Source organism: Alligator mississippiensis, chromosome 5, assembly GCF_030867095.1.
Source record: "Alligator mississippiensis isolate rAllMis1 chromosome 5, rAllMis1, whole genome shotgun sequence".
NCBI classification, from domain to species: Eukaryota; Metazoa; Chordata; order Crocodylia; family Alligatoridae; genus Alligator; species Alligator mississippiensis.
Genome location: NC_081828.1, coordinates 117,485,349 through 117,557,437, shown reverse-complemented (window position 1 = coordinate 117,557,437; position 72,089 = coordinate 117,485,349). Strand labels below are relative to the sequence as shown.

Here is a 72,089-nt window from a genome sequence, read left to right as displayed (position 1 = left end):
ACTGCCTTGACCATATTGGTCCCCTCGTCAGTGACCATGAACCTGAGGGTGAACTCGCCTTGCCAAATGAGCTACCTCTGCACCATGTAGTTCATGGCCCCCATGATCTCCACTGCTGTGTAGGGAAAGGTAGGCATGATCTCCACCCCGGCTGCTCCAGATGTCTGAGGTGAAGTGCAAGGTCACCTGTGGACCTGCCTTGCGGAGCTCCTCCCTCAAGTACACCCTGCATACCTCATACAGGGAGGGCACCACCATCCTGCTGAAGGTGGTGCATGCAGGCACGTGGTATGATGGGGCCACAAGCGCCGTGAGCCACCTGAACCCTGGCCACTCAACTAAGGAGAAAGGCTGGCCATCCAGAGCAAGCATCTTCCCAATGCACTGGGTGACCTTGTGCACCTTTGGAATGCACCCCGCTTTGTGTTTGCCTTACCCGCACTGTTCCAGGGTGGCCTGCCTCTGCTTCTGGGGGACATGGGCTTTGGAGCAAGACGGGTACTTCCTTTTGAGCATGATCCCACTGGTGCCAGGCTGAGGAGGAGCAAGGGCAAGGGGATGGTGCCTCTTGACCTAGTTGATTAAAAAGACTGTGGGCTTAGACCACTAAAAACTGTGGGCCGCCACCGGTTGGGTGGCCAAAGCCCTTAAAACCAATAAATTACAGGGGACAACTCATAAAAAAACAGGGTGTGCACGTGAGAGGTCATAGAGCCAAAACAAGTGTCCTGGGGGGACACCGAGGAGAGCACGCCAGACAGCACTCACTGACACTCAAACTCAGTCAGAGATGCATCAGCTTTCCCATGGTGCTGAAGTGTTTCGCCTCCTTGACCTGGCTGGTCTTGCTTCAGCAGTGCTGGCAGATAGCATATCTTGGATCATCTGCCACCTCAAAGTGATCCCACACTACACTACCCCCTCGCTTCTGGGGTGCGGCTGGGGATACTGCCTTATCTCCCTCCTCAGTAGGCAGAGGCACAACCAGAGGAGGAGCTGACTCAGCTGAGCCACTTGCCTACACAACTTCAACTTCCTCCAAAGTGCCTTCCAGAGAAGGAGACCTCATTTTAGGGGAACTTTGAGGGGTGTGGAGCACAAACTCTGATTCCCCCTCCTTCCCCAGAATTTCCCTGGCTATGGTACTGAGCTCCCCTGCTTCCAGATTCAGCTCCTCTTCTGGCATTGGGAGGCTTATGCTGGGAGCTGAAACTGGGGTGCAGGAGACTGTTATGCTGGTGCTGGTGGCTATTTCTGGTGTTAGCAGAGGTGGTGCAGGTGCAGACACTGCTCTCACATCCTTGCTGCCACTAGCAGCAGAAGCCTCATGCCTGATAGAAAGGAGGGTGTGTCTAAGTTTTTTTTTTGGTGGGGGGGAGGGGGGGACTTACAGCTCTCCCTCTGCCCCCTCTCACTTCCCTGCCAAAAGACCTGGCACCTGCCTTTCCAGCATGCTTCATGTTTGGTGTGCTGGAAAGTGTGTGTATAATTTATGTGTGTTGTGCTTTCCTATACAGTGATGGATGACACACTGCCAGGGAAAGCACACACAGCTTTCTTTTTGTTTGGGGGAAAAATAAGAATAACAAATAAGAGGATTTTGGGGGAAGAATTAGTTGAAAGGGATAACAATAGGGATGGTGGGCAAGGATAAATGGGAAAGGATTGGCTACAACTCGGTAGCAAGAGACTACTAGTACCTGCTGCTACCAAGCAAGCCTAGACCTGTCAGATGCTGTGTGCCCTGCTGCTCATGCTGCAAGAGAGACACAGCTGACAGAAAAGGCAGAGAGAAAGCGTGACACAGTGCCTTATATGTTGTTTCTCTGTCTCGCCCCCAGAGGGACTGTGATTAGGAGGGAACTCAGGGAAAGATCGTAGTCACTGGCCAGCTATAGATGTCAATAGCAGAGCAGCCCTTCCCCGCCTCTCCCTTCCTAGTTTCTGTTCCCTGCAAGCCTGCCTCCAAAACTCCAAAATATTCTGAAATATTTCTGAAATATTTTGGATCCTTTTGTTTCATTTCAGAGATGTTTTGGAGCCTTCCGTTTCGATTTGGGTTTGATGATTCGGCTGCCGAACTGAGCCGAAACACCTCCGAAATGAAACAGCTGCCGAAGTTTTGCACAGCCCTAGTAAATATGTCTCAGCTCTCCACTGAGGAAAAAAGGGAAAGAATACAAGGCTGCATTCACACATGTGTGGATGTTTGGTTCCCAGGCACAACTATCAGTGGCAGACCTTGTTCCACCGCTACTTGTCCCCGGGGAGCACAAGTGCCATGTGTCCTCTGGCACGTGGCAGGTTAACCTGGGTCAGCACTGGACTGGCCCCAGCAGCCTTGCCTGGGTCCTGGGGGCCTCCCAGGGCTGCAGCAGTGGCAATCCAAGTGCATGGAGCCTGGCTGGCAGCTGGAGTGTGGTTCTGGCTAGCCAGGTTCTGGCTTTGAGTGGCACATATTGCCCTCATGTGTGCCGCTCTGGGTTTTTTTGTGCAGGTTTTTTTGATCCCTGGATATCCAGGGGTTAAAAAAATAAGCCCATGCTGCTCCCTTGCAGATTCTCTAAAAATTGAGCAAAACCTCTGTGATCTGCTAGTTTTGGGGGGCTGGGAAATGAAACGGCATGGGCAAAAGGAAAAGAAAGCAAAGGGAAACCTTCCCCCATCTTGCTTAGATCCTTGTCTGCTTTGCTGGTATCAACCCCCTACCTGCTGTTTCAATTGACTTGAGCCAATGAAATGGCAGGCAAAGTGTGCTTGGCAAAATGGAAAGGCAAAATGAAATGGCAGGCCAAGTGTTGCCTCCATGGAATGTGGACTTTTGGCTACGTCTCAACTGACAAAACTCTAATTCTGCTGGCAAAACCTTTAGTGCAATCACACCCAAAGATCCTCTGCAGTGGCAGAACCCGCCTTTCTTTTGGCAGGCTAAGCTTTTTGCCTGTCTAGCAGAAGGTACATGTAAACATCCCTATACCTCCTGCCAGGTCCACTTCATGCTCTAGCAGCAGAGTTGCTGAGTACAGCCATACGGAGTTTCCAGACACTCGTGTGTGCTTTAGTGGGATGACACTTGCAGCTGCTGCTACAAGATCCAACAGCAAAGTCCAAGTTGCATAGACAAGACCTTCAAGACAAGAGGTTTCCTTTCTCCAGGTCCCCTAGCCTTGCATTTATGACAGCTGGGATGAGCCAACTTTGAATGATTAGATATTTCCTATTGTCTTGAGTCAAGTGATTTCTGTACCACATTACTGTTTACTCTGACTTTGCATCATCGTTTTTGCTCACCCTTGCTTTTTTCACCACCATCTCCGATACCTCACCTATTATCTGGTTGGTGTCTGCCATTCTCTTCCTTCCTTGTTCCCAGCCGAGTTGCATTGGATTCCATGTTGTGCCACCAACGTCTCAATTTAGTTTCTTATGTCTCAGCACAGGGACAGAGGATTTTCTGTGTTTTGTACAGTACCTGGCACATCTGATTTCTAGGATATAACTGAAACATTTTTCTGGGAGAAGACTATGTTTTATGCACAACTTCCCTCTGCAAAGCACTGTATACATTTACAGTGCTATATAAACGTTTAAGAAAACCTACATCGTTTCCAGGGTGTGAAGAAGGATTATTACATTTACTTGTTATCTTCATAAGAGTTAATTCATTCAATTATTTTACAGTGCATGTTTGTGTTTCATCTCCTTCTCCCAGAAAGCACCTTAATTTTCTTCTCTTGCAATCTAAACTTTATTCTGTTTTCTAGCTACTCCTCTCTCCAGCTTGTTGCATTCCTGTTGTGTAATCCTTTGCAACCCCCCCCCCTTTTTTTTTTCCTCTTAAATAAACAGGTCTTGAAGAGAATCCTTTTTAGGACTTTAGAAGAACATATTCAGCTTCTCTTTGTTTTGCAGTTTTGTGTGTTGTATGCCTTTGTCAAATCCACTCGTTTGTTGAGGAGAATCATTTTTACACAACCACACTGGCTACAATTGGTGAATAGTGATCTCCCTACATAAATAGTTTAGCAGTGTTTCTCTTACTATACTCTCATTCAGTACTTTTATTATAAGTATTTCAATCTGCTTATACAGAATTAGTACTCCAGCCAGCTCCTGCTAGAAAAAAATGCATTATATTCTCTTTGCTATGTCTATTATATAGAATTCCCTCCAAGATTCAGGAAGCTTTATGCTGTCTCGGTTATTACCAAACTTGCTGCAAGAACTTAATGGCAGAAAACAGCAGTTGCTGTTACCAGCTGTTGAATGGAGCTATCATGTGGCCATGCCTGTGATACATTTCCTTCACGTCTGGTTTCTGAGTTGTTCACGGTTACTAGTTAGCATCCTTAACTAGTTTTCACCAAGCATGACCTATGTTTGAAAGTAGATAAAGCCATAGCATCTGTATTCTGTAAATTGATTGGTGCTAAAGCTATGGTAGTGCAAAGCAATACAAAAGAAGATTTTTAGTTTGGATCTTCAAACATTTCCTAAACCCCAATTTGGACTTCTATATTTGACTGTAACATTATTACCCTGTGCTATTGGTTAGCTTGTATTTCCTTTTGGATAACCAGTATCAACCCCAATAAAAAATTAAGAAAAAAAAATAAGTGTTAGCCCTAGCTTAAAACCATCAGTTTCCCAGTTACAACTCTAATTAGGAATTGAACTTGAATAATTTAGGTCAAATAATTGTTGTGTAGTGTACATGAATTGCACAGTATAAATCTAACTTTTGCAACAGGCAATATAAACAGGCAGATTGCTAAACTCAAATTTAATTTTCAATGTATTTGGCAGCGTTTTCAGATGATATGCAAATATACCACAAAGAGAGAAATTTGCTGTACATTAATTTAACTTTATTTAGGAGTAAAAATCTCACCAAATTAGAACATGTGCAAAAGCTAATAGGACAACCAGAGCTGATGACAGACTATCGGCACTTATCCAACCTGTGTTGGATAAGTGTTAAGTGGACTAAAATATCCTCTCTGTGGGCAGGTCTCCATTGCCTGCATGAAGGGATGGGAATACTTCTGTGTTCATTCCAGTCCACATAGATAACAAGCTACTACTGCTGTGCTGCCAGCTGATGTGACTATTGCCTTTTTTTGTGCAAAGAATCTCAAGTAGTAAGTATCTCTGGTGTCAGATTACATGTTTAAAGCTCAAACCCTGCTGATAAATTGAGTGGTATACCTCCACATAACCATTCTCCCAGTCTTGTCCTTAAATAATGCCCTTTTGTTTGGGTTCCTTATGGAAGGGGATTCATTAGGGCTTAAGGCAACTGTAAAGGGATTAGAACAGATAACTACTGTAGTAGGTGTTTATGGCACAATGTTGTAAAACCCTGGATTTCAATGTGGAAATCTTCCATGAAATTCTGGCCTCATTGACTCAGGGGTATAGGTTGTAGCCATGTTGGTCTAAGGACATAGGCAGACAAGGTTCTTTGGGTAAATATAATATCTTTTATTAGGCCCACTCAAATCATTGGAAAAATTCTTCTTTACAAGCTTTCGGGTATAAATACCCTTCCTCAGGCTGATGCTTCCTCCGTTTCGAGAAGCTAAGAGATTTCTTCAAGATAAACTCCCTAAGAAAAAAATCTTAGCATTTAAATATACGAACGATGCACAGAGCAGGAAGTGATTTTAAAATAGAAAAAAGAAACTAAATCTTATGGTAAGTGTTACAGTGCAACAGGCAACAGAAAAACATATTTGCAACTCTATACACTGAAGAGGTTTCTCTTCCAGAAAAATCGGAATGCTCGAACGCTATAAAATTAAGTACCATATGGTTACCTTTTTAAAGACTAACATTCAGACCTTTCACAAGAGAAAAATTGAGCCTTAATCTGTCTCAGGGGCAAGGACTGCTGGCAATGTTATACGAGATATCTTTCCAGATGTCTAGATAATAAAAATCCATATGACAAGTCGTCTCACTCTCAATGTGTTTTTAAATAAAGTGCAGTACTTCCAAAATAGACCCTTTATATGTCACACTATAAAAAGAATCCAGCTCTTTACTTCGTGTATTACCCAAGGGCCTCAGCTGATGCAGATCCAAACAACATCACTGACTGCAACCTCTTTAGGGCTCGGACTGTTTCTTGCTATTTATTAACGCTGTAACTAGCACACAGTGGTCCTTGAGTGAGGCCTCTTGGTGCTAAGTTAATACAAATAATAGCAATATTTGAGGTGAATGGAACAATGCTGATGTAAACAAAGGATCTGGGCTCAATTGTTAAAATGTGTTAAAAGCTAAAACGGAGGCCTATTGGACCTCCTGGCTGAAGCTACTGGTACTGGAATAGTACAGTAAAGCACAGATGCAGTAATACCAACCTCTATCCCCTGAATCTTTTCCTTATGAAAAAGATCAGCACAGTTTAATAGGGATTCTACTCCAAAGCATTCCCCTGTTCTGGGTATCTTCCTAGTCACCAACAAGGGAACAATGGACTCTAGATATTCAGTTAATTCTTCTATGGTAAAAGATCTGTTATAAAGATCTGTTATAAACTGACGTTTTTGGTCCCCTTCAATTGATTCCGAGGAGGGAAAAATCCTACTCAAATTAAGAACTATAGCTGACCCTTTAATAACTAAGTTAAAAAAAAGAAGGAAAAAAGAAACATGAAAATGTATACATTTTGTAATGATAAAGAACAATGATAACAGGAATGGCTGCCCTGTAATGTATGAATATCTTTCTTGGTGAACAGGAGCAGAAAAAGGTTTAAATAAATATAAAACTGGGTAATTATCACTTCCATTACACTTAATAGTCTTTCAGTGTTGGACATATTACTTTTCCTGCTGGCCACAAACAATTTATTACATTTCTGTGAATTAAGGTACTTATAAGTAATTGTATTCATGCCAATCATTAGAAATGCCTGTATAACATAGAGACCAGCAAAGCAATATTAACTCTTTTAGGTGAATGTGTTCAAAAGCCATTTAAACTTGAAGTGATTACATCCTGTTGGATCGTATCATGTATGCATACCTCTTTCTTTTCCCCTTTTATTTTTTAACTTCTAGCTCCATCCTGTGTTGTCATCTTCAAGTTTTGTGCTGCATCTCACATGAAATTACATTGCTGCTTGTATCCTTTTTCTACATAGCACTGATCCTATTTTAATTGGGTTTTCCCCCACTTCTCCCACCGAGGTACATTTATGTTTGCTCTTTTATGGTCTGTCTTAATTCAATAAGATGATGGTCATTATATATGAAACTCATTTTCGTGTTGTAACAAACTTAAAAAAAAAAAATCTCCTGTCCAGAAAGAGTGTCCTGCTGGAGAGAATTCTGGAGGTGTGAGGCACAAAGAAGTGGCCTTGCCAACTCCAAATATTTAGAAATCATAAATCAATCCCCAGAGAAATTATAAGATTGGCTTACTCATCATTAGGTATTTTAAAAATGTTGTGCTCCAGCGTTGAAGTTTTGAAATTCTACATGCACACGCACGTGCACTTAGGTCACCTTTCCAAGTTTGTCTCTGAAGTCATGATGGCTAGAAACCCTGCCCCCCCCCTTAGTTAAGGCACAGACTCCTATTTATTCACATGACTCCAGAAGCTGAGGTGTTAGAGAAAAATGCCAAATATTACAAGAGCTGTGAGAAGTGACAACACTGGAAATGGAGTACAAAGGCGTTGTGGCAAGTAGGTCCCCAGGCTGGGGAGCATAGACTTCAGGGAGAAACCTCCAATCTTCCACTGTCTGCAGAAGAAAGATGAGAGAACAGAAAAAAATTAAAGTTGCTTGGGAGAGAGAGACAGAAGAGGCAGGCTTCAGCCCCTCTGCCCTAAGGAATGAAATAGCAGGGATATCCCCACAATACACAATTCCTGGAAGCCAGTGTAGGGAAGAGGTGTTTAATTTTTGATCGAAACTGTACTAAAAGTCAAACTGATGATGATGATAAGATAATGATGACTGCAACAGTAATAATGATACAATTACTGTTGTCATCGTCATCTTCATCACTGTAAGGTCTAAGAATTGTGAAAGAAAGACTAAACAATAAAGAATAAAAACAAAGATTGAAAAAGTGCATTGTTTAAAGATTTTTTTTGTAGTGCTTGTCATCAGGGAAGCTAGAAGTTCTTTGCAATGTCTTACTTGCTACCTCATAATGAGATGGAAATGTTAAAGCTGCATCCTATTTGAGATTATTTAAAATGCATGTCAATCAAAACCGAAACATCTTGATGCCCGGCTTGCTGGGGGCATCTGATCCCACCAGTCTTTCCTGCCCAAGTGCAGGGGGGGCTGGACCCCATGATCTGTAAGGTCCCTTCCAGCCCCTAACAACTATGAACCTATGAAACTGGGGCACATGTTTCTCTCCCCCAGCATGCAGCACAGATAGTGGGATCCAGTGTCTGGATTGGAGGCTACAGAGCATAAACAGGTATCTGCATATATAGGAGGGGGCAGCAGAAGCTGCAGAGGTGCAGCCTGCTGCTGCAGAGGTGCAGCCTGCTCCTGCACCAGAGACACCCAAAGGTGGGCCTGCAGCCCTACGTACACCCCAGGGCCATCAGGGTGTTTAGGAAAGTCACGTGATCCGGGATCAGGCGCCAATCCCATTCCTGCAAATATGAGACGGGGGGAGCTAAATCACATAGTTTGCATACTGGTTTCCCAGCATGCAGCACTGCAGAACTGATTCCCGGTGGCTGTGCTATTCCCCCCGTAATTTGCTCCCTTTGTTTGCTGGAGTGTCACGTCCATCACACTGAGATCACGGAGGACAATGTAATGTGTATCATCCCTTTTAACTTACAGATATACACTCCGAAAAATTACCATGACCTGAAAAAGATATAAATCCTAGAGGCATAAATAAGTTCTAAGCCAGAAAATTTTTCCGGCTGGTCCGAAGGTAGTGGGTTATCTCAATTGATTGTTCACAGTCAGTTACAGATTGATCTCCTTGTTCTCTCTTTCCCCCCTTCCCACTACTGCATTTGACTGGTCTTTTGCCTCTGCTACTATTATACCCCTGGTGGTTCAGGGAATACCTAAGCAGCAAGAATTTAGTTTTTTTAATTACTTTTATTGGACTAGATAGTTGGCAGAAATTTTAGCTTTTCATAGATTCATAGATCATCGGGTCCAGCCCTCATGCCCTTGGGCAGGAAAGACTGCTGGGATCAGATGACCCCAGCAAGGAGAGCATCAAGATGCTTTTTGAAGATCGTCAGGGTGGGTGACTGTATCACCTCTGGGGGCCCCCTTGGCACTCGACTTGTAAAGACATTTTTCCTTATGTCCAGTCTGAAGCGATCCGCAATCAGTTTGTGCCCACTGTTTCTTGCCTTTCCCTGGGGGGGGGGGGGGGGGGGGGGGGGGGGGGGGGGGCCTTGGTGAACAGATGCTCCCCCAGGCCCTGATGTACACCCCTAATATACTCATAGGCTGCCATCAAGTCCCCTCTGAGTCTTCTCTTCTCCAGCTTTAAAATTCATAAAGTCAGTGTAAAGTTAAGTAGAGTCTTTGCTACTCTAGCAACCTTTTTTTAAAGGATATGCCCCTAAATGAAAAGTCTTGCACATATTCAGCAAATGCAGTTTTCAGTGAAATTATAACTCGACTTCAGGTCTGTGAAAGTGCAACACTATTAGCTGAGGAGGTCTATGTTAAAAAGCACAAAGGGGGACCCAGATAAAACTTAGTACTCAACTGAATTTTGTGAGGGGTTCAGACCAGTCAAGGTATAGTAGGAATACTTAGAACAGGAATACTTAAAACACATCCTGCTTGCCAGATACCAGATGAGGACAAATGCAATATTATCATATTGCTTTGTGCCTGAAAGCTTGTCCAATCTCTCTTCTATCTTTTGGTAGCTGACCCAGGAAAAGATGTTGCAAAACAAACTCTGAATTTTGTGTCTAGTTTTTCCCTAATGCTGTTTCCTCGCAAAACAGAAAAACCCACAAAAAACATGTGAAGTGGCTTAACATATGTATGAGCTTTTAACTTTTTTTAGCAAAAAAATTAAAATTGGATGCAGTATCTCCTTTTCACTGCATTTTATATTTACTAAATAAATACAAAAATATTTAAATGGCTATGCCTCCCCTCTGACTAAATGCAATTATTCAGTTCACTCAGCTTTGTCTGCTAGCCATGAGAAAAGGAATATATATATATTTTTTTTATGTTTTGGAAAACTTCGCGTACCAGGTCAAATTAGCCAGATCAGTTCCGAATCCTTTGAATCATTCAAAAATCTTATGTGGCTCTACTATCAGCAAGTATCCTCCACTCCAGACTTCCCAGGCTTGGGCTGCAGATACTTCCAAATCCTTTGGCAGGCCTCCTACGTGCAGGCCCAAGCCCAGAGGCTTGGGGTTCAGATGCCCCTGAGTTTCGCTTGCCCTTAGCCGTATGACCGCAGGAGCAAGCTAGGGAGGAGCCTCCCATTTCCATAAAGTCGTAGCTGAGATCCTCTCATGGGAAGCTAGCTATGAGGCTCTTGTAGGGAGTCCTGTCCACACATAGACAGGGGTGCACTCTCCACTCCACAGTGCCATTTTTAAATGCATTTCTGCTCAGGTATCAGACCAGTGCAACAAACTACGCTTGATCTTAGCCCACAAGAGGCTGAGAAGCTGAAAAGAAATATACTCCACTAAGCAATTTTGTGTTTGCTTGGTGGCATATTGAGCTTGGGAGAATTGGGGGACGGGGGGCGCAAGCAGCCTGTGGGAGCTTGGAGTGGGAGGGGTCAAGCAGGGTCTGTGGGTAGATTGGAGGGGGCCAGGCAGTTGCCCTGATCGCCGGCGGGAAGCTGCAGGCAGCATCCACAGCTGATGCCAGCATGCACCCACTGCTGCTTCCAGTGCACGGGCCAGGAGCTGGGATAAGCTGTGGATGGGGTTGAGGCATGCCCACCTTGCATAATGCAGCAGCCAGAAGCGCCTGTGCCCTATGGGCCGAATCCTACAACTTTGCAGCCACTGACATGCGGGATGGACACAATCAGTTGGCAGGCCGGATGTGGCCTGCAGGATGTGTTCTAAGTTCTCCTACTATACCTTGACAGGACTGAGCCCCCACAAAATTAAGTTGTGGCTGCTTCTTGCTTAAGATCAGGTCTGGCAGAAGAGTGTTGCTCTTTGCTTGAATCAGAACCAGAGATCCTGGTTTTCCCTGAAAAAAAAGTTGCAAAATCTATGATAAAACCCCCAAAATCCGTGATTAAAATGAAAGGCCCCCCACAACTCCCCCCCGGTCCTGCTGGTGCCCCTTGCACCCCCACCCACAACTCCTGCTCCCCTAGCCCTGCCGGAGGGGGTCCCCAGCTGCCAGGGCTATGGAGCCAGGGACCTGGATCCACAACCCCCTGCTCCTGGCAGGAGGTGGTGGCTGCTAAAGTTGAGCAGAGCACAGCTCCCCATCCTGCTGCCTGCCTGCTGCAGGCTCGGGCAGAGGGAGGCGCTGGCTCCCAGTTGTGGCACGCAGTCCTGGGAACATGTGCCTCCTCAGACCTGCGCGCTGGGTGGGAGCTGCACGGTCCACTGCAGACTCCCGCCCTGCTGCCCTCCCACAGAGCTTCTGCAGTCCAACACTGCAAAAAACAGCAGGGCTGCGCAGAAAAGCTGCCTGCTGCTGTGAGCTCCGCACTGCCCTGGCGATGTGTCCTTTGCGCGCGCATGGCTGCAGTGGGGGTGGTGGTGTGGGGTTGCATGCTGAAACTCTGCCAGCCTGCAGAGAGCTGTTTGCAAAACTGCAAAATCCGCGGGTTTCTCCGATAAAATAGGAAACCTGAGTTTGCCTGGGGCAGAAAGTAAAATCTATATTTTTCTCTATTTTTCCACGAGAAACAGAAAACCTGGCTCCCTGATTGTAACCGATATCTAGAGCACTCATCAGGGACGTGAAAGATCAAAGTTTGGTTCTTCCTGAAGCACAGGGCACAAAACCTGTACCTCCCACAACACAGCTCTGTGCCCTAACCACCCGGCAGTAAGCCAGAAAATAATTGAAGAGTCACTGCAAGATGGAGCATGGTCTGTGGGGTAGGAGGCATCCACCATTTTGGTCTCTGCTTCTTGGATTGTTTTCTGTATTTTACAAAGAGCTTTTGGATAAGACACAGAATTAGCTCTGGAAACCCAGGCTCTTTTCTCTCCACAGAGGCAGTAGAGCTTTGTAGGTAACATTATCATAGTCCTGTCTGTGCTCTCTAGCACAATAAATTTTAAATGGTTTTCTGCAAAGAGGTTTGGCTTCATGGGGGAGAGTGACAGTGCCTGTAACCCAGAACAGCCTCCAGCCGCATGATTCAGCCACTCTCTGGGGAGGTGCAGACTTGAACTCCCTTGGGCTTATATATAAAGGTGGATGGTGCTGGCTTGTCTGCAACGTAAAAAGAATGAGCTCAGTTCAATCCTTTTAAAGAAAAGTTGTAGGTCTCTGTCCTCAGAAGAGGGCTAGATCACAAGTGGCTGGCTGCAAGGACCTCCCTGCAACCTTGAGTGTGGTGCCTAATCCCTACACTGAGGCCAGCTCTCCCAAGCTTAGCAGCCCATGTGGGCTAGTGTATTTAAGCCACCTCAATTTTCCAGCCAACAGCATGAGGGAGGGATGTGGCTAGCATCACATCTGGCTGCCTTTGGCTCCCCTGCTCAGTACAGCTGAGTTGTATAGAAACAGCTTTTGGCAGGAGTCCAGAGCAAAGCATCTCTAGAGCCAAGGCAAGAGCCCTGACTTCTGCCACCATACCTTGCCAAGAGTCTAGAGCACAGCAAGGTGGCAGACAGCCCTGTCCTCAGCTTTTCCTGTTGACTGGTTCCCAGTTCACATGCTGGTTGTTTTGGAATCCATTCAAAGGCACCTAGCTCTACCCGTGAGCTATGCAGGGAGCTCACACAGCTGCAGAGGTTCTGAATTCCATTCTGGGGATCCAGATGTGTGAGTGACATGTGATGCAGCACCTAACTTGAGGAGCTTATGTTCATTGGTTTAGCCCAGGGGTCAGCAACGTGCCAGAGCGTGGCACAAAGTCATTTTGCTTGGCACGCATACCTCAGGGCAGACAGCGAGAAAAGGGCCAGGGCTGAGCTGTCACAACAAGGATTGGGCCCTTTGTGGCTCCCCCACCATCTGCCCAGAGGTGTGTGTGCACCTACCGCTGGCAACGAGCTGGGTTGGGGCTCTGTGGACCCCAGTGCAGCTGCTTGCAGCCTTCCTACTACCTGTCAAGCAACCCAGGCTCCATGGCAGGCAGCAGGGGCCTTCCCAGAGCCCAAGCCGGCAGGGTCTGGTGGCACGACTTGGGGTGGATCCTTCCTGTGCCAGTGCAGCCTTGGCCCCTTCCCCACCATCCACCTGTGGTGCATGTGCAGTCACCACCGGCAACGAGCCAGGCCACGGCTTCATGGACCCCAGTGCAGTCACTTGCAGGTCTCTGCTGCCCGCAACGGCCGACCTGGGCTCTGGCCAGGCCCCTGCTGCCCGCCAGAGCTTGGGCTGCTTGCAGCAGACAGTGGGGAGACTGCAAACAGCTGCACTAAGGTTGAGGGAACCCCGGGCCAGCTTGTTGCCGGTGGATGGTGGGGAAGGAGCTGGTGCTATGCTGCCACAACAAGGATCAGGCCTCTTGTGGCTCCCCTGCTGTCTGCCCCTGGCATGCCACCATATTACAAGCCATGGTTGGACTATTTTGGGCATGCTGCCCAAAGACATTGTCAACCCCTACTCTAGTGCTTTGTAACCAGATAACAGAAAACTTTGCTGTAACCATATCATTATGCCTGCACATAGAGAGGGCCTTACTGTAAAACATTGTCAATAACACAGTAAATAAAAAAAGTCCTAAAAGAAAGCAGCTATTTTAAGAAAAAGAGAACATAAGTGAGTTTTATCTTTTTTGGTGAGAAATAAAAAAGCCCGCAATAATATTTTTGTGAGTGCCTATGCCCCAGGGGGAAGGGAAAGGGGGGCTGACTTCTTTGAAGTGACCTGAACAAAGTCCACGAAGTACCACAGCTTAGCTAGCAGTTCACTTTTTTTTTTTTTAAATATACTTATCTTGCATTTAACAATGCACTTTTATTATGTCAACATGGATAATAATAAGGCATAGTTCTAAAAAGGCTTATGAAGTTAGTTGGCGACAGGCTGAAAAGGGCAGTCTGGATTGATTGACAAATTATAAAAAAAAAAAATCTAACAGTGGCATTTGTAATGTCAAACATTTTTTGCTCTTTTCAACATATTGTTTCACATTCACAGCTTTTTCTGACTACACAGACTCATCAAATCTATCTTTGTATCTGATAATGGTAGGTAAATTGTGCACTCCATCAATGAGATTGTATTTTTTACTCAGTTATCCTCAGCTGCTCATTTGTTACATGAGCCAGTTCTGTCTCGTCTTTGAGAGTTCAGTCGCGCTGCAGAAGGATGGGATGGTCGCTTTCTATATATTTCTATCTGCACTTCATTCAAGAGTCTGGTTTGAGATGAGGCTCTTAGGAACTGCTGCAGTGTAAGGTTCCATACCAATTTTGTTGTTGCCAATTTTAACAAGGCTGTCTATTCCTATGTTACTTGAGAGCCTAAAGGTTGGCAAAATAAAGTCATGGTATTAGGCTTAAAAATACAGGTACGATTGTAGGTAATACACATCTGAAATTTGATTACACATTCTTGTCATCAAAGAAAGCAAGCAAGATTCTAACTATTCCTTTTCTTTATTTGAAGACTTTCTAGTGCATGGATGTGCTGCACTTATGCTATCTACTGAATCGTTACAGTACTACTACTACTACTAGTAAAATGATACCAAGGCAAAAGCACCCATTATACTGCGATGGAGTATGGTTTGAAACTGAAGAGACGTGGGGATATGGGCAGAGATCAATCATTATTGGATTGGTGTAATATGTGAATAGAAAAAGACTTAAGGGCCACAACCACACGAGCATGGCCGTTTGTTTCCCCAGGGACAAGCAGCAGCAGCACCCATCTATTGCCACATACTGAACATCTGCACTCATGTGGATGCAGCCAGGCTGTTAAAAAATTGTCTAGCGTTTTGGGTCTGAGGAGTTGATGCCTGACAAGTTGATTCTAAAAAGCAATCTGCTATAAAAGCAGTTTAAATAAGGCTGCTTATATATTGCAGTGAACTGGTTAATATACCAACTAATGCCTTGTCTTAGTTGAAACCTGCAATACTCCCACATTCAGAAAGGTTTTTCTTTTAGCTTAATTGGAGCCCTGTCTGTCACTATGGTGTCACTTCTGCTTGTTCTTGGTGTAAAGCAGCCTACATTAGTGTAATTCTAGGTAGCAACCCGGTTGCTTTATACCTTTGAGGCAACCAAAAACCAAAACCTGTTTTTAAAAAACTGCAGTATACTCTTATAGTATTCAAGAAAAGCAGCAAAGGAAGCTCATAAGACATTTAACTTGATGCCTGGGTAAAACCGCATTCCTATAGTTGCTGAATCCTTTATGCAAAAGCAACACCTCCCCCAGCTTCACATGTATGTTTGCGGGGTGCCTAGATTTAAGTGTTCAGAAGTGAAAACTGTTGCAGTGTCAGCACTGGTGAAGTTGTGTAGCAAAGATACAGTGGACATTTTTTTTTTACTCTAAATTTATACTGACTTTACTATAAGAGTGGATGGATGAAATTTGGTCACTTGAGATAAATCATGCAGTCTGACCTCTTGTATAACAGTCTCTTCCGGCCTTCAGGTCTCCGAAGACTCAGGTCATCATTTGCTTTTACTGCCATCACTTCTGCTTTTTGTTTCCCAACTGTACACGTTAAGAGCTCTGATCAGCTACGGACCTACAAACCAATTTCCAAAAGTATGCATAATTTCAGGCCAGAAAAGAATTAAAACAATCTAGTTTATGCACGGGGAGTATAGATTAAATATATCATTAACTCTCAGGGTGTGGTCGGCTGTTGCAAGGGTATATTTAAGGTAGCCTGGACATGGTAGCCCAGAAGCTAACAGTAGGAAGATGGCAATGTGTAGTTGTGGGCATCCCCAGGTGCATATAACAATGATTCAATAAGCTGGTGTCGTTTACATAGATTTCCTCACGCCTGTTCAAGTTGGATCATAGACTTAAGAACGTTACAGCATATTTAAATGGTAGATATAGATGGTATGCAATGCAAGATAGGGCTGTGCAGAGGAAATTCCCGACCTCTACAGGCATGTAGGACTACTTCTGATTGTGTCTCCTAAGGAGAGATGCTGAGGTGGAGGGTAAGGGATCCTTGTACCAACTAGTGAAAGTAAGTAAATTCCATGTCAAGAAATTGATATTTTCAGTTAAAGCTGAATTTTCTTTACCTAAACCCAAGCCTTTCAACAACTCTAGCTAAGAGCTTCCATGTAGATCAAGTTTTGTACTAACATAACTAAATGGATTTTAAAATATGCCTCGAGCAAAGCCAATGCAAATTTGTACAGCTTGTGGCACAATTCGCTGCTTAGGATACAATGAGGCAAGTGGATGCTACCCCAAACTAATGGTCTGGCTAAAGGCTTCAGTAATTAATTCTGTGCGTTTAGATCAAGTTGCCCATTCACTTTTAATCTGAAGTAACCAATCTGGAGTTCAGGCTGTTTGAGTCCTCCGAGCAAAAGCTCTCCAAGCAAACCCCCCTCCCCTCAAAAAACCCCTCTTGGCTGTTTTTATTTACAAAAAAAAAAATAAAATTGTAGCCCAGATATGGTCTTACTTGATTTCCTAGCCACTTTTCAGAAGTGGTGCCTGGGTCTGAAGTTGTACACATGTAAGTACAGGTGGACTGGGATTATCAGAGGTAAACTGTCTGAGGCAGGAGTTGTCTGCTATTGTACAATGGGATCAACCTAGAGACCTCTATAAATATAATTAATTAGGCCTAGAAATCCAGTTTCAACTTTATCTATGGAATGGTAAATCTATGAAGTAGAACAGTCTTTTCCAGCACTACAAACAGCTACTAGCAATTGATGCAAGTATCAAGATATTGTATACAGCATTGCTTACAATGGCAATTAATGCAACGTAGCATTAGAGTAGCACATTCATCTGCAAAGCTGGCAGTGCAAGAATCCAGGAAGAATTTAACCAGTTACAGTAGGAAACACCCCTCAAGAAGTCTCTTTATTCAAATCTGAATGTGGAGACAGTATTAGAATTTGAAAAATTATTCCTATCCCGTCTTTTTCTTCCTAGAGATTAAAAATAAAAATCAAATCAATAATATAAAGCTGCCTCAATATAAATACAAGAATCAAGTCTCCAAGAAAATTATATTTACCATTTCCTTAAAAAAAAAAAAAAAGGTGTTATTTTAATTTTTACAACTTAGCCAAGAAGATTCATTTACAAGGTCAAACTCCACAAGCCATTTCTGGGACAAACTTCTGACGGAGGACTTGAGGTGTTAGCAGCCTTACTTAAAATAATTAATAGGTTACAAATAAAATTGATGAACGTGGAATGAAAGAGAATTTAGTGGGATGGGGGAAGATTAGGGCTCGATTTCCAGCTGTAGCACAGATCCCGAGCGTGATGTTAAACAAGTCTGTGGGATGATGACATTTCTTTACCTTAAAGATGTGCAGATGCTAAATACATTAATAAGCATGAGGTATGGTAATACCAAAATGGTGAGAACCCTATGAAGCTCTCAAGATTAAAGCAAAAACAGCATCATGAAATGAAGAACTGGCACTTGGTTTGCTGTAACACAAAGATGACGGAATAAACCAATCATATTGGTACACCTACCAGCAGATGGCACAAAAAATTAGTAAATGCTGCTACAGCCAGCTCTTTCATCACCCTTACACAGCCCATCTCCACCATTCCAATACAGAATAAAAATCCAGTCCTTGTGCTGTAGGCTCTAGCATCCTTCTGTTCACAAGAGAAGTGTATAAGACCAGAAAACTCCAAGCCAAAGCTTGATTAACATTCTTCACACAAAAGGGCAGTCTGTGCTTTTTATTGTCCACTGGGAAGGGTCATACATAAACCATCTTTTTTTAAAGATATGGAATGACTTATATTGTACGCCGATTGTGAGGAAGGCATCTCTGGGTTTTTTAAACTATCACAAAAAATGTGCTGATTTCAACATGATGACAATTAAGTTTTAGCATAGATTCAAAAGCAAAAAGGTAGGTCAATACCGAGAAAGGATTTCATGTCTTGCGGCTAGGGCACAAGTCATACACCACAACTAGTAAAAGTTTTGGACTCTAGAAATGGAAGCAGCACTATCTTTTCAGCATCCTTTCTTGGATGGAATTTGAGTCTTCTGACAGGACAGGGCTGTCTTATGAAAATGGAACGAGTGTAGTGTCTAAAAACAAAGCTATGATTCAGGCCTGAGTTGGTAGGGCTGCCGAGTACTTACCAGCTCTGATGGGTAAATAAAATCAGAATTGATTGAATCAGCAGCCCATATTTCTGTAATGCCTTATACTGTACTCATCACAGACATATCCAAGTACTCTTCTCCAAAGCATTCACTGGTTAATTAAAAAAGAATTCAGCACATGACCACTTGGTTATGAACATGACTGAACAGGTATGCTGACAATACAGGAACACCCACAACATGATCAGCAGTTCAGCATCCAGGCAGTGAAGTGCTCTATGGCTCAGGTAACATGGAAGCAAAGACAGTATAGGATAGGAGCAAAGTTCTCCACATTATATTAGACCTTGTTTCCCCACTAGTAATGAACTAAATTCAAGGAATAAAATTGGGTGAGGGAATGAATTTGTTACACTGTACCATGGCATTTTAAACTGGCCTTGTCAACATGCGAGCCATCTCTGAACAAAAGCCACTGGGAATTACTGCTGTGGGATTGCCACAAATGGAGCACACTGCAGCATGCGAGCCTTTCAAGACAGGCAGACACCATGAACCTGGAGGTTGTTGTAAAACCTACTTCCTGAAAAAGGCACTTGTTTCAAGGACAGTTGGAGTGACTTTTCTTCATTAGATGGGAGGAAGGCCTATAGAGTTAAGCATACCATCTGGCACCTGAAACTGCATACAAAAGTGCGTCACAGTGGTTACATGACAGAAGCCACTTTGTTCCAAAGAACAGGCTGCAATTGCTGCTTAATTGGCTTTGACCAACAGGAGTTTAATAAAAGTATTAAGTCTGATATTTTAGCAGCTTTCCTTGGAGGATGAAGTCTAAAAGGTCTCTGTTACACTGTATTTGCAGCCTCCTCTTTTCAGTCTCTTTTTCTTGCCTTTTTTGTTCCCCTTCCCTTTTTTGGAGGTCTCAACCCTTGCAGAATCTGGTCTATTTCTTGGATGGAATTTGAGGGCTACATACAATTCAAGCATCATAATGTCTGGAGAGAGAGAAGGAATGTGCCTTTTCATCAGAAATTCAAAGAGCCTCTTTCTCTTACTCCCACCTACCTCCTCCTCCCTACCCCAGCTCTTTGACATTTCCCAAAGAGCCATCTAGCAGTTTTACCAAGACCCAAAAGCTTCAACCACTTGTCTAACGTTAGGCATCCTAATTTGGCTGCATTCACATTGATTCTTGAAAATGCTCTCTAGCTAATAGACTTAGCATTTTTGGGGAGAAGGAAAGGTGGGGAAACCCATGCTCAAAAATTCAGACAGGCTGCATGCCTAGAACTAGCCATGGAGCAATATAGCGCATTTGAAGTTAGATCTGAACGTCTAAAGTCTGGTGCTAGGCAGCTGCAGAAAGTCCTGTGGCAGCCCATTGTATATACAGAGAATGAAGGCATTACTAAGGTTTCTTCAGAGAACAGTATGAACAAAAGCCAACCCAGAATATACATACATAAACTGTATTTTTTCTACATACAACACACCTCCAAATTAAAAAATGCATCTTGTTTTTGGAAGGTAGAAAGTGGGAAGTAGAGGGGGAAAGGATTTTTTCCAGAGTCAGAGTCAATGGCAAAGCCAACTGTATAAACAGAGTACATCCTCCTGTGAACAGTGTCCAGAAAATGTGGCACCCCAGGAGACAGGTCTTGGTGAGGCAGTGGGCATTTCCTACCATACAAGGAAGGTCCTGCTGCCTGTTGCTTCACCCAGACTGTCCCAGGATGACTGACTGTCGCACAAGATTGGGCTCCAGACCCTTTTCAAGGGCAGTAGCAAGACTGTTAGTTCTTACACAAAGTTCCTGTAAATATAGTTTCCACATCACAAGACTCATCAAGATACTACTTGCAGCTCACCTGCTATTGCTTCAGGCACAAGCTACAGTGCACAGCCAATAGCTGCAGCTATGAGAGTATTAATATAGGACACACTCTCTTCAGTTAAATAAACCAGACACAAGTGGCAGCTTCTTGTCAGCTGTATGGCCTGTCTTCTAGCAAATAAAACAGCTTCTCTGCTTGGGGGAGACAGCCCAATTTAAGGGTGAGGTGGAAGGGGATGAAAGAAGGAATGCTGCATGTACGAAAATACGGTATTAACTCGCTGCCAATTGGAATGAAACCCGTAACATTTAAAACTGAGCAATATACTCAGATACACACATACAAAGGATGTAATTTTCTTCAGAGATCAGAACACAGTATTAATCAAGGCAGGATATACTGATATGTCAAGCGGTTGCGCTCCCAGTACTAGAAACACTCCCAAAACAGGGGACTTTAGAAATAAGGATGGGGCATAGAGTTTGGTAAAAAAGATGCCAAATACCAAAAACAGATCCATGCTCATTATTTTAGGATTACTTCCGTTTTCCATGGAGCCATCCACAAACCAAAATGAACAGGCCTTTGTATTTAACCTTGACACGAATTTAAGAGTTGTCACCACTTAAAATTTCTGTTCTGGTCCTCAAAAACAAGTGATACAGTCAGATGAGTGGATATACAGAATCACATTAGTTCAAACTCAAAAACAGTTAACACTTTAAAAGAAGAGACAGAAACCAACTTGTTTGGTAAACTTATTTGGTAAATCTTTTAAGTTAAAAAAGAGATGCATTTATAAATCAAAAAGAATCAAGCTCAACATAGTCACAAAAAATAAAGCGTGTATTTTTTCTTCAGAGATCAAAATCATAACTAACAAAGACATTCATGTCAGATAGCAGTTCAATGTCCAGAATGATTTTTTTTTTGAAATAGGAAAAAAAAACCGAAGAGATACTGCAATTGTTTTACTGCCCAAAAATCCACTTTGCTCAAAAAAGCCAAATTTTTCCCACAACAAGTTGTGTCAGTAACTTGTTTTAACTACGACGTACAAATTATTCTCTTCTTTCTCCACCCCCCAACTCATCTAAAGCTCTTCTTTTTCTCTGGTCAGTTTTGTTGCGTGCTCCTCTACAAATTTGCTCAAATGCTCTAAATCTCTTTCCCCGCCTTCAAATTTAATAGGACTGTTTTTCTTGTTGCTTGCAGCAAAATAGATGGTGGGAAATCCTTCTACTTTGTAGCGATCACTCGTCACATCATTGGCAGTAGCATCCATCTTGGCTATGACCAGGTTTTTCTGGTTCTTGTATTTTTTACCCAGTTCAGTGTATATAGGTTCAAGCTGCTTGCAATGTCCACACCACGGAGCATAGAATTCTATGAGGACATCATTTTTTGGATCCATTACTATGGTGTCAAATGTTTTCCCCACCACAACTCTGACTGGACCTTTGTTATTTTTTGGTATTGGCTGAGATTTCACGATAGGTTTTAGTTTTCCTAGAAAACAAACAAAAACCACCATTACTGTGAACTAAAAATAGTTAAGACTATGAGAACTTGTTCTGATACATTAATAATAAAACACCCATATCAGATGTTGGTGCTCTACAATCGAAGTAGCTGCACCAGAACGAACAAGGGAAGCTATTATGACTTGCACTGAATGAAATTAACTCCTTCCTGAAAACCAGTTGGCTTGCTAATTAAGTTCTAATATAATATTCTTGGGAAATAGAGACAGCAGAATTTAATTTCTTTGCTAAAAATGTTCTACTCTTTTATTCATTTTCACCAACAATATTTTAACACCTATACACTGATTCATTATGCTAGCAATGGTATTGGTCTGGTGCTCATACTTGTGAACAGATAGCTGGCATTTGAAAAACAGGGGGAAAAAAAAATTCTCCCACATTGTAACAGTTTCTAAAAATTCTAGCCAAAAGTTTACAGATTGTGAGACTGATTTGTTAGATACCCCTATGTAGTCTTAGTAACAGAAGTTAATGAAGATTGCTCCATGAAGGAGCAAAAGGGTATCTATCAGCTCCCAGGTCTAGCATTCTGCTGAGGTTAGTGTATAACCTTCTATTGCTGCCACAACCCGAATTGAGATGGAAGAAACAGAGAAAGAAAAAAGAACTGGGTTTTGTAGTTTTTACCTTTTTTGAATGCGCGAACAAACTGCTTGAGTACATCCGAGTCAAACTCTTCTGGTTCCATGGCATATTTCTTGCCACCCTCATCCAAGATTGCAGCATTAACATCCTCCCCACTTTCAATCAAGCCCAGATCTTTAATTTCAGAAGAGTAATCTTCCTCATCAGAAATGGCAAAAGTGTATTCAGGGAAGTCTTTAGCCACCTCCAAGACTTTGCTTCTCCAGTATTGGGTAGCTGAAGTGATTGGAACACAAACAGATTAACAGTTTCCAGTTGCTCGTATCTCTCTGAAGAGAATTTTACTTTGCAGGGGAAAAGGGAAGAACAAGAGAAAAGGAAAAAAAAAAAAAAGTTATTTCCAGTTAACTTACCAACACGATAATCAAAACCGAAATCTACAGTATAGTAGACAACCACTAGAGGTCGCTTAGTGTACCTCTTAGCATCATTAGAGGTCTTGCGATGGCCAACTAGAGGCAACGCATGCTTTGTCACATGGTCCATTATCTCAGACTTGTCAGTAGAATCCTGTTTGAAGTAAAGGAAATACTTCCCTTAGTCCAAAAAATATATATTTCTTATTTCAAGTTATTTTCATTATACACAGGCATATATTGCGTCTACAACATAAGCACTTTCACACACACACACAGACATGCACACCCCTCCTCCCTCACCCCTCCTTTAGTATTAAGTATTTTATAAGGGTGCACCAAAAAAGATGTTCTGGGCTGATACTGATGGCCAATTATTAACAAGCTGTGTCGCCTGATACTGATCCGATTGCTGATATGCAGTCTGGCAGCTTGGAGAGCAGTTTCTGGCTGGTAAGTCTGTTGCGGGGGGGGGGGGGGCAGATTGAGACTCCCTGCAGTCAGTGAGTGAGTGGAGCTGTGCACATGCACGTGGTATTTACTGGTGACATAATTGGCCACATTAGCCAAAAAAGGCAAATTTTTCTTTTATTGGTGCTGATAAAATAGGGACTGATGTATCTGTGCACCTCTAGTATTTTAGCCATTTAAATTTGATTTCATGAAGTTTGTAGTGGTGAAGAGACCATTACAGTAAAAGTGTCAGGCCTTCTGATAGGGTGTGGAGAAAGTAGCACTGATACTCTTCTTGCTTACTCTAGTTAAGCATCAGGAACAACTCTAAGGTCATAAAATGAAAAGCTGTGTCTCAAAGGAAAAAGCAGCACACTATAACTAGGAAAAGAATATACAGGGTCTGCCTAAAGTCTGTAGAAAGACTCGCATTATTTTCAACAGGGTTTGAATAAGGCTCTTAAAGAAATATTTAAATTTCATGGAATATTAAAACCACCACCAAATGGAAAATATAAACTGCTCCAATACATATTGGAAGACAGCCTTTCTTATAAACTTGCAAATAACATTAATTCTAGGTTACTAATGAGAACATCTACTCACTTTAAAATCCAATATGTGCATTTTTGGCTCATATTTTGACTGAAATTTTTCAGGCTGCATGACCACAAGTTTTCCAGGAGAGACTTTCAAGAATTTTATAATCTCACTGCTGAAGGTGTGGTGGAACTTGTAGTCTTCTCTTAGGCTATTAGCTGAGAAATAAAAGTTTTGGAAAAATTAAAGTTGGATTAAAAAAAAAAATCTCTTTCACTTGGCGTAAGTTAGCTGAGCTTTGCCCACCAAAATGTCACTATTTCCTCTGGTATTTATTTCACCCGCATGCCAAGCCACAGGCAGGTCTCTAAAGGAAGGCTCATGCTGCCTTGTGAGCTTTGGGTAGATGCCAAGAATGGTACTAACTAGTTTAGGCATTCTTCTATCAGAAGGATGGAGACAGTAATGCTGGTCTCTTCTCTATTTAGCATTAAAGACTAATAGGATAATCAATATTCTAGATCAAGAATAGGAATCCTACATCAGAATTTGCTAAAAAGCAGGTTATACAATTATTTATCAAGGAAAGTTTATGTATGCTCGATCCTACCAAAGGCTAAGCAGAAGGACTAGACCAGAAGTTGCAACTTTTTAAGGAGTAATGGGCTGCTAGTGTGCCACCACACTGCTACAGGCCACTGCTTCCCTCTACAGCACCTGAACCACCTGCCAATGACTCCATCATGCAGTGTTGACCCCTGTTCCTAACAACAGTGGGGAGGGGTGAACTCATTAGCAATGGTAAGCAGTACTTGCAACAGGAGGTGTAAGAGAGCAGCAGGACTTAAGATGGGATCAATAGCACAGCACAAGATGGAGAAAGCGACTACACTGGGACAAGCTGTATGCCACCAATTATCTGTGCCACTATGGGATGGATCCAATCCCCTTACAAGTTGTAGGCTGTGGATTGCCCTGGACTAGATGAACTTAATCCCCTTCCAGCCGTATACTTCTATGAAAATAGGTCCTAGTCAACCTTTCCGCCCCGACCCCCTGCATCAAAGCACCTAGGAGGAGTTCTCGTTCTCCCAAGTTCTGTATCCTTGCTTAAAGGGAAATAAGGCCTTTCCTACGAGCTGGGTGCTCTAGGATCTGCATCCGTCCTCATCTTAGATGCTCCTTCAACCAGCTCTCTTAACTGCTGCTCTGTCATGTATAATGCTGGCTTTGTCTAATGTTTTCCCACCCCTGCCCCTTTTCCCCCGTTGTAGCCATTACACCTTGTTTCTTCCAGCTGACTCCCTACATCAGAAAAGTACTACAGGGGAAAAAAAAAAAAAAAAAAAAAAAAAAAATCAGAGGAGACTAGCAATATCAGGAGGGCAAGGGAGGTTGGGTTCACTGCAGACAAATGAAGAGAAAAACAAAAATTCTCCCTCCTTTCCTGGCAAAATAAACCTGACAGGAAGCTCAAAAGGAGAGAGAAATACCAGACCCCAGGGAAACTTTTACCCAAGAGAATAATCAGTGTTTTATAGATTGAAGAAAACCTAAATTCAAGATCAGGGGAAAAATGGATGAACCCCACCAGACAGGCTGAAAACAACTAAGTTAGCTTAATATTTTTAAAATGCAACTTACCGGCCTCCTGATACAGCTGATAGGATTTGTCCGTCTCTCCACTAAAAACACCAATGATGATGACATCATCTCCATCCTTCAGAAATTCTTGTACCTGTTTGGTAGCCTGAATCTGTTTGGATGGAGGACCAGCCTGTTCGATCATATAATCAACAATACCTGTGTGACAAAAAGAAAAGAAGTTTGAATATTGTGCTTCTGTAACATTTTCAATTGTGTAGAGCCACATTTCATTTGGAGATATCCCCCCTTCTAGTGAGAAGTCTACAGCAATCAAAAGTGCTGAGCTATATTGAAGATTTAGATCCAAATGCTTGATAAAGTCATACTGATTTTCAGAAGAGCTACACAATTCAAACTCCCGCCAACTTCAAATCAGCACTGGGAATGCTTGGCTGCTCTGAAAATCAGGGCCAATCTGTTATCTCAAATCAGACGCCCAAAAATCTGCTCATGCCAAGTTAAGATACTGCTTGAAGATGCTGGCCTTAATTGCAATATGATGTTGTGCATCTTGTAAGTTCTGACAGTATTTCACAATTGTTAATGAACCAATTAAATCAATGGCTGCCTATCAGCTCATACAGTACCTTCTTCCTGTATTTAGCTTCTTATGTTTGTAGGCTAGTTTGAGATGCTGCCTACATGTCTTCCATACTTTTCCATTCTGAGCAAATACTATAGGTGACGCGAACAAGCTATGTACTACATTGTGTTATTTCCTAACATATGGGGTTCACCACATTTTCATTAAGTAAACCCGCTTACCATATTTTTCTCGTGGGCCATTGTAGTCATAAGGCTTGCCCTTGCGGAATATTTTCAGAGTTGGGTAACCAGTGACATCAAACTTCTTGGCAAGTTCCGTTTCAGCAATGGCATCCACTTTTGCCAGGGGGATAGGTGGTGTGCGCTTGCTCAGCTCCTGGGCTGCTTTTTCATACTCTGGAGCAAGTCTTTTACAGTGCCCACACCTAAAGCAATTTAAAAAAAAAAAAAGGGTCCAATGCAATAGATATTTGGCACCTACCTCCAATGAAGTGGAGAAGTCTACATTTCTAGTCTGAAGAAAATACATCATCACTAAGAAAGCCTTAATATGCTAAAGTTTCTCAAAACATGGGCTTTCTAATTTAATTAGGGACGTACTTGTTTTAGTCGCATCAGAATACATCCTCCTCTTGTTTTACAAGGAAATATCCAGGTGCTTCAGGAAGAAAAAAAAACTGCACAGTCTAATTTTTCTCGTGTTGAGACTGTATGTATAGATCCTAGATCCCAACCTTGAATTAAATTTTACATAAAAATGATCAACAATTTTATTCTAGCCCATGTTAACAAAACTAATTAAGCAACAGTATACAGGTTAAACTCAAAAGACACCAAGAGTCTGAGATAACTGGATGGCATATCTTTACCATATGTACTCCCATTCCGTTTTATTGCCACAATTTTCTTAGAAAAAAATCCATTTAAAAAATAAAAAAGTGTTTGGTGTAAGGACTATTCCAAGTTAGATACTCAACTCAATTTGGATCAAAATAGCAGGATGTGATCATGAACAAGCTATTTTAAAAGAGACACATACTGATAGAACAATTATTTAATTTGGCAGGTGCAGCCCACTGCTGCCCTTCCCTTTTAGCTGTGCCAGCCCTGTGAAATACAAGCACCTTGTAGTCTGCCTTACCATGGGGCATAGAACTCCACCAAAATTATGTCAGCATCATTTACTACTTCATCAAAGTTATCTTGGGTCAATACAAGCGTAGCTTCTGGTGGAGGGGTCCAATTTGGATCAGAAACCTCTTTGACCTTAGCGACAATTGCTGTAAGGCAATGAATACCCCAGTTAACAAGTCAGTTATCTCCACACCACCTATAATCTACAGAGTGCAGTTGTGACCGAGTTTGAGGGGGATTTAAGATTACCAAAAAGTGTGACAAAAGAAAAAACGTGATCATGCATCAAAAACATCTCAGAACAAAAAGCTCCTGAATTTGAATCCCAACTATACCACTTTTCTGGGATATTTGTTCTGAAACCTCTTTTCTCCAATCTGGATTAAGGTATGACGCATTATTAAATGACAAATATGCAGTGGTTTCAGAACCACTGTCAGTACACAACATCCAGGGTTGCAGTTAGTTGGCATTTCTCAAACCCTGAAAGAGCAGCACTGTATGATATCAAGTCCAACTGCCTCATATCAGGAAGATCCTGTGAACGTCAAAGATGCACCTTACCACAGTTAGATATGTTTCATAGACATTAGGGCTGGAAGGGACCTCGGAAGATCGAGTCCAGCCCCCTGCCCAAAGGGCAGGAAGTCAGCTGAGGTCATAGGATCCCAGCAAGATAAGCATCCAGTTTGCTCTTGAAGGTGTTCAATGTAGGCGCTTGAACCACCTCGGGTGGCAGGCTGTTCCAGACCTTGGGGGCTCGGACAGTAAAGAAATTCTTCCTTATGTCCAGCCTGAAACGGTCTTGTAGTAGTTTATGACCATTCGACCTCGTCATCCCTTGGGGCGCTCTGGTGAACAAACATTCCCCCAGATACTGGTGGTCACCCCTGATAAACTTGTAGGTGGTCATCAGATCACCCCTGAGCCTGCGCTTTTCCAGGCTAGAGACCCCCAGGGCTGTCAGCCAGTCATCGTAGGGTCTGCTTCCCTGACCTCTGATCATGCGCGTGGCTCTTCTCTGGACTCTCTCAAGCTTCTCCACATCCTTTTTGAATTGTGGAGCCCAAAACTGGACGCAGTACTCCAGCTGTGGCCTCACTAAGGCCGAGTGCAAGGGGAGAATGACATCCCGGGATTTGCTTGAGAAGCATCTATGGATGCAAGCCAGTGTTTTGGTCGCTTTACTAGCCGCAGCATCGCATTGCAGGCTCATGTTCATCTTGTGGTCAATGATGACCCCCAAGTCTCTTTCTTCCTTAGTGTTAGCCAACACAGCACTGCCGAGCCTATAAGGATGCTGCGGGTTTTTCTTCCCAAGGTGGAGAACCTTGCATTTATCGGCGTTGAACACCATCAGATTCTCGTCCACCCACTTGCTGAGCCTGTCTAGGTCAGCCTGGATCGCCCGCCTGTCTTCTGGTGTGGATGCTTTACCCCAAAGTTTGGTGTCATCGGCGAACTTGGCCAGTCCGCTTCTGACTCCAGTGTTCACATCATTAATGAAGATGTTGAACAGTATGGGTCCAAGGACAGAGCCTTGGGGGACCCCACTGGTCACAAGACACCATGATGAGTGACTTCCATCAATTACTACCCTCTGGGTCCGACCACGGAGCCAACTTTCCAGCCAGTGGATCGTGGAGGACCCAAGGCGACAACTGGCCAGTTTCTCCAAGAGGCGATCATGGGAAACCAGATTGAAGGCTTTTTTGAAGTCAAGATATACGACATCAATCTCTTCTCCCTTGTCCAGATGATAGGTCACCTGGTCGTAGAAGGAAATGAGATTGGTCAAGCAAGACCTACCCACAACAAATCCGTGCTGGCTATCCCTTAAGATGTTGGCATCGGCCAGTCCATTAAGGATGGCCTCTTTAATAAATTTTTCTAAGATCTTCCCCGGGATAGAAGTCAGGGTGATGGGCCTATAGTTAGCCGGATCCACTTTCCTCCCTTTCTTGAAGATAGGCACCACATTGGCCTTCTTCCAGTCTTTGGGCACTACACCAGAGCGCCAAGAGTTTTCAAAGATCCATGCTAGAGGCTGGTCTATGATGCTCACCAGCTCCTCGAGTACCCTGGGGTGAAGATTGTCAGGGCCGGATGACTTGGAGGTATCCAGCTTCTCAAGATGTTCCTTCACGAAGTCAGCATTAATGGAGGGCAGGGGATCACCCTCACCCGGATTCCCTGTCCCATAGCAGGCATGGGCGTCCCATGGGACTGATGAAAGACCGACACAAAGTACCTATTTAATAGGTTGGCTTTTTCCTGGGTGTCAGTTGTCAGTTGCCCCATTGGTTCAGCAGGGGTCCAATGTTGCCCCTGCTTTTCCTCTGGCTCCCCACATATCTGAAAAAGGACTTTTTATTGTCCTTGATGCTCGAAGCTAGCTGGAGTTCAGTTGCAGCCTTGGCTTTCCTGGTATGCTCCCTGCAGCACCGGACCAGTGCAGAATAATCCTCCTTGGAGGCGACTCCCATCCTCCATCCTTTGTTGGCCTTTCTTTTTAGCCTCAGGAGGTCTGCTAGGTCCCTGGAGAGCCAGGGGGGCTGCTGTGCCCTCTTGCTGCCTTTCCTCCAAGATGGAACAGACTTAGTTTGTGCATTGAGGATCGCTCCCTTGAGGAGCAACCACTCTTCTTGAACTCCCCTCTCCCTGTGGTCACAGTCCCTTAGGGCCTCACTGACAAGCCTCCTGAGCTTGTCAAAGTTGGCTTTCCTGAAGTCAAGGACTTCCGTGTTGCTGACTTGCCAGCTTTTCAGCGGATGGTGAAGGTGATCAGCTCGTGGTCGCTGTCACCCAGCTTCCCATCGATGACTAGGTCGCCGACTAGGTCATCCCCAGTAGCCAGTACCAGGTCGAGCAGCGCTTTGCCTCTCGTTGGCCCATAGTCTTTGAGTCAGGTAGAGGTCATCCACGCACGAGAGGAAGCTTTGCGACCGCTCAGATTTTGCTGAGCGATCCTCCCACGAGATGTCTGGGTAATTTAAGTCACCCATGACAACCATGGTCCTGGAGCATGCCGCCTCAGCCAGTTCCCGGGCAAACTCCTGGTCAAGCTCAGGACTTTGGGTGGGAGGTCTGTAGTAGACTCCCAACATTGTGTCCCCTGTGCCGTAAAAGATCCTGACCAAGATTCTGAGCTTAAACATGTTTCATTTAAAATTGGCTAAAACAAAGAGGTTGTTCACTCAGAGACAGACTATTCTTGCCTACTCCCAAAGGATCAAGGGTATTTAACAAGCTTCACAAGAAGCAAGACTTTACTTCATACAATGAACGAGCTCCACTTACCATCTTCTGTTCGGGACCCATCATAATCAACTGGTTGGCCCTTCTTCAAAATTTTGATGGTTGGATAGCCGCTAACATCAAAACGACTTGAGAGAGCAGTAGCTGCTGTAGCATCCACTTTGGCAACTGGAATAGGAGGATCATTTTCTTTCAGAGTTTTTGCTATCTTTTCATATTCTGGAGCAAACTGCTTGCAATGCCCACACCTGAAAAATCAAGAGATGTAAACACAAAAGCATACTTTGCAACGCTGCCTTTCTAAAGTCTTGTACAACAGGATCTCAGTCAAATATAAATAGTATTTTTTGCTAGGACTTCAGAGCAAGAATAGGTGGAGAGATTTAGTGACTAGTTTCTTTCAGTAATTTCTGTTTTTTCTATGGTAAACTCAAGACTTTTAAACAAATACGTAGTTCCCTTAAAGAACAAAAAAGGTTCCAGATACAGCAGAACTTGAACCATTTGTATCACAAGCAGTTGTAATATGAAGAAGCAGCTGTTCAGATGTTTGCTGAAACTTTTACTTGAAAGGATATTGCTTCTCTGATCAGCTGGGGCACCTCAGTAGTCCTGTGTAGCTATTCACTGCAGCTTTGTATACCACTAGATACTTTGCAAATCTTCAGCCTCGTGGAGGGTTAGGAACCTCTGTGAAGCTGTTTAGATCTCCAAATTGTGACATTTTCCATACAGTAAAATGTAAGTTATTCCAAAAGTAACTGGAGGATTCTCTCACTGGGAAGTGTGGAAGGTTTTTTCTGCACCGAGACTGCAACCAGTTTGCATCAATGTCTTTATTCTGGTCAGTCTAGGGATCTTAATGATGCTTATGATCTGCAAAGTCACAAATAAACTAGCTGATAGGTTGTCAGGAAGGAGAAACACAGGCTGCCTCTTGCTCTGATGGGAAAACATTAGGGGAAAGAGATCAGGGCTGTCCATGGCTCACAAGCCCACTGCACTTGGAAAAAAAAAAAAAGTGACATGGAGTGGTTTTGAAAAGTAACTGGGGAGAAAACACAAGCAAAGCAAAGCACGTCCTTAAAATCACTGTGTAGCCTACTGGAAGAAAGAATGCAAGAACAAGGTTTGGTGGCAAGGCAACAGGTGAACTCCCCATTCATATTTTAAAAGCTTTGTAAAAAATGTTATCCACTGAAGTGATTGCAAAGGCACCTGGGAAACCTGTTAAAAGCTATACATTATATCCTAGCCCTATTTAAATTATTTGCTAATGTTGCTGTTGAGAGAATAGATACACAGAGAGATAGTGGCAGGTTCCGGAAGAGACTACTGAACCAGCTAAGTTGGTAGCTGCCAAGTTTGTGTGAAAAAAGTAAACTGAGTCTGAAGTAGTCCTACACCGATGAGATCACCGCACTTGTTCTGTGTCTGACCATTACAAAAGTAAGAGACAAAAACCACAGGCTGCTGCCCAGGCACAGTTTGCATAAGAGCCAGTAAGTCTCATTTACATAAAAAAAAATTGAAACAAAACAGATAAACCCAAGGCCAAATGAAGAGTAAAACCACAAAGGCAGAAGCAAAACAGAAGTTTGTATGTTTCCATTGCAAAGGTATGGCCACATCACAACGTGACAGATGTCCTACTGCCTTGTTAGCTGCATCTTGCAAGATAACAGTAATTCTATACACAAAAAGCTCATGCATACCTGAGATCATTCAGATACCAGTTGACACGAAGCCACTTAGAAGGTTTGATTCAGTATTAACTGAATAAGTGAGCCAATTTCAGGTTATTTTTAGGTAGAGGAAATTCTCCCTTACATGCTTACTCTCTCAATAAAGTGAAAATGTATGCAAAGGCATTATTACAACAAAAAAAAAAAGGGGGGGGGAGGAGGGGGAAAGGATTCAAGATATGCAAAAGGTTCCTGCTGCAATGCTATATCAGCACCTTATATTTTCTGTTCCTGTTTTTATTTTTTATTTCTGCCTCTCTCTTCCTTTATTATGTTGCTATTTGGTGCCACAAGAGGGAGAGGATGAAGCATTAGCGGTCTAAATCCCAGTCTTGACATAATGATGTCAATCCAGAGCAAATCCACCGAGTGCACTGGAGCTGCTCAGTTTACACTATTGTATCAGCAATGTTTGAACAAGAAATATGGTGAGGTACTGTTAAAGCTTCCAGACTAAGAATTGGGATCATTCAAACTATACAGCAGGTGTTTCTACACGTGCATTTATGCCAACTTAAAATTTACTGTGCGGCAAACTACTGTGCAGTAAGGGAATAGGCTGGCATCTACACATGCAGGCTTTAAAGCACATTAACACTATATGTGGACTGACTTGGGAGTAAAGTTCGTCCTAAGTCAGTCTACACATGTTACTGCGCAGTAATTAATAGGGCATAAAGTTTATACCTGCATGATGCAGGTATCAAATTTATGCTCAAGTTGGTATAAGTTACCCTATTTACTGCGCAGCATGGGCATGCTCATGAAGAGCATTAGTACATGTGTAGATATGCCCAGTGTCCCTTTTACATTGTTCTACCAACATACATGGCCAGAAACAGCTCTCTCAATACACCTCCAATGATCAGAGAAAAGCTGGTATAAAGGCTCTATGCTTGCCACGATCCCAACACACAGTGTACAGGGTGAGCAGGGACTGGCCAACATTATGTCTGCTTCTCCAGGCATGTAGAGTACCATGACAAACAAGGTCAAGCTGCTACTACATATAAGCCCTTACATTGCCCTGGAATGTAGGGAGCTATGCCTCAAGGCAGTTTAAGTCCATTTTGAGACATTGTTCAGTCCCTACTGCAGTTACTGGCCTCTGTCCTTCTCAGAGCTAGATGCTTCTGCCTAGACACACATGCACTTACAGTGAGAAGGATGCAAGAGGCCTTTCCCCAACTCCATTTCACAGCCAGCACAAGAACCAGACAAGTTTGAAAAGTCCACTGTCAAAGCAGCTGACTTTGTTCCAATGGAGAGGCATGGTAGCCTACAGGGGGGAAAGAGTGGTAATTCTGTGAAACTAGCCCATAAACTGTGCACAGCAAGCAAAGGGAATAGGTTGCCATCCCTAAACAAATCTAGAGAGAGAGACAGATATGGGAAGGAGTTCTACTTGCTGGAATAAAATGCCCCTCTGTACTCCCTTTCTGAGCCATACGTAACAGACCAGATCCAGCCCCCTGTGAGTTTAACTATGCAGCTTTTCCGCAGCGTTGCTTATCAGTCTAAAAGCAGTAAGTGAAATATAAAAGTGAGACCTGAGTCTATGTTGTATATATTTCACAGGGCGAGACCCAATCATGCATCAGGACCAGGTTACAAAGGAAAGAAGGGAGATAAAGGCTATGGAAATTTTGCAATTTTCAGACTCACCATGGCGCATAGAACTCTAACAGCACAGTGTCTTTGTCTGCAGTAAAGGTATCAAAGTTTGCATCATTCAGAACTAAAACACCATTTTCTTCTTTAACTTCAGAATCATCGTCGTCATCATCATCGTCGTCGTCATCATCATCGTCGTCATCAGCTTCCTCATTTGCAATAGTTTCTGGAAAGGTGAAATTAAATACCCAGTACAGGTTAGATGGGTCCAAGGTTAGAATAAAAAAGGTGCCTATATGAGCAGATTTGACTAAGCTGAGTCTGCCAGAGTGTGGTAGTTACCACGCTCCAGACTCCAGTGTCTCGTTTATCAGTGTCCCCGAGATTAAAAATGGCAGTGGGTGTGCTTTAATTAAATTTTATTTGATGTTCTAGGTGCTTTAAATTAGAGCAGCTCTGCTCTAATTAAAGTGTCCCCCGCCCCTGGAGCATGCATACAAACAACCAAAGCAACAATATTAGGTTCAAAGTAGTTTAACTGAATTTAAAAACCTTCAAACTGAAAAGCCTCCTCACACTTTCAAAACTAGTATGTGACCAACACAGATATGTCTACTTGAGCCTGATGAGTGGCTGAATCTCTCTCTGAAGTTCCCCATTCATTTAAATAAGTACTACAGCTCACAAACCAATACTGATTATACTTAAGAGGTCACCATTTTTTAATTTCACTGCTTAAAATTTTTTAAAAGGCAAGAGAAAGGATAGTGAGGTCAAAGAACTAGTTGGGTGGAAAGGGGTAAGTTAAGATGGAAGTCCAATATCACAAGGTGAAACTGCAAATTAGCACATACATAAATAATGACATTTTCCTTCAATCTCCACCCCCACTATGGGAAGCTTATTTAGTATTGGTGCATCTCCCTCACCTGAAAATGGATCAAGATCACTTTCACTGTCTGGTTCTTTCACTGTCTGGTTCTCAATGCAGGAGACTATATGTGAAATTAAACAATTATTGTACCAATGGGGAGGGAGGAGATTGGAATTTGTATTTAGAGACCGTCTCTCTTCTCTCTAGCTGCTATGGCTTTGGTCCGATGTTCCTGCATTGGGTTCTTCTCGTGCAGAGCCCTGTGTCCATGTTGAGTACTATTAAGTCCTTCAATGTGCAGTAAGAACTGTGTGTCAACCCGAATGCAGCAACACCATAAAATGTAGGTTGGAACTTGCACTAAGTGATTGTGTTAAAAAAAAGGAGGGGGGGGAAAGGGGGGGGGGGAGAGTCAGGGGAAAAAAGAAAAGCACTCAATTAGCCACTGTAGAGAAACCTCTTCATTATCATTGTGTATTTGGATTTACCCTGGATGGATCCATGGACTATGCAGTTCACAGCTGCATTGTGATGAAGAAGCAATATGCCAACTATAGTATGATAGGGCATTTTTTATATGTGGTCCTGACATGACATTGGATGCTTTAATTAGCGAGCTGTGCTTGTGTATTAGCTTAAGGTCAAAGTGCTTCAGTTCAAAATGCCCCACAATAAAAAAAAATGGTGGCAGGGCTTTCTGAACTGAAGTTCATTGGACATGTTTTATTTCGAAGTGCCCCAATGGCATTTTGTCAGTGTGGAGATACTGATACATGTCACACAACACTGCTGGAGCATGCCAATTTGTGTGCTCCAGCAGACTCCATTAATCAGCACAGTGTCTTTGTGCTGGCTGTGAAAGGATTAGTTGAGTCTGCTCCAATGCACTGGATTTCTGCTGTGTCAGAGCAGGCTCCACATGTGTAGGAGCCCATAAACGCCATCATTTTACTACCAGTAGTATTTTTTTTAAAAAGTGCCACTGGAAGGTCAGATGCATTTCTGAGTTATTTTCCCTGCATTCAAATTATTTTGTTTTAGGTGGCAAAGATGGCTATGCTTTGGAACTTACTTAACAGCCTTTCTACCTACAACAGACATTCAAGGGAGACAGAACAATGGAAGAAAATCAGTCACTAAATTTTGGGGCTTGACTCAACACTAAACTCAGAGGCAGGACATATCCGTTAAGTCACTCAAAAATAAATTTTTAGTTTTGTATAGTGTGTGTGTGTGGTGTGGAGCACAGGGTATGCTGGGATGGTTGTGGGGGCAGGGTGAGAACCATCCCCCCCCCACCCCCATCCCCACAGTGCAGCAGCAGCAGGCAGGGCGCTCAGCGTGGAGGTGCTGGTGCCCAGTAGAGTGTGACCCCGGCCAGCGCTGCACACTGCAGTGAGGGGCGCAGCCTCCACCACTGGTCCTCCTGCCACATGCAGCACCAAGGGAAGGTGCCTGGGGCTTCCCTCCTTTGTTGTACAGCCCTGGCGGGAAAGGCAGCTGGCTCCAGTGCCTAGAGCTTTCCTCCTGTCCCCGGTGAGTGCAGAGGCTGTGTGCAAGTGGCAGGGAGCACTGGCAATAAAGACAGCCTGGCAAAGGCTGCACCCATCACTGCCATATGCAGTGATGGCCAGAGCTGTGCCCCACCCAGCACCTGCACCCACACCCTAAGCACCCTGCCTGTTGGGGCTGCATACTATGGAGGGAAGTGAGGGAGGTCCCCACCCTCCCTCCCACACCCTAAATACCCGACTCTGTGCTGCCACTACCCTCTGGGCACAGGCTGTGCTGCCTCCAGCCCCAGCTCCATGCTCCCGCCCAGCAGCAGCTCTGCCCCTGCTTCCCTAACTACTGCCCAGAACCAGCAGGAGACTAGGAAAGCAGAGCAGGTCTCCTGGGGCTGCAGCAGCAGCAGCCCTTCCTTGAAGCTGTGTGCTGGCTAGGCTGCACCCTTCCACCCACGAGGGTGGGCACAAGGCGCAACAGCGCATGTTTGGGCCTCTGTGTACATGTGGGCACCTTGCTCCCACCCTTGTGGGAGGAAGGGCTGGGTGGGGTACAATTCACTGGGGGGGGCACTGCGTGCAGGATGAAAGTGCTTGGCAGGCTGGATCTGGCCTGCAGGCTATATTTTGCTCCCTTGTGATTTGGGGAGTGTCTGGGCAGTGACAGGGCTCTGCTGGCGCTGGGGGAATGCTCCCTAGGCCAAGTGTCCAGCTGGTTGGCTTTGGTTTCCGTGGGAGAAAAGCTTAATTTCTGTCTGACTTTTTTTTGGACTAGTGTAAATAGAGACAGTTGCACAATAGTTCAAAATAATTTTTTGAACTAAAATTATAATATTTTTATAGTAGACGTCTGATTTTTAGTATATTTTTCCATCTACAAATTTAACAAGATGTTCATCATTAACTTTATCCACGTGGCCCTCAACAGCTCACCAAAAGTTCTTAAGTGGCCCTCCAGCCAAAATAGTTGCCCACCCCTGATCTAGAGTCTGCGAGTCTCCAGGGAATCTAATTAATTGCTGCTTGGGTCAGCAAACTGGAATAAAAATGGGCTAATCTTCATTTCCATAGTTCTTCTGGTGCAAATTCATTAATGTCAAATGAATTATTATTCTGGAGTTATTTGAATTTTTACTAGTGAAATTGAATATAAAATCTGGCCCCAAAATAGCCGTTTCCAGAGGCACACAAGATAATAACTTCTCCTTCTATGTCTACTGTAGGTAAGTAGCATATTTTAATAAATTGCTCTTGGTATTACTAGGATCATGTTGTAGAAATCATTCCAAAAAAGCAGTTTGTGCCCCAGAGGGAAAAAAAAAAAAAAAAAAGCATTATTTTAGAGTTTAGCTTTAAATGATATCAAGTACTACAGCATCAAATGAAATTAGATCTTTCAGAAGTTTTTATTTATCACAGACTTCTAGATGAAGATAAAGTTTCTTTAACCAACAATTACTATGGTTGCATCTGATCACAAGCGGCAACTGCAGACACTGATTTGAAACTGGACAATGAACTCCAAAGAACATTCAGCTACTTGACATTTCTGTAGCACCGCACTTCCCCAAGCACCTGAACTCAGAGATAAGCTTCAAAACACTCCTAAATATAGGGCCATATCACTATACCCATTTTCAAAAAGTTTATTTAAAAATACAGAAAAACAGACAGAGCAGTAAAGGACCTGGTTTCTAGAGCTACTTTGCACTCAGAACTTCTGCTGGATTCAGTGGGAGCTAGTGGCAGCTCAGCATCTCACAAAATAATAAAGATAAAAAGTTAGCATCCTCAGGACCTGCTTTCCAGAAGCAGTCAATACATCAAATTCCTATCCACCTCAAAAGAGAGTTGTGAGCACTGACCACTTCCTCAGGCAAATCCCTTTAGACTGGGTATTTAGATCACCAAGGAATTCACTTCAGGACTCCTAGCTCTGTGGCTAGCCTCTACAATTCCCTTCTAAAACACCAAAACTTCATTACAAAGATATTAAGACTGCAATGTCAGGCACCTGAAGTTAGAAACCACTAAGATAAGAGCTGCCTCTGTATACTGGAGACAGTGTTTATGCATTACCAAGGACTTCATGTGGAAAGGCCCGGGCTCCTTACTTTACTGCTTCTGTAGTTACCTTGACATCCTGGAAATGTTTTATATAGCAATGATCCTTGATGGGCTCAGCAGAGACTGCTACACTTCTGATACCCTCCAATGTAATGTTGCATTTCAGGGATGTACCTGTATTTTATTTACTACCTATGGGACTTTGTATAATCTTTAAAATTTTCCCTGAGCTTGAGGAAGGGCGCATGCGCCTGAAAGCTTGCCTGAAAAAGATTTTTTTGGCAATTTCTTAGTTGGTCTAATAAAAAGGTAATCACCTCCCAATCCAGAGCTCTAGAGTTTTGCATTTTCACACGTTTACTGCTCATTTTCAAAAGGGATAAATGCAACAAAAGCATCACAGCACAACCTCAGTACATAAAGACGCTGGGTCTTTCCACATTTGACCTAACAGGACTTGGATATCCAACTGCAGATCTATAAATGTGCTGGATGGAAGAATTTATCCACTCATGCCTGTAGTTTCAGTAATGCCATTGCTGATTAGGTCGATTCTGTCTATCTAGCATTAAGGTTGTTATCAGTTTCAGAAAGGAAAGACCTGCTATAGAGAAGTAATGCAATGGAAATAAGTAGGTGAAACCGTTTTTACAGATTTAGATTTTTTTAAATGACTGTTACAGAACTCAAATAGCAGAAGTATCAAATAAATATTTGTATACAAAGACAAATGTTCTAAGTGGGCAGAAGAATTACATTCAAAAGCAAGTTAATACATTTATTTAGGTTTTCAACAAAACAGGTGGGCAAGCCACATAAATGAGAAACAATATCCTTGACAAGTGAACTGCAAAGTCATTAAGCCATTATTTAAAAGGTAAGCTTGTATCCCACATATTTGGGCAACTTCCATTTACTTTAATGAGAACCAACCACAACATGTATTCAAGGTCAACATTTCTTCATTTTCCATCAATCCCCCAAGGTAAAGCAAGCCCATACTACATTCATTTCAGGCCTTTGGGTGCTTCAGGATAGTTTTTGTAACTGAAGTGGATCACACATAAATGATAATAAATTTGCAGACTTGATTCTCAAAAACAGGGCAGATACAAACCCAATTAAGAACAAAAGAGAAAAAGAAAACTTCACACAAATTTTGTATCCAAACAGTAACAAGTTTTGGATATGGACCCACATTCCTCAGATGTTTCCCCATCTCCAATACTTTTAAATTGGAACTGTAAAGTTTGGGGGGGGCAGGGAGGGGTGGCAAGCGCCAACCAGTGGTCGGCGACCACCTGCAAATCACCAGTGGCAATTGCGGACTGCCGAGAGGGGGGGGGGGGGGGTGTGTGTGTGTGTGTGTGTGAGAGAGAGCGCGAGCATTAACCACCTGCAGGCACCACTGGCAGTGTCAGCAGCGCCTTTTTGTAGGGTGCACTGCCATGCTCAGGGGGTGCATGTGCACCCGCATGCACCCCCTATGCATCACCAATGAGTAACTGCACACAAATGCTTTCATTGTATTTGGTGAGCTATTTCTCCAATGGAGTGTTTATAGAACTGAAATCCAAGTCATCATCTCAGAATACAGTCTTACAGATTTTCCTTTAGCACAAACATGTATAGGGTCCCATAATTTGGGGGCAGATTTAACTTTCTTTAAAAAAAAAAAGTCTCAACTGGTCTAAAACTGACCTTATGGGGAGCTATGGGGAGAAGTGGACACGCCGGAACAGCTGCAGGCAGACCTGGATAGGTTGGACAAGTGGGCAGAAAACAACAGGATGCAGTTCAACAAGGAGAAATGCAAAGTGCTGCACCTAGGGAGGAAAAATGTCCAGCACACCTACAGCCTAGGGAATGACTTGCTGGGTGGCACAGAGGTGGAAAGAGATCTTGGAGTCCTAGTGGATTCCAAGATGAACATGAGCCGGCAGTGTGACGAAGCCATCAGAAAAGCCAATGGCACTTTATCGTGCATCAGCAGATGCATGACGAATAGGTCCAGGGAGGTGATGCTTCCCCTCTATAGGGCGTTGGTCAGACCGCAGTTGGAGTACTGCGTGCAATTCTGGGCGCCGCACTTCAAGAGGGATGCGGATAACCTGGAGAGGGTCCAGAGAAGGGCCACTCATATGGTTAAGGGCCTGCAGACCAAGCCCTACGAGGAGAGACTAGAGAACCTGGACCTTTTCAGCCTCCGCAAGAGAAGGTTGAGAGGCGACCTTGTGGCCGCCTATAAGTTCATCACGGGGGCACAGAAGGGAATTGGTGAGGTTTTACTCAGCAAGGCGCCCCTGGGGGTCACAAGAAATAATGGCCACAAGCTAGCAGACAGCAGATTTAGACTAGACATTAGGAAGAACTTCTTCACAGTTTGAGTGGCCAAAGTCTGGAATGGGCTCCCAAGGGAGGTGGTGCTCTCCCCTACCCTGGGGGTCTTCAAGAGGAGGTTAGATGAGTATCTAGCTGGGGTCATCTAGACCCAGCACTCTTTCCTGCTTATGCAGGGGGTCAGACTCGATGATCTATTGAGGTCCTTTCTGACTCTAACATCTATGAATCTATGAATTATTGCATTTTATAATGGCTTTGGCCAAACAGACTGATAACTTCAATTTTAATTCTAAGCAGTTCTCAGTCAACTAATTTTGGATGATGCCACCACTATAACATTCAATAATTGAAAAACATCCACAGAATATTATTTTTGAAACACAAATCATTTCACAATAACAGAACTTACAGACATCTACACTTTGGAAAAAAAAATCCTGCTTCAAAATTATGCAACGCTTTTTCATTTTTAATATCAAAACATAAAAATGTGGAAGTTTGTTCTTCGTTTTGTAAACTGCAAGATGAGATCAGGAAGAACCAGCTGTAGGTCAAAGTAATAATCTAATAGTCTATAAAAAAAGAAGATTTTTCAGGATTGCCATCCTGAAAAAGGAAACAAGTCAAACTAGCAAATTATTATGGATTTGTATGAACTCAAATTAGGAATTTATGTTTACTTTTACGAGGCCCAAGCAAAAAAAAAAAAAAAAAAAAATGCGTGCTTCAATGGCTTTTTGCTCTCATCCCAAATGCTCAGGCCCAGACCCTTAAAAGGCAGTTAGATACCCAATTCATACTGAAAACCTCAGCTATTACACACACCTTTGAGGACTTGTGGCCTTACTTGTCTTCTGGCACACATAAATGGCCTCTCTTGAGATCAGTTACGTTATGTGCTGGGGTAATAATTTTTAGAAAACTTCCACCAGAGCAGTCAATATCATTACTTAGTGATTAGAGGTTCAGACTTGCTTCAAGTTCATCTTTGGAAAAATAAACCTGCAGGTTGAGGAAGTAAAATCTGCTAATATTTTAATTTAGTAGCACTTAAAAGTTCTAAGATAATTAGCCTTCTTTTAGAAAGTTCTTATTTTGGGGAGTTATCTAATAAGAGTAGCTAAGAACACTTCTGCCCGGGATTATTTTCCTGGTCATTTATCTGTTCACAGAGCTAAATGCAGCAGGAAGTTTGTCATGTGGCAATAGAAGTTTTGAAAAATGCATTCTCCCTTTGCCTGACATGATTATTTGGCATTCAGTTTATTTTAGAAATGTCTGCTTTCTGGGATTGAGCTCCGAGGGAACAATCCAACTGTAAAGGTCTGAAGAAATTCACTCTACTGCAGAGTACAGACCCATGGGCTATCCAACAGGTAGGCCCTGTTTCTACCGTGATTGCACATGAGCACACCCTCTTACCCAATATGCAGTATGCATTCAGTTGGGGAACATGGAGTGTAGATTTAACAGGCCTCACTCATGCTGCTCCTCTCTGCTGAAGGCATTTATTTTTCTTACAGAAGTTCTAACCTGACAACAAAGGATGCATTTTCTAGCATAAAGGACCCCACCAGCAAGCTGCATACTTATCCCATTGAGCATCCCTCGTTTGCTGAGTCAGGTCTTACAGCAAAAAGAAGGCACAAATCAAGTGATCAAGAACATGGGGAAAAAGCCTGACAGCTTCATAAGCAGTCTAAGAGTGATATTTTTTCTTAATTTGCTGACCAGTAACTTTCAGATACAATTCCTTTTTTAACCTAGCAGCTTTGGAACCACAACTGCTACCTACCAATTCCAGGTCTCATCTCCTTACCCACTACACCTCTAGCTTTCCTCTGAGCTCACCTCTGAGCCTCTAGCTTTCCTTCACTTTCCTCCCTGTTTTCCTGTCTCTTCTCTGCACACCGAATCATAGAGAAGGTAGGCTGGAAGGGATCTCTGGAGGTCAGCTGGTTTAACTGCCTGAGGCAGGATCATCCCGATCCAAACCATCCTATGCGATCTACAGTCTAAACTCTACATTGCCTCAACCCTGAAGCAACACGGACCTCACACTGTAACTTGGCACAGCTGAAGCAGGATGAAGCCAACCTCTTGCTTCTATGAAATGTCAATATATGCTCAAGATCCTAGGTAGAGTCACACCCACTGCTACAAGGAAGGCCAAAACCTCCACAGTCCATACCAGACTGACTATAGAGTAAAACTCCTTCCAGATCCTAACTCTGGAAATCAGTTTGACCCAGCAGGAGCACTGGCACACCCCAATCAACCGTTTTGCTTACCACACCTCTGCTTCTCTACATGCTTGCCCATGTTCCCTTCCTCAACTTCCCCCCCTCCCCCCTCAAACCCAGCCTTGGTCTCTCCCATCTCTTCTTCACCAGTAAATATTTCCTTGCAAACTGTTAGGGCAAAGAATACCCTGGATTTTGACTACCACATACCCAAAATGTTACACAACATATCAACCCAGAAACCATAGCGAAACATTTGCACGCTTGCCTATGGAAGGAGCTAGAGGAAATTGGTAAAATACAAAGTGACTGGCTCTTGCGAGAAGAAACTAAAGTTACGAGTAGGTTCCTGGAGCAAAATACAGAATCATAGAAAATGAGGGGTGAAAGGAACCCCAGGAGGTCACCTAGTCCAGCACTCCTCAACTTGTGGATCGTGACCCAAAAGTGAGTTGCCACAATATATGAAAGGTTGCAAACAAACTTTAAAAACGTATTCTCCTTTAAAGGTTAAATATGTGGGAAACTGGGGTTTCCCTTAGTGGCTGGAAGAACTCGAGCTTGCAAAAGGGCTGTTTGGGGCTGCTTGGCCCCCCCACCCACTGCCCCACAGGACCTGGGGGTGGGGGGACAGTGAGTCAGGAGTAAGGGAGACTGGCAGGGCCAGGGGTTGTTTTCTACTTACATTATTTACTGAGTTGGGACTGATAATTGATATTTACATATGGGACCTGGTCCAAAAAAAGGTTGAGAATCACTGCTCTAACCCCCTGCTCAAACCAGGACCATCCCCAATTAGATCATCCCAGCCAAGGCTTTGTCTAGCCAGGTCTTAAAACCTCCAAAGATGGAGAGTCCACAACCTCTCTGGGTAACCGGTTCCAGTGTGTTACTACCCTCCTAGTAAGAACATTCTTCCTAATATCTAACCTAAGCTTCCCTTACTGCAACTTGAGACCATTGCTCCTTGTTCTGTCATCTGCCACCACTGAGATGAGTCTAGCTCTATCCACTTTGGACCCCTCTTCAAGTAGTTGAAGGCTGCTATTAAGTCCCCCCTCAGTCTTCTCTTCTCCAGACTCACTAAGCCCAGACTTCCCTCAACCTCTCCTCATAAGTCATGTCCCCCAGCCCCCTACCCATTTTTGTTGCCCTCCATTGGACACTCTCCAGTTTGTCCACATCCTTTCTGCAGTGGGGGGCCCCAAACTGGACACGGTACTCCAGATGTGGCCTCACCCAAGCCAAACAGAGGGGAATAACAATCACTTCCCTACATCTGCTGGCAACACTCCTGCTGATGCTGCCCAGTATGCTGTTAGCCTTCTTGGCAACAAGGGCACAGCTGAAGGCTTCCATCAGAAGTTAAATGCTGCTGCCAGAATGCAGCTAAAGGAACTAAGGACTGGCACCCAAGAACAGCAGAAAACAGGTGGGCTGGACAGATGCACTAGGACTTCATTCTTACTAACCACCCTGATCACTGCACAAGTGATTCAAATGATGGCTGGGATTTGAATCAATAAAAGAGTGTAACAAGTAATGCATAAACAATAAATAAATAAATTATAAAATAATAAAGTGATAAAACGGGGATCCTGGTTTTCTCTGATAAAAACAAAATTCCCAATTTTAAATTAAATAAAAGTAACCCCAAAGCCTCATTTTTCTGTGATCAAAATGAAGCACTACTAATATTAGTGGCATCTCATTTAAAAAAAAAAAAAATCATAGAAAAATGTGGATTTGGGTTACTTTTTTCTTTGAGCAAAATGAAACATCACTAATATATTAGACATCTAATATTAGTGGTGCTTCACTTTTATCACAGAAAAATGTGGGTTTTGGGGTTACTTTTCTTTAATTTGAAAATTGGGGATTTTGTTAATCCAAAAAACATCGGGGATTTTTTTTTGTAATCTGGAGAAAACCAGGATCCCTGATAATTAAGTAATAAAGTATTAATAAAACAACAAATAAAATAATAACAAAACTAATAATAAAAAAAGAAACACATGGTAAATAGAAAAATTAACGATAAACAGATTATAATAAATAAAAAACAATATTAAAGAGCATAAGAAATAGTTAAGTTAAATCGACTAAACAACATACACACGTCATAATACAAACGTTAAGTGACTAGATTATAAGTAGCAAGCGATAACTACATTATAATAAATAATGATAATTAAGGATACATTAACCTCTTCTCCGCCAGACACCACATCCCCGGAAGACTCCCACTCCCAGCTCACCGCCGGCCTGAGGCGGTGGCGGACCCGACCCCGCCGCACGCACTCACCGGCGCTCGGGTCCCGCTCGGGCTCATGGCAGCGCGCGAGCAGTGCGAGCCCCGCCAGGCCCAGCAGCAGCAGTAGGAACCCGACCCTGCTCGCGCTCATGCCTGCAACTCCCCCCACCCGTCACCAGCCTCCCCTTTCCAAAGCCCTTGCACGAAGTGTCTGTCCTCGATTGGCTGGAAACCTGCCCGCGCAGCCAATCAGCCTCAGCCCCGAGCCGTTCAGCAGCAAGCCTTAGCGCTACGTCACATCCTTGGGCCTCCCCCCCATCCCGGGAGCGGCACCGCCCCCACCTGGCGTGCGAGTTCGGGGGAAAGAAGGGAGGGGAAACAGGCGCCTGCTCTGAGGTGCCCCTCCCTGATTGGCTTCCGGACCCCACCAATCACCACCTGCCACTAGTCTCCTGCTGCAAAAAGCCCGGGGGGGGCGGGGCGGGAGGGAACAAAGAAGGCGGGAGGTACCGCGGGGATTGGTGGAGGGGTAGGAATGGGGCGGGGCTTTCCTGCCCGGAGGAGCCACATTGCGTTTTGGGATTGGTGGGGAGGCCGCACGGGGTGGATGTCATAAAGGGGCCGGTGGGGCGGGTTCTGGAAGGCTGCAAGCTGCCCATGAGGGCGCGACACGTGGGGCTCGGGCTGGGGCGGGGTGCCTTGCTGCAGCGTGGGGCTGCGCTGAGGGGATGATTGCATTCCGCTGACGCAGCATGAACTTAGCACACATCGCTCTCTCTCTTAGGGAAGACGTGGAAAGTCCCTCAGGCCTCCTCTGGCAGGGGCAGGCAGGTGGGAGGTAAAAGGGCAAGGAGCAAGGGGGCCTCCTGAGGCATCCCCTCCTCTCTCCTCCCGGCTTTTTTGGCTGATTTCCCCTTTTTTTGAAGTAAACCTCTGAAAATGCTGCCTTCTGGTGTGTTGTGTCTCAGCCCCTCAACCCCCCCCCCCCCCCAAAAAAAACAAAAACGAGGAGAAAAAAGCTATGGGGGAATGGATTTAGAAGAATGATTCTGAGCCAGGGTGTGGCAGCACCCTCATGTGCCTTGAGAGACTGGGGGGTGCCACATGATGTTAGCTCGGTGCCAGTATGACACAAGGAAACACAGAGATCGCCAATAGGAATATGGAGCTGTGGTGTATCTGAGATCTTTGCAACAGAAGAGACTGCCCTACTATTTTTCTGTATGCAACAAAATAGTGAAAAGGAAGAGCTGGCATTTTCCAAGGGGTGCCTTGAGTTTTAGGAAGGTTGAGAACTGATGTAGAAAGAGCATTCTTAGGAAGCATCTGGCACCTTCATGCTCTCACAGGCTCAGAAAGGAACTTGCCTGCAGTCCAAAGAGGCTTCCCACCCACCCTGTTTTTATGGCACTAGGGGAGCAATGCACACACTGCATCTTTATATTTTCCACTCCCTAGAGAAAAGGACCTGAGAGTAGCTCTACAGAAGAGGGCTCAAGGTGCTATATACCTCCATGTAGGATCATAGAAAACTAGGACTGGAAGACCTCAGAAGTGCAGCCGTATAATCAAGGATATATTTGGTAGCCATGTTGGTCTGAGACAAAAAAGAAATGCAAAACTCCAGAACTTTTGGTTCAGTTCTCTTGCTGTATAATCAAGGCAGGGTAATCCCTGACAACCAACATAGCCGAGTGTCCAACCTGCTCCTGAAAATTACTTGAAATCTGCTGAAGCAAATGTTGGAGCTAAATTTCCAATTAGTGTAGTGACTGGAGACAAAATGCGGGATGCTGCAGATGAGGCCTCAAAGTTTTTTATTGCAGTTTATGCCCTGATTCCTCTCCAGCTTTCTCTCATATAATTAGAGAATGCTACAAAGAAAGACATAAGGGAATATTTTAGAATAGGAGGTTTTTCCTGCAGGAATGTGTGAAACTATAGTACTGTGTCAGATAAAAGTCAGATTTATTTTAGACATTCGCGTGATCGGTCTCAGATATTGATGTGGTGTATTTGAGGAAATGTGGGAGTCTCTCAGTAGCTGTAGCTATAGACAGGAAAATAAAATCCAGCCAGGTAGTAGGAGATGGTAATTTAACTTAAAAAGTGGAACAAGTTTTGGACAGGCAATATATACGCTTTCATAAGTGTGCAGTGCAGATCACAGGCCTTCTGTCTTTTCTATAAAGCATCTGCAATACATCTCTGTAATGTAAATGCTACAATGGTGACTTGTGGTGTGACAAATGAGGTAGAGCTATGACAGGGTATAGTAGGTCATTTAGAAAGTAGATGAAATTCATATTCCACTGTGTACATAGTCATAGGGCTGGAAGAGATCTTGAGGGTCATCTAGTCTGATTCTTTCTACAGATGCAGAATGCTCTATTCCTATACCATCTCAGGGTCTTGAAAACCACCAATTAAATAGATGCTACAACAATGGTTCTCAATCTTTTTAGACTCAAGGCACCTCTTGCTTGATTTGAGACATCCCTCTGTAATTTTTCTGAATTGAGTAGCACCATGGTTCAAAGACTTTTAATTACTACAGTGCTTATCTCCTTGCAGTGGGAATTGGTCAGTGACCAGACAGGGATGAGTTTAGGCTTGCACTTATCTCCTCACACTTTGTGGCATCCTGCTGTTCTTACAGTTAGAAAGCTTCCCCCCAGCCCCTTCTGGAGATATAACTTAAATCTACATTGCTATAGTTTATCCACATTGCTTCCCATCCACGTCCCCTGCTCCCTGTTGTACTATCACAAGCATATATAGAGCTTGCCTATCTTTGGGTCCACGTATTACTACAGATACTTGGACCAAGATTTCCTTGCCTATGAATCAATTACATTTACCATGCCACAGTGCTTGAGGACCATGGGTATTTTCCATTTCTCCTTCCACTGCAGTGGATCCCTGTTTAAGAGCAGACCCAGTGCAATCCAGATCGCTCTGGAGCTGCATCCACACATATTAGATGATTTTGGAAACTGTGAAGAACAGGTTTTAGACAACTATTAGGACAATGGGTTTTGCATATGAGCACATGGTTTTCATTAATATTCAGGAAAACATTTGCCTAATTCCCATTTTGTTAAACATACAAGACTATAGCAAATAAATTTCTCTACTCCATTTAGGCAATCAGGACTCATAGTAGAGAGAATATCTTTTATTAGACCAACAAGACTTTTACAAAAAAAAGTCTTTAATTGCAAGCTTTTGGGCACAAACACCCTTCACCAGGCATTGGAGAAAAGGTTGTAAAAGTTATCCTGGGTAGAAGTGGAAGTTCATATTTCTGATCTACTCCATTTATCCATTCCAAAATTGGTTACCCTGTACCCAGCTGCAAGGCTATCAAGTTCAAAAGACTTCAGACAAAAAATATGGAAGCTTGGAATGAAGATGGCAGGAAAGATCCTACCTAAAAAACTTGTATTAAAAAGGACTTTTTGCAGCATAAAAGATCTAACATTGGCAGAAACCTGATTTTTCCCCCAGCTTGGTATTTATAGTTAGAGAAGCAAACTATTAAATTCTTCTTTGGTCCTTTCTTGAAAATGTTGTTATAATGAATGGTGCTGTCATGGTAACTACTGTATTTTCTCGCAAATAGTCCGCGGGTTATTTAAGTTTTTACAATCACGACGGATGGGTGTGGGCTATACAAGGGTGCGGGCTATGCAGAGCCATTTATGCAAAAACAAGTGTAGTTAATAAGTGTATTAATAATTGTTTGAATAGTATTTCCATCCAATGCCAATGGAAAGAATTTGAATTCATTAAATTGACTGAATTATAAATACAAATACATATAGTTTGTTTCAATTTATAAATAAAAGATTGATTGTTAAATGTACCAGTATTTTTTAAACTGTTAATGTAGCTCAAAAAGTAAATAAGACACCAGATAGGAAAAGCAGGGAAGTGTTGTTTAACTACTGGTTAAAGGTGTGCTATCACAACATTAATAGTAAAATACTTATGCTACAAAATCACATTTTTTATTGCAAATGTTAAAACAGTCTTTAATGAAAATTAAAACATATGTCTAAATAATGTTCAAACCCAATTGGGCGCCTCTTCTTCACTGGCTGGAAAACCTTCAAAGTCCGTATCATAACTTGATTCGCCGAAATATGCATCTACAAAAGTAGTGTCATCAAGTTCATTAGTGTCATCTTCCAAATCGGTGTAGTCTGACTCCTCACCCGATGCGCCGTCCAGGATTCTAGCTTTAAAGAAGCTGTTGATTATAGAGCTTGGTTTCACAGCTCTCTAGGCCACAATGATCATCCAGTTACAAACTTCTATATAGGTGGCTCGTCGCTGTTTTCCAGATGGGGTGAATGAATGAACACACTGGCTCATCCATTTTTCCCACTCCTTTCTCATGAAACATTTGAACTAATGGTTGGTGGAGATATCCAATGGTTGGAGCTTACAGGTTAGTCCTCCAGGAATGACAGCAATATGCGCTCTGGCTTTATTTATTTGTTTCTGAACACTAGAGTGCTTATGAGCTGCCATCTCATTAAAAATTAGCAAAGATTTAGGTGCAAAAACCCTGCCATGTCATGTTCGAAAACAGCGTTCGTCCATTCTTTCATTATATCCTCGTTCATCCACCCTTTCTTATTGCAAATAACTGCAACTCCATTTGGGATCTTTTCTCGGGACGTCGTTACCCGTTTGAAAATAACCATCGGTTTTAACTTTACACCACTTGCGGTGCACACTAGCACAACGGTGAAATTTGTTCATTCATGGCCCATTGTTGATATTGCAATAGTCTTTTTACCACGTTGATCAACTGTATGAGTTGCTGGGATGTTGAATGAAATCGGTACTTCGTCCATGTTAATTATGTCTGCAGGACATAAATTATGCACTCTGCACTCCTTATGCACAACATCGCGAAATGTTGTTAATTTTTCTTTCCAGTCATCTGGCAGTTTTTGCCTTATGGTAGTTCGTGAATGAACAGCTAAATTATTTCTGCGCATAAATTTATGTACCCAATTGCATCCACCCCTAAAGTCTGTTATTTTCACCTCATTTGCTATCACGTGGGCCTTCTGCCGAATAGCAATGGTTGACACAACTTTGTTGCTTTCTTGTTGCACAACAACCCACTTTTTCAGGTTAGCTTCTAGAGTTGGCCGTTTACAATGCTTACCTCTGTGACTGCTCTTTTTGGGATTCAGAGTTTTCAAAATGTCTTCTTATTTTCGCCATTCTCACACTGATTTTTCATCGACAGAGAATTCTCGACCAGCTGTGCAATTGCCATGTTTCTTGGCGTAATCGATAAAAGACAATTTGAAGTCAAATGTGTACAATTTTCTCTTGGGCATTTTCAAATGAAGTATGCAAGGGTAGGATCGAACCCTGCGCTAGTCGTGTAATTACCCCGGGAATTGCGTAAATCCAGATTTAAGAGAGACTTCACATGTCTTTTGAAGTCTGAATACTCGCAACAACCTACCACAAGGTCATTCGTTTCAGCTTCATATGTTGCTTACTAATTAAGGCATGTGGACAACAACTGATTTTGCTTATTTTATTAATGTAGTCTACCATTAATTATACTAAAATTGTTAGAAACGCTGTTATCTATAATATATTCTACGTGTAGCTAAAACTATACATGAAATTAGTGAGCTAGGGAGGTCAGGAGGTCGGGTAAATTCGTAGGCAGTCGGTCGTCTTTACTGACTCGAGTTTCTAAACATACTTGAACAGATGTTACAAATTGACAGTCATAATTAGCGTTCAAATGGCGAACATTCTGGTAATTAACAACTACACGTTACTGTATAAAGGCCTGTAGTAGGCAGAGTACCTCTTAGGCTTAAAAGGCTTAAAATCGTCCCCGGTACCAACACTATCAGGTGCGGGGAATACATGGGTGCCGTCTATACATGGACTATTTTCTGAAAATACAATTTCCTGCGGGTTATACATTGGTGCGTGTTATATCAGTGTGCAGGCTATATGTGAGAAAATACGGTAACTGCTTGAAACCCCAATAGAAGCATGCTGCTCTATATCCATTATCACTATGAATTCTGTGGACTCTACTCGTAGTTTCACCTGAAAAAACAGTTGTCATTTAATGAAGAATCAGTTCTCATTTACTGTTGAGTATTGTTATAATTGTGTTGAGAAATTTACTTTTCATGAACAAAGATCTAGCTGAGGTCTTATCTGAAGAATGCAAATGTTAGGGTAATCATGAAATCATAGAAATTAGGGTTGGAAGGGACCTCAGGAAGTCATCTAGTCCACCCCCCTGCTCGTAGCAGGACCATCTGCAAGTATATCAGCCCAGCCAAAGCTTTGTCTAGCTGGGGCTTAAAAGCTTAAAGGATAGAGATTACATCACCTCTCTGGGTAACATGTCCCAGTATTTTACTACCTTTGTAGTGAAAAAAATGTTTCCTAATATCTAACTTAAACTTCCCTTGCTGCATCTTGAGACCATTGCTCCTTGTTCTGTCATCTGTCACCACTGAGAACAGTGTAGCTCCATCTTCTTTGGAACCTCCCTTTAGGTAGCCCAAGCTCAAATGCACATACCTTTTATACCATAAAATCGTCCTACTCTTGTCATACGTCCATCAACATCCCAGCAACTCGTACAATCACAGATCAAATCAAGCCATGAATCGTATGTCAATCATGAACTGACCATACAGGAGTCTCGGTACTTCAGGTACAGCTTATTACAACTTCCGCCAAAAGACGTAATCTAACATAGGGCTATTGTGCGTGTTCATCTGAAAGTGGTTCATGATATCATTGAGGGTCGTGGAACCATTGCTTCTCTAGTCATGAATGCATGCGTGTCAATTGTACCATGATGTCACTAGGAGGCATTGCCAAGCAACCTGGTGTTAACAGGCCTTCACCTGAAACACAACACACAGAGAGGGGATAGACCACCCTGGTCCTCACCCACCCTCTCTCTCAAACTCACCCACTCCCCTTCACTCTCACTTTGAATGCTTCTCCAGTCAAAACCAGTTGCTCCTCCAGCTGCTTCTGAGAGATAGGACAGCAGGCTCACTCGCCCTAGGCCACATCGCTGATCACCTGCCGTGCTGCTGACACGCTAAGCTGTGATGACCTTTGGTCTCCTGGGACTCCAACCAAACACAGACCCAAACCAAATTGCTATGACCTTTGGCCTCCCGGGCCCTCCAGTCACACAACCAGACACTGCAGCTTACACAGAAGACACAAGCAGGGACAGGGACGCAGATCTCTTCAGATCTGTCTCAGATCATTCACAGGCAGGCAGCTGTTACTCACACCTGCACCAATCAGACATACAGGTGCACATGACATTTGCCTGTGCATTCAGCAGTCTCCGGTACACTTGGCTTTTTACCTGTCCTTCAAATGTACCAATTTGGAGTCTCTTAAAACACCTCAGAGACTTCCTGCCAAATATTGCTCTAACTGAGCATGCCCACAGAAGAAAACTGGGTCACTGGTTCAAAAGTTCACCACCCGGTCCAGAGGAGCTGCAATTCATGGTTCAACAATACTGGACAAGAATTGTTAACGAGGGAATAATTAATGAATCCTAGCATTTATTTATTTAGCAAATCTAAATCCTCAAAGCCGAGCAGTATCTTCCTTGTTAGCTGTGTTCAAAGATATTAATCCACCTCTTAGTTTGTAGAAAGGACACTCCTTGGTGATGTGTGGCACTGTTTGTATCTCTCCACAAGTGCATGATGGGTTAGCACTGAGGCTCCAGCAGCGAAGGTTGGCTGCTCGGGAGCCTTGGCCTGTCCTGAACCTGTTTAGTAGGAACTGCTCTCATTGGGGTAGTTCAAAGCTGTTGGTCCTGGACTAAATTAGTGCCTAATTAGCACTGTCCAATTAACAACTGACCCAATAGTTTGGTTCCAAGTGGGGTGATCATTGGCCCCCCCAGTGGCTAATGGATTGACCAGGCGTATCTATAATTGCTAGGGCTGTGCAAAATTTTGACCGCTGTTTTGGCAACGTTTCAAGTGTTCCAATGCTCAAAACTCCAAATCAGAAATGAAAGGGAAGGCACGTGGAAATGTTCGAAACAAAATGAAACAAGTCAAAACATTTAGAAGATGTTTCGACGTTTCAGAGGTGTTCCAAAGCTGGGGTTGCAGGGAAAGAGGAAGTAAGAGGGAGAGGGGAAAGGGGAGAACAGACTGACATCTGTAGCTGGTCAGTGTCTGCCAACTATCCCTGAGGTCCCTTCCAATCCCAGTGCTCTGGGGGAGGGAACTAAAAAGTTTAAAAACAGCATATAAGCCTGTGAGTGCCTAAGCCGTCAGCTTTTGTCAGCCTCTCTCACCCAAGAGCAGCATCTGAAAGGCACTGACTCTGGCTGCTTCCTAGCTGCTATTGTCTCGCTAGCGAGTGTGTCTTCTACTTGCAAAGGATTGGATAGGATACAGCTTACACTGACAGTTTAGCTATTATACTAGCCTAATTTCAATACTGCTATTGTTATCCCAATATTATTTTTTTCTTCCATATATCCATTCCTCTGAAATTATTCTTTTTTTTTTTTTACCTGAGGAAAAAGAAATCTGTGTTTTGCCTGACAGTGTGATTGTTGGGCACTGCTACATATACACACAGTACAGATAGTCAAACACCTTTTCCAGCACAGGAAAACATGAAGCATGCTGGAAAGGCTGGTGCTGCCAAGTATGGGAGGGGAGTTAGATGGGGCAGAGGGAGAGGTGTCAATTTCCCACCACCCAAGCTGAGACACCTCTTTTCAACCAGCCATGAGGTTTCGGCTGGTACTGGGAACAAGGAGGTCGCAGCAGTGGCTGCAGCTGCACCCCCTCTGACACCAGCTGTGATAATAAACCCCAGCACCAGCAGCATGACAACAAGCAGCACCAGCAGCACAGTCTCCTCCACCCCAACTGCAGATCCCAGCATGAGCCGCCCACTCTCATCTTAGAGGAGCTCAATCTTGAAGTAGGGGACCTCAGCTTGATAGTACAAGAAATTCTGGGGAGGAGTGGGAAGCAGAGTTTGTGCTCCACACCCCTCAAAATTCCCCTAGAGCCAGGTCCCCTTCCCCAGAAGGGACTGTGGGGGAGGCTGTGGGGGAAGCTGGCTCAGCTCCTTCTCCTGTTGTGCCTCTGCCTGCTGAGGAGGGGGATAATGCAGGAGCCCCACCTGCACCCCAGAAGCGTGCGGGTAGTGTGGTCTGAGATCATTTTGATCTGGCAGATGATCCCACATATGCTACCTGCCTGCACTGCTGAAATGCATGAGCACCATGGGGATGCTGATCCATCTCTGCAAGCACCACCCCCTTGCCCTTGCTCCTCCTCAGCCTGGCACCCGTGGGAACATGCCCAAAAAGAAGTCCCCCTGTTGCTCAAAGACCCCCTTCCCCCCAAAGCAAAAGCAGGCTACCCTGGAACAGTGGGGGAAAGGCGGGCACACAGGGGTGCGTTCCCAAAGCGAATGAGGTCACCCAGAGCAATGGCAGGCTTTACGGCCTCAGCAGGGGCTACCATGCCTGCTGTTTTCACTCTGCTCTACCTTAACAGACACAGAAAGGCACATGTCATGAGCTTTGCTTGTCAGCACCTTCAGGTGCAGTTTCCCAGAAACCCCTGCACCTATCTCCTTGAAGCTTGACAGGCTTCTTGCTCTCAGAAGGGGCTACCATTACTGCAGTTTTCATCAGAACCAGGCAAGAAATTACAAAGCTATAGGCATTTTAGTCATTCTCCATTATAGCTTATGGCCGAAACACCAAAACAGCATCAAAACTCGAAACAGTTTCGGACAAAAGGAAACTAAACAGCGATTCAAGTCGCACAGCCCTATCACTTTATCAATCTGGCAACTGCTTGTACTATGACTAAATAAGGAAACACACACACTGATGTGTAACTGAAACGAATTAATCAGTTTATTAATAGTAGATAAATATGAATAATTTAAACAACAGGTACATCAAATAACACTAACTAGAAATCAAATACACACACAATAAAACTATTCCTATAACTCCTAAAATCTATACCTAACTAATCTTAATACCTGTCTTGCAATTCAGTTTTTATGGGGGCTCAATAAAACACTATAACCTGAAGCAAAACTTTATTAAACACTGGATCTCTACTGTCCTGGATCACAGTGAGCATAGATCACGCTAAGGGTGATTATCTGGTGACAGCTTACGTTCCGCTTTAGGGAAGGGAGGAGAAAAGGGTGAGGGAGGCGAGGGAGAGCGTGGGTGATACTTACACCAGAGGGCAGAAGGCTGCTACTTAAGCACAACGTGCACCTGGGAAGAGAAAATCCGGGGAGCCAATCCCATAAATGCCACGTGGCCCCGGAGGCTGGGGGGCCATGGCGAGCTCCTGCAGGTGGTGACAGTGGTGTCGGCAGTGGGAGCATGGTGGCGGAGAGCTCCCACAGGTGGCTGCAGCAGTGTTGGTGGTGTGGAGGTGGGTGGTGACCACCTGCAGATGCTGCCAGCAGCATCGGCGGTGGCCAGTGGCGACTGGGGACTGTCCATGGACGCTGGCATCAGTGTTGGCGGGAACCAGGGTGTAGCGAGTGGCGACCACCGACAGGTGCTGTCAGTGGCGCTTTTTGCAGGGGGTGCACTGCCAAACTCAGGAGGTACACGTGCACCCCCTACGCATTGCCAATGGCCAAACCTAACCACTCTCACAGGGAGATCACAACCAGGAGACCAGCAGCAGTGAGGACAGGTGGAGTCTCAGGAATGGAGGCCGCTGGGGATAGGTTTTAGGCCAGCTCTGTGGCACCCTCACTGTCAAAGTTTTGCTTAGCTCATTGGACCTCCACGATCAGAGTGAAGCCCAACGCACAACACCATGCAATGATCACCCACAGCAGCGCACCATTACAAAGCCACTTCCACCTCATTCATTCATCACACTTCTCTCACCTTCTCACATGTGCCAATCACCAGTCTCAGACAGTGACAGTCTTTCTTGCTCACAGGCACTCCTCAGTGAGTCATTCTTAAATTATTTTAACAGGACTGCCACTTCCAAGAATTATCACTGACAGCCTATTATCTTTCACCCAACCATCTTTGTAAGGCTGCACCCCAAAAATATTTGTCTCGGCACCACAGCACACACCTCTCTTTCTGGGGTGGGTGTTGAAGCAAGATCCGTGCCCCACCCCCAAACTTGTGCCGCCCTGCACCAAAAATCAGCTACCTCTGCAGGTGGCTGTGGCAGCCAGCCCCTGCCGCAGTGGCCCTGCCAGGGGTGAGCGCCTGGAGCTCCGCTCCCCTTGGAAGCAGCTACAGCCCTGTGGGCATGTGCGGAGTGCCTGGGTGCAGCGCCTGTCACAGGGAATGGCAGTGTGTTCTCCCTCCGCCCATCACCCTGAATTTATGAGTGTAAATCTGTAAAACCAAAAATCCAGAATGCTACTAATACCAGTACTGTTTCTTACAAGTCACTCTTCGCGAGGATAGTGGAGTCCCTGTCTCTGGACTCTGCCATTGTCTCCCTGACACAGTACTCCCTTTGGAAACTGGTGAGTCCTGTGACACAAGGACGGTTGAGTCAGAGTCCTCTTCCTCATCATGAACAGGAGAGTTATTTCTTTAGAGCATCTGTTGAGCCTTCTGGGTGCCTGGTATCAAAATGCGTGGGCTCACTAGAGTAGAGGGGGAGCTCATTTCTGGCTGCAGGCCAAAAATGTCTCTTGAGCAGCCCCAGGTGAGGCCGTTGGTCTGTGACTGATTCTGTGCTTGAGAAGGAGGCTGATTGCGTGGAACCTGCAAAGTAGCTGTGGCTTGACAAGTACTTTGGCACCAGGGAGTTTATGGTTCCTCGTGATGCATACCTCTGTCCCAAACTCGGTCACGCAAGCCTCTGAAGCATCTCTTTTAAGGGTGATAGACAGTTTGTCATAAGATGGAATCATTCTATGTGAGGCACTGGACCGAGAATTATTGTCCTTTACGTGATGGAAGGTACACTTTAAGGCCTTCATCTTACTGTGATACTGTTCCCATTCGGGTTTGATGCCAAGTTGCTCTAATTGTTCAGAAATAGAGATGTAAACCAGTTGTGTCATGATGCTCCCTTCACTCCAAATGTTAAGCAGTGCTTCAACTTCTGCATAAGTCCAGTTTGGTCCCCGTCCCTGCAAAGGATTCATCACATTTTTCAAAATGTGACTTTTTTTGCTCCCCTTTATGGCCAACAAAACATAAAGCAGAGCAGATGATACTACAGCCTGTGCCTGCTGTTAGGACTTGTTCTGGGACATGTGAACCTTTTATCAAGAGAGGCATAAAAGAAGTGTGATTTGTCCGATCTCCAGATATTTGAGGCAATTCTTCATTTTTGATAGTTAAGCCCAGGGGTGTCCAACCTTTTTGAATGTGGGGCCAGATCGCGAACTTTTTATCACCTAGTGGGCTGGCGAGCCATATTCAAAGACCTCACAGGAAGTGACATCACACCAGGAAGTGATGTCGTGACCTTTGATACCAAAGAAGTTGCAGGAAGTGACAATGAAATGGGTCTGGAAATGTGGTTTAAAATCCAAAATAAAAACAGTCTAAAAGCAAAAATGAAATAATACCAAACACTTGACTAAAATAAACACTTTCGCTTCTACTCACTTCTCAATGAATGAAAAATGCATAATGCAAGTCGGCAGATCAAATGTGGAAAAGATATCAGCCAGAGTGGAAACTAATCAAAGCAACAAAATATGGGCATTTTTTAAAATAATCTTCAAGAAGATTTACTTTTATTGAATTAATAACTTGTTAGTAACACATCTGCATAGTGTAAAAACAATGTGTACAAGTCTACTCTTACTAACTTTCTGAAAACTAAAATGAACACTGATTTCTTTAGCATGATACCTGGCATTGTTTTTGCTTGCACAAGTTATCTATATCTGCTCGCACACTTGATGTGGCGATGTGGAGTATTCCAGATAAATGTCCATCTGTCAAAAGTGATCTTGATTTTGTTTTTATGTTCTTCATTCTTGAGAAAAGCTGTTCACAGCAATACGTGCTGCCAAACAGTGCAATGAACCGAAGTGCATGATTCGATAGATTTGGGAAAGAGTGTCAAGTAACATATTGGCTATAAAATGTCAGTAGGTCATGTTCTGCAAAAGCTCTCTTCAAGGCACTGTTATTTTGGATGTCAGTTCCATTTGGAACGTGTCAGGAGCATCAATGGCATCCGTTCCAAATGGATCTGCAAACAGCTCCAAATCATTGCTGTGTTTCCTGAAATCTGCAAATCTTTGTTTGAATTCATCCAGCAGATGGCCGATCAGTGCAGAATACTTGTCATGGTTCACAGTCTCAGCACATCTTGTTAATAGTATTGTGAAATGGGTGACATTCTTTTTATTCAACTGTATCTGTAACAATTCCAGCTTAAGAATGAAGGATTGGATGTGTTCATACAGTCTGTTGACAAATTGATCCTTCCCTTGTAGTTTTAGATTCAAATCTCCAAGATACTTGGTGATGTCAACTAGGAATGCCAAGTCATTCAGCCATGCATCATTGTCCATGAAGCTGACATCTTTTCCTTTGTTCATCATGAAGATTTTAATTCGTCAAGCAGTGACCAGAATCTGGCTGGTGTGGCTGCCCTGCTGAGCCAACAAACTTGGCAGAAGTAAATAACATCATCATGGTCTGATCCTATCTCAGCAAGAAATGCTTGGAACTGTCTATGATTAAGCCCCTTTGACCTTATGAAATTGACTGTAGAAACAACCTTTTCCATCACACGTTTCATCTCCAGGGCGTTTGCACACAGTTGTTCCTGGTGAATGATGCAGTGATGTGCGATGACATCCTGAGGCACTGACTTGACCAGTAAACTGACAAATCCATTGTGCTTGCCTATTATCGCAGGGGCTCCCTCAGTTGCTAGACCACAGAGTTTGTCCTCTGGAAGGTTGAATTTCAACAAGACATGTTTCACTTCATTGAAAATGTCCTGTCCTGTCATTTTGCCTTTCATTGGATATAAGTCGAGCAGTTCCTCAACAACATGGAATTGTTTGGTTACTCCTCATACAAAGATTGCCATTTGAGCTGTATCACTCACATCTGTGCTTTTGTCAACCCCCAAGCTGTAAAACTGACAGGCACTGAGTCTTTTCATCAGTGAATCATCAGTGTTTGATGCCATGTCGTCTACTCTTCTAGCAACTGTCTCCACCATTGACTGTTTATCAGGGAATACCTCAGATGTAAATATGCCCAAGCAATCTTTCACAAATTCTCCATTAGACAATGGTTTCCCTCTCTTAGCTATTGCCTCGGATATCAATAACTGATCTTGGTCGCTGCCTCAGAATTCTGCTTCGCAGCTTTGAAAAAAGACTCTTGCCCAGTCATGCTCTGTTTTGAAGAGTTCACCTGATCAATTCTAATCTGACCCACCAGGCTGTCAAGTTTCTTTGCGTGTTTTGTACAATAATGTCACTTCACATTGTACTCCTTGCAGACAGCTACTTTCTCTTGGCAAATCAGACACAGGATGTTCCCATTTTGTTCAATAACAAAAAAATCAGTGGTCTAACTATCTTTGAAAACTCGACATTCAGCACCAATTTTTCGTTTCCTCTGATTCGCCATTTTTTGAGCGTAGCGTAGGCCCTGTAGCTAATAGAGCCAAAATTAATTTTAGTCATAGAAAAACTAGTTTGGCAGAGACAGGCGAAGTTAAACACAACTCACTAGGTCAAAATCACCATTTTATTACTATGTGATAATACTGTGGTATGAATATGGACCCCCACCCATCAGGTATAGTCATAATATGTAAGGTACAGCCTGACGTGCAGATGCTGCCATCATATGCCAAGTGCAACCTCAAATGCCAGTGGGGAGTCAGGGCAGGACTTAACCCACTCCTTAACCTACATCCTGAATTTTGATTTCAACCAAGCTAGAACTCTGCCAGCCTGCAGAGAGCTCTTTGCAAAACAGCAAAATCCATGGGTTTCTCCAGGAAAATGAGAAATCCACAGTTTCCTCTGGCAAAGGGAAATGTCCATGATCTTCTCCATTTTTCCTTGAGAAACGGAAAACCCGGATCCTTGCTGATCAGTCAATGTTTCAATAGGACAACCTGTTTCAATCTATCAAACTCTGTTCCTGTTCACGGAGAGAGTTTCCTTCAAACACTCTCTGCAGGGCCCTTAGCCTGCCAGCCTCCAACATTTTCCTCTCCCTCCCAGCATGCTCAAGGTCTCATTGACTTTCCTAACCAAGGTGGATGTATTTTGAAAAGCTCTCTTCTCAGTACAAGGGGGCTACACGCAAAACAGGGAAGGAGAGTGGACACCTTGGCTAAGTACAGATATTCAAAAAGCCCAAGGCAGAATTAATCTAAGTTATGTGGACAAGGTTCCTTGGGTGAATCTGATATCTTTTATTAGACGAAGCCAAATAGTTGGAGAATAGTTATTAAGCAAGCTTTCGGGTTCAAAAACCCTTCATCAGGCTAAGGAAGTTTCAGCAGTTGGTGTGTGCTCTTCCTGGATGGAATGAAAAGTAAAGAAGCCAGAGTCTGGGCTGGGGAGTCAGTTGTCAGGCAGATTATAATGTGTCATAAATCCAATGTCTATATTTAGTCCATGATTTTTAGTATCCAGGAGGTTGATGAAGTGGAGTTCATAGGCTCATCTCTGGGAAGTGTTGTGTAAGTTTCCTTTGAGGATCAGGACTGAGAGACTGGAGAGAGAGTGGTTTTCTTGTGAGAAATGTGCCCCCACCGGTAATTGGGTATTTCTGTCTTTGATAGATTTCCAGTGCGTGTCCATTCTGGTGCGCAGTTGTTGTTTGGTCACTCCTATGTATTTTCCATCAGGGCATTTGGTGCATTGGATGAGGTATATTACATTTCTGGAGGTGCAGCTGTAAGATCCAGGAATGCTGATGGCTCTGTTGTGGGGTGTAGTAATAGTGGGGGTGGTGGAGATGTGTTGGCAAGTTTTGCATTTCTTGTCATGGCACAGTCTGGATCCTTTTGGTGTGTTCTGGGCTTGAGGAAGTTTGCTTCTGGTGATGAGGTTAGCGAGGCTTGTTTGAAGGCTAGGATGGGTGGCTCTGGGAAGATCTTTTTAAGAATAGGAACTCTTTCTAGGATGGGTTGCAATTGTTTGAGGATTTTCTGTACAGGTTCAAGGGAGGGGTGATATGTCATAACCAGCGGTGTGCGATTTGTGTGCGCGCGTGTGTGTGTGTGTGTGTGTGTGTGGCAGGGGTGGTCTGTACTGCAGCAGTTCTTTATGTGGTATCCGGGTGGCTCTTTCAAACTTGCGATCTATCTCTCTGGAGGAGTGTCCTTGTTGGGTGAAAGCCTTTTTAAGATTGGTGAGGTGGCAATCCCGGGTGTTCTCTTCAGTGCAAATTCGGTGGTATCTGAGGGCTTGGCTGTATATCACAGCTTTTTTAGTGTGTTTAGGATGGTTGCTGGTTCTGTGCAGATATGTATGTTGGTCTGTGGGTTTCTTGTATAACGTCTGTATTATATCATTCTGGATACTGATCATCGTGTCTAAAAAGGAGATATGCTGGTGCTGGAGAAAGTTATGTGGTTTTCTTAAGTGGCAAAATTAATATTGGTAGCCAAAAAACACACATTTGCTCCTTGGTTGGGGGGAAAATCTTAGACCTGGTTCTGCCATTTTTACCTCAGTCTATGCGTGCCAAACTTCTGTTCTGAGTATTAACTGTTTTATTATGCTGAACTTTTGTTCTGTTATGGGCATACACTGGTTTCCAATCACTTACACTGGTAAGAGTGTAATATCTGTACCTGGCTCTTGTGTTGCTGGCCTTTTTCTGCTCTATATCCTTGCTGTTCTCTTTTGAGAGTAGATTGCCCAGTTGAGTAGATGCGAAAGAGCTCTGCCTCCTTCTTTGACAGTCCCAATCAGCTCCTCTGTGCAGGAGCTGGAGAAATGGGCAAGCAATCAACAAAAGTGATGTCCCTTGCTAAAATCTGTTAGAGGGCTGTACCAGATTGGTGGGAATCTGGGAGCTGTGGGGTTGGGGCTGTGTGTGCGTGCTTGCATGCATGAATGTGCATGTGTGTGCTTCCAAGCACACGTGTGTTGCAGCAGACAGAGCCAAAGCAGCTATTGGGATGTGCTGGGAAGCACACACACATGCACATGCATGCACGCACGTGCGCACACACAGCCTCATCCCGGCCCCAAGGCGCCCCCAGCTCCGCGCAGGAACTTACCCCATGCCTCCGTTCGCCCCAGCCCGGCCCCAAGGCACCCCCAGCTCTGCACGGGAACTTACCCCGTGCCTCCATCTGCCCCGGCCTGGCCCTGAGGTGCCCCCAGCTCCGCGCAGGAAACTTATCTTGTGCCTCCGGCCACCATGCATGCAGGCAGGGTACGGGCCATGCTGCAGCTCCCCCTGCCACGTGCCGGGGGTAAACGGTGGAGCCCGTCCCCAGCTCGTCCAGTCAGGCATGGCTGGGGCAGCCCCGCGCTGCGCAGCCCTCGGGGCAGCTGCAGCAGGACCCGGCTCACTGATGAGCCAGGCCCCGCGGGGGTAAGCAGCTCCCCTCTTCTCACTGCCAGCTGGCCTTGTCCGCCTCACTGCTGCCTCACTGCTGCTGCCGCCACGGATCCGTGCTCCGCCGCGGCGGCTCCGCTGGCACTGCTGCGGCAGCGGCCGTGGCTCTGCGCTCCATGGCGGTGGCGGTCCGCGGGCCAAATAAAATGCCTTGGCAGGCCGCATGGCAGCCCGCGGGCTGTATGTTGGACAAGCCATGGCATTCTGAAGCATACTCACACTACTATTGTGCTGGAAATTCTTGAAAACCTTGAGTGATCGCTTCAGGCAAAAAACTCTGAAATTGTTCGAATGACTCAATGACACGTATTTCCTTTAGATATACGGATCGTACAAGTCTTTTTTGAACATTTTCCACAAGGATGATCAGGGCTCACTCTTACAGTGTGTGCGTGTGTCGGGGTGCGGGGGTGGTGCAGAAGATCTGTCTCATGTCCGGGACATGTATGGTGTGTTCAAGCATACAGGCTACCATTTTTGGTATGTGGTAACATCTCAGCTCTTTTCAAGAAATACAGTCGACCTTCAGTTGCAGGGAGCACATGGTTTCAGTAGCTATTGACATGTAAGAGACAGGAGTGGTTTCTTGCTAATCTAGGAGAGTGACTTTTTGCGGCCATTTGAGACAGGTCACTCCACAGGCCCAAATCTGGCAAAATTCAGTGTCTTCCTCGAATCCTGAGGGATTAAAGAGAAAGCAGAGGTTAATCTTGAAGGCTGTTGAACATTCACATCGCAGATGTATGGTTCTACTGTGGAATTCAGCAACTTGATATACCTCTGGTCTGGTATTTTAAAACTCATGAAGAGCCAACTTCGCAGGTTTGCTGTGAGGAGAATGCTGTTATTTGAAGTGGGAAAGCTACTCTCGTGTTGCAACAAACAGGAAGTGTGGTTGCCAAAGACTGCAGCTGCTTCCTGGCCATACATTCAGGGCAAGCTTCGTGAGATATGGGCACACAAAAGCAGCTTGAACTGGTGGGAAAGAATAGACATGTCAACGTGGAACGATGACCAGTGACTGGAAACATTCAGAATGAGCAAAGAGACGTTCTTCCACATTGTTAGCTTGCTGAAGCCCACATCCAGCATCAGAGGACTGTCATGTGGAAGCCCATCAGCCCAGAGAAGCATGTTGCCATGGTGTGGCAGAACACTGCGGGTGCCTGCCACTTTAAGGGCCTGGAGCGGGCAACTGGCAGATGCCTGATGTGGGCAGCCATTTTGAATCTGGGGCTGCCCATATAAACAGGGCAGTTGTGCTGCTGGAGGCCAGGCAACATCACCTGGCTGCAGGGCTGTGGGTATCATCTGGAGATAAGGGAGGAGCTGTACGGGATGGTCAGGAGGCTTCTGGTCCTGGGCATGACCTAAAACTGCACCCTGCCAGGAGTGGGTGTCCTGGTGGGGCTCTCAGTGGTGCGGGAGCCCCCAGGAAATACCAGGCCAGTAACCACCCCGGTGAAATGTGGGTCGGGGTGCCTTATTCCCTAGCCCCTGTGGCGGTCAAGTGGCAGGCCGGGCTGTGGCCAGTAGCCCGAAACGGCAGGTGGGTACTTTTTGACAGAGGGAGAGGAACTAGGCACCGAAGCGTATTGGTTAAACTAAGATTGCTTTACTTACACTGTAGATGATTATAATACAGGTAGGCTGAATGCTGACTTGGGTTACAGTTGCAACGAAGAAACAGAACCGAGCTAGCAGGGTATGGGGTACGTCAGAGGCGATGACGAGGAGTCACTGGCGGGTGATCAGTCCGCTAGGTTTTACTCTGAGAAATGTGCGGGGTTCTCTGAGTTCTCTCAGCTCGAGAAATGTGCGGAGCTTTCTGAGTTCTCTGAGTTCTCCAACTCCAAGGTGTATGCGGAGTTCTCAATGTGCAGAGTTCTCCAACGTGGAGAAATATGCAGAGTTCTCCGATGTGGGCAGAAACTGATTTACCTTTTGTATAGCTAGAAGGCCAATCACCAGTCACTAAATATGAATAATTTGGAAGAAGCCAATAGTGATGTGCAGGTCTGCATACAGTTGGCAGGAACTTTTTCTAAAGCTGTACTTTTCCATGACATAGCATATAGTCCTTGGGTTCTGTCTCAGCGGAATTTTCCACTGTGACCTATTTTCCTTGCTGTGACCTAGTTTCTCCCTGTGCCATATGTATCAAACCAAACCAATGGAATTTTCCACTATGGCACAGGCATGCATACTAAATGGGATTTTCCACTGTGCCAGGATTGTAACACACTGCCAAATGAGGAGATGGAATGTACTAAACTTAAAAGCAACGACAGTTGCTAGGCAGATTTCATTGTGTCAGGGACACTTCTCAGTTTGGGTTATGACAGCCCCCACAACTGGGTGGGTTACCCCTTTGTAGGGGCTGGAGTGTGGGCCGCCAGAGAGAGAGAGTGGGGTCATAGACTCTTACCTGTCTGGACATCCCCTGACTGGTCAATGTTGGGGCCAGTACTGGAAGGGTCAAAGGGCCAGGGGCCCACCGTGAGGGACACCCAGAGCTGCGGGCCTGGGGTTCCGACTGGCCTGGAGGTGGGCCAGGGCTAGTAGCCAAAGGTCCTGAGCAGGGACCACACCCGGAAGGGGAAGCAGTTCAGGGAGTTATGCTGCCCAGGATGAAGGCCGAATAGGCTGCGTGAGGAGAGGAGTCCAGGCAGGGATCCTGGGGCCCAGCATGGGGGCTGGTGATTGTAAGAACATCTGGATGCCATTTGCGAGGCTTGGGCTGTGGTGTAGGAGAGGATCAGAGCTGCAGATAGGGCCCCCTGGCATTGGGGCAGGAAATGGGCATCCTCCTGCTTTAAGATCAATTAAATAATTATCAATAAGGCGTGGCGGGCGAGAAGGCGGGTGGTTAGCTCAGAAACAAGTGGGGAGGTCACTAGGAAAATCAGTCCCAAGAAGGCTCCCTGTTACACGTGGCCATCATGAAACGGGCCACTTGAATAAGCCTGTGCCATGTTGCAAATCAGTTCGGTGTGGCTCCCTGCACTGCTGGGAGGGGGCCATCAGTGAGGTTTGCCAACTGCTACAGGACCTGGCAGCAAACAAATTCATATGCCTCAGTAACCCCTGTGAGGTGATGGAAGGATACCACAAGATGGGCTTCCCTAACTGCGTGGGAGCACTTAACAGCATGCACATTCCCATCCTAAACTGGTCCCAGGACAACCATTCATTCATAAACAGAAAGGGGTTTTCTTCTGGGATTCTGCACGCTGTCGTGGACTACAGAGGCAGATTTACAAACATTTAAACAGAATGGGCAGGAAGTGCCCATGATGCTCATGTGTTTCGAAACTTGCTGGTACCTAAGATGATGGACAAGGGACAACATGCCCCAGGACAGGAGGAGGCTGTCATCTGGGGTGTTTTGATACTATCTGACGTGGCCTACCTGCTCTTGCCCTGGCTCATGAAGCCGTATGCAGGGCAAGTGAGTGACCCACAGAAATTGCTGTTCAACAAGCAGCTATGCAAGTGCCACATGAGCATAGAGTGTGCATTTGGGCACTTGAAAGCCCATTGGAGGTCACTCAACTACAGGCTAGAAGTTGATGCTGATAACATTACTGTAACAGGTCGCCCTCCCCAGCACCATCTTTTGGGTCATCTGCGCCTTACATGGGGCACCCTTGGAGTCTTCTTGGACCTCTGCTGTCCCGCTCTAATCTCACCTGCCATGTCTTGATGGAATTAGTATGCGAGCGGGAGACTGCCAATTATATTGGGTATGTTGGGGTCTCTCCTGTGATGGTTGGACCCCCTTTCTCTCTAGCTAGGCCTCTCCATCCAAACCCACCAAACAGGGTTAGACTCTGAGTCTCTAGCTCTTCCTTCCAGTGCCTGGAGGCTACTGGCCCCCTTTTCTGCTCCCTTCTGAGGCACGGCACCCCCTGGCCCCAAGGCACGCGCGCCGGCCCCCCAGCCATAGGGGTCACAAGTTCAAAACCCGGGCCCAACCCCACCCGTCCAGACAACAGAAAAATATACACTTGCACCCCCACCCCAGGTGCTCCAGGCCTCCCTGGCCTTTTAAGAGCGTCCCAAAATGGTGCCCTTACTGGCACTTGGACTCTCTGCAGCCCTGTCCCTCTCTGTGCCTCACTGGTGCTGGGCTGTGCCCCCAAAAGTTGCACCCTCACTGTCACCGGGATCTGTGCCCCAAAAGTTGTGCCCTCACTGGCGCCGGGTTCTGTGCCCCAAAAAGCTGCGCCCTCACTAGTGTTGGGGATCCCGCTCTGGAATGGGCCCCCAAAATGTGGCCTCCTCCAACCCCTAATAGCCTCACCCAAACCACTGGTCTTATTCCATCACTAAATGAAAACAAATAAATCGTCTTGTCTGTGGACAATATCCGTCACCCCAAAATGGGAATAAGGAAAGCGGTATGTAAGCTTACAGTTGCAGGTTTGTGTTTCAGCTCCCCACCATTAGCTCCTGACCTTGCTGCAGTGCAGCTGTCGTCTCTCCAGGGGCTTCTATAGTTCCCCTCTTCCTGGCTTTTGGCTTTCCACCAAGCTTCTCCCTGGAGCTCTAAGATGCACTCCTGGCTGGCTTCTACTGCCATTCAACCCAGGGTTTTTATAGCCCTGCCTCTTCCGGTCAGCTGACTATCCGTCCCAGTTCAGCAGTTAACCCCTTCCTCCCCAACCCTCTGTGCCCAGAAGGTTCTGGCCTTGTAGAGGCGCACCTTCTTCCTCGTGACAGGGTTAGGGTTCCCTGTCACAATTACCCATTACATAGTGGCAGCATGCATCCTGCGTAATATTTGTGAAACTAGGGGCAAGGTCTTCAGTGACACTTGAAGAGATCAGTTGAGAGAATTGACACAAGCCACAACCTTTACTAGCAGAGAAGCAGTTGAGCATGGGGGGCTTGAGATATAGCCAAATAGCAGGAGGGGTGCTGTGATCAGAAATCGTCTGGCAGCATACATAGGTGCTGCTCTGCGGGGGGAATGTGTTCTATTATTGTGTGAATTGATCCTTTTTATCATTAATGTTCTATTTAATATGAATTTCTCATTGAATAAAGTTTGTCTTATAAAAAGTTGTCTTGAATAATGGGTTCATAACGGGGTCTCAGGTAGGTCTCTTTATAGGATGCAGGATGGAGGGGAGGGAGGTGCGTTGGGTGGGTGGCAGGGGGGATGGGTCTCGGTTTCTTTGTGGTGGCAGGTGACTTGAGAAGACAAGCAGATCTAAAACCAGTTTGGGGACATGACTGCAAACTGTAATAGGATTCACATTCAAATAGAATGATTGATTCTACAATAGAAGTCTCAGTTATCGATATAGCGTGCGCACCCCAATAACTGCTCCAGGAATTTATAGGCCCTCGGGGCAGACACCCCCCAGCTCCCTGCCGGTCTCATTCTGGTGTAAACTCCCCCCTCCCCCCGACAGTCTGGCGCCAGCCTGTAAGCATGTGAAAACACGTATGCTGGAAAAAAGCACGACAAAAATGCAAAAACATAGCTTTTCCCTCTGCAAAAAATAGTGGGGGGAAAAATTGGCTTGGGGCAACTTTACGAAGTGGGTGGGTGGGAGATGTAATGCTTATGCACACAAGTGTAGACCTGCTTAAGGGTACCCCACACCCAGCGCCCACCCGGGGTGAACAGCATGCAGCTGTAAAGTGTAATGCTTGTGTGCCCTTTTGGGGAGCCCGGGGGGAGGGGATTGCAGGGAAAGGTTTTGTGCCAAACCACCCAAGCGCTCTGTGCTACTTTGCAAAAGTGAGGGGGCACCATGCTAGGGTGAGGGGTTCTGCCCCTTGGGAGCCCAGAGCTGTGGGAGATGCAATGCTTGTGCACACTAGTGTACCCTGCCTAAGGGTATCCCGCACCCAGTGCATGCCCGAGGGAAACAGAGTGCAGCCCTAAGGTGCAATGCTTGTATACCCTTGGGGAGCCTTGCGGGGGGAGGGGCTTTGCAGGGAAAGATTTTGAGCCTAAGGGTACCCCGCACCCAGCCAGCACCCGCCCAAGCAGTACAAGTGCTGTGGCAGGGAGTTTCTTGTCCTAAAGTGCTGCCTGGCAGTAAGGTAGTACTGAAAGGGCAGGAGGGTAAAATTGTTCTAGCCTGCCCTCTAGCACTTTTTACTAGTTATAGCATAATAAACCCTTACGTGGTAAATCAGGTACACGCTACATAATTAGTCTATGAAAAATATGATAGGGAAATTAAACCAGGAACATTTTCAGCAACTAAATGCTGAGCACATGTACAAGGACCTTTTGTTTGAAGGTAATTATATATATTTACAGTAAAAGCTGCACTATGTGGCATCTTACAAGCCAGCACACTCTCTTAACCAGCATGCTGGCTTGTAAGGGAAAAGCAAAACCAGAAGTGCCCACCATGGCAATTCTGGTTTCACCGAGCCCCCACGGCCTGGGGCAAAGCAGCCTGCGTTGCTGAGCCCCCACGGCCAGGAGCATAGCAGCTTGTGTGGGGCCCCCACTCCCTGTCCCTTGGGGCCTGTGAGGTGTGCAGGAGGGGTGGAGACGCCCTGGATGTGGCTGGAGAGGCGGCGGCCCAAACAGGCAAAGACACCTGTTCAGGCCATTCAGTTAACCAGCATGTTTTGTGATCCAACGCCCCGCATTCCCCGTGGGTGTCAGATAACAAAGCTTTTACTGTATAAACTTGATTAAATGTTGATGAAAAAAATCCCAAATTAAAAAAAAATACTGTATTTATGAATATATATATGAAGAGAGAGATTGTGACAGAAAATCGATTCAATTTACTTTCTCTTTGTGGCCAACTGAAATACATGAAAACTGTCTACATTGTTTTACGTAGCGACTGTCCAAGATTTAACATAACCCCCCCCCCCCCCCAAAAAAAAGGGGGAGGGAGATTTGGGAGCTAGACAGTTATTAGCATGTATCTCAGACCTTCTCCCTCGTGCCACAATTCCACGTCTTACTTTCCTCCCCAATCTTTCTGTTACATGGAGATGATAGATATGACCCCATTCTTTATTCTAGCTCCAGCTGTATATTAAAATGACCTTGAGAGATGTCATGTGGCACTATGTCACTGGAAGATTAAGCTTTGTATCAGGCACTGCCCTATTTCAGCTTATTTGAGAGAGTTCTTCAGTCATCGTGACATTTCATGATCCATGAAGTACTTAATTCTGTATTTAATTCAACAGTATTTGTGTCATTTCTACATTTTATTACTAAATTAAATGACACTTTGTGTTTTATTACAAGTTTTGTTTTCATTATACATTCTAACTACAAAAAGTAATTTAAAAAATAATTTATTTTGAGAATCAGAAATCGGGTGCATCTAACTTGTGCAATTAATGCACCTGAACTTACAGCACAGTAAATTTAGGTGCATTAAACTGCACCTGGGCATGTGTCTACACATGAACCTAAGTTGGCAGCAAATTGAGCCCAATGGGAGCAGTTTAGTTCAGGGCTGCTCCTGTCCTACTTTACCCCTCTGCAGCAGCCAGAGGGAGCTCCAGACTCTGTCTGCAGCTGCTCAGGTGCCAGCCGCAGGGGGCATGGAGGCAGCCTTGTGCTGACAGGGGGCTTTAGGGGCAGCCTCAGGCTGGCAGGGGGCTTCAGGGACAGCCCCGGGCCAGTAGGAGACACATGTCCCAGGAGTGTGTGGCCAGCACTCAGTGGACACTCTTTACTATCCCCCTTGGCAGCCAGGACACGGTGTCCGCAAAACGTTTGCTGACAACCTCCTCCACCCCCCAATAGGGCACCTGGGCAACTGCCCATGGATCACAGGCCCACAGTGTAACCCCAGGAATACACACGCTATGGACAGTTTGCAACAAATCCTAAATTGTATTTCCCTCCACAACATAACAGATCCCCCCTTCCTCAAAACAAAAGACCCTTCATTTTTCTCAGTGAGGGGTCTGTTTTAGCCCTCAGTCTTACCTCAATCCTGGGGAAACTCTTTGAGAAGATCATCAAGGAGCACATCTGTGATGGGCCGGCATCGGGGATGATGCTCAAGGGCAACCAGCACGGTTTCATTAGGGGCAGGTCATGTCAGACCAACCTGATTGCCTTTTATGATCAGGTCACAAAAGCATTGGATGCAGGTGTTGCCGTGGATGTAGTCTTTCTGGACTTCAGCAAGGCCTTTAACACTATCTCCCACCCCATCCTCATTAAAAAACTAGGTGACTGTGGCATTGATGCCTACACAGTCAGATGGATTGCAAATTGGCTGAAGGGTCCTACTCAGAGGGTGTTGGTGGATGGGTCATATTCGACCTGGGCGAAAGTGGGCAGCGGAGGCCCACAGGGCTCGGTCCTTGGGCCCGCACTGTTCAATTTCTTTATCAGCGATTTGGACGACGGGGTGAAAAGCAACCTGTTCAAATTTGCTGATGATACCAAAATTTGGGGTGAGGTGGGCACGTTAGTAGGAAGGGAAAGACTGCAGCAAGACTTGGATAGGTTGCAGGGGTGGGCTAACAAAAACAGGATGCATTTCAATATTGACAAGTGCAGGGTGCTGCACTTGGGCAGTAGTAACCAGCAGCACACTTATAAGATGGGAAACTCCCTTCTTGAGAGCATGGAGGCAGAAAGGGATCTTGGAGTCATCATTGACTCCAAGATGAACATGGGCCGACAATGCAAGGTCACGGTCGGCAGGGCTAACCGGACCTTATCGTGTATCCACAGGTGCATCTCAAGTAGGGCCAAGGAGGTGATCCTCCCCCTCTACGCGACACTGGTCAGGCCATAGCTGGAGTACTGTGTCTAGTTCTGGGCACCCCACTTCAAGAGTGATGTGGACAACATTGAGAGGGTCCAGAGGAGGGCCACCCACATGATCCAGGGACAGCAGGGCAGACCCTATAATGAGATGCTATGGGACCTGAACCTGTTCAGCCTTCACAAGAGAAGGCTGAGTTGGGGGCCTGGTGACTGTCTATAAACTCACTAGGGGGGACCAGAAGGGTTTGGGGGAGACCTTGTTTCCCCTAGCGCCCCCCGGGATGACAAGGAATAACGGCCACAAGTTGTTGGAGAGTAGGTTTAGATTAGACATCTGTAAGAACTACTTCACAGTTAGGGTGGCTAGGACCTGGAACCAACTTCCAAGGGAAGTGGTGCTGGCTCCTACCCTGGGGGTCTTTGAGAAGCGGCTTGATGCTTACCTGACTGGGGTCAATTGAGCCCAGTTTTCCTCCTGCCCAGGCAGGGGGTTGGACTTGAAGATCTACAAGGTCCCTTCCGACCCTACTTCTATAATTCTATGATTCTCCTTCCGCAACAGCAGACCCCCTCCTTCCCCAACAGCAGACCATCTGCATCCCCAACATGCACCACCAATAAAGGAACCTCATCCTGTAACATTATGTACATCTTATTTTTTCAGCTGTTGGGGGGGGGGCAGGGTGAAACTGGGGTGTATTAATAAAAGTTA

The 72,089-nt window shown here is 44.7% G+C and overlaps 1 protein-coding gene across 1 annotated transcript; it reads right to left on the bottom strand.

The window, feature by feature from the left end:
* Window positions 1-18,008: 18,008 nt before the first annotated feature.
* PDIA4 (protein disulfide isomerase family A member 4) lies at window positions 18,009-45,197 on the bottom strand. The gene is made up of 10 exons (XM_014597407.3): window positions 45,063-45,197; window positions 33,777-33,951; window positions 30,409-30,614; window positions 27,116-27,254; window positions 26,194-26,399; window positions 25,426-25,584; window positions 23,848-23,999; window positions 22,786-22,942; window positions 22,415-22,648; window positions 18,009-21,749 (listed from the first exon to the last, which is right to left on the bottom strand). Exons 1-10 carry the CDS (start codon window positions 45,160-45,162, stop codon window positions 21,334-21,336), a joined length of 1,944 nt encoding a protein of 647 aa, XP_014452893.1. The 5' UTR covers window positions 45,163-45,197; the 3' UTR covers window positions 18,009-21,333.
* Window positions 45,198-72,089: the final 26,892 nt, after the last annotated feature.

Coding starts and splice junctions, on each gene's coding strand:
- PDIA4 (XM_014597407.3), bottom strand. CDS start 45,162: ATGAGCGCGAGCAGGGTCGGGTTCCTACTGCTGCTGCTGGGCCTGGCG. Junction 26,400..27,115: donor GTGGAGTTCTATGCCCCATG/GTAAGGCAGACT, acceptor AAATTGCTTTAG/GTGTGGGCACTGTAAAAGAC. Junction 22,649..22,785: donor CGGTTTTGATTATCGTGTTG/GTAAGTTAACTG, acceptor CAATCACTTCAG/CTACCCAATACTGGAGAAGC.